Source organism: Melitaea cinxia, chromosome 9 (genome assembly GCF_905220565.1).
Source record: "Melitaea cinxia chromosome 9, ilMelCinx1.1, whole genome shotgun sequence".
NCBI lineage: Eukaryota > Metazoa > Arthropoda > Insecta > Lepidoptera > Nymphalidae > Melitaea > Melitaea cinxia.
Window position 1 is genome coordinate 17846975 of NC_059402.1, and position 70880 is coordinate 17917854.

The 70880-nt window shown below is 37.3% G+C and overlaps 1 protein-coding gene, 1 long non-coding RNA gene and 1 other non-coding gene across 3 annotated transcripts; 2 read left to right on the forward strand and 1 right to left on the reverse strand.

Moving 5' to 3' along the window:
* Nucleotides 1-4976: 4976 nt before the first annotated feature.
* Nucleotides 4977-7747, forward strand: LOC123656261. The gene is made up of 7 exons (XR_006743506.1): nucleotides 4977-5385; nucleotides 5471-5688; nucleotides 5783-5990; nucleotides 6170-6627; nucleotides 6834-7093; nucleotides 7250-7411; nucleotides 7565-7747. It is a non-coding gene; the product is annotated as an uncharacterized LOC123656261 (long non-coding RNA).
* A 22439-nt stretch (nucleotides 7748-30186) lies between these two features.
* Nucleotides 30187-54904, forward strand: LOC123656212 (metabotropic glutamate receptor 2-like). Its single transcript, XM_045591916.1, has 18 exons — nucleotides 30187-30253; nucleotides 30593-31350; nucleotides 40243-40462; nucleotides 41685-41827; nucleotides 41902-42072; nucleotides 42149-42293; nucleotides 42909-43160; nucleotides 43260-43431; nucleotides 43514-43620; nucleotides 43773-43922; nucleotides 46112-46245; nucleotides 46326-46492; nucleotides 46703-46861; nucleotides 47452-47614; nucleotides 47712-47925; nucleotides 48575-48726; nucleotides 53785-53956; nucleotides 54672-54904. Exons 1-18 carry the CDS (start codon nucleotides 30187-30189, stop codon nucleotides 54902-54904), a joined length of 3579 nt encoding a protein of 1192 aa, XP_045447872.1.
* A 5660-nt stretch (nucleotides 54905-60564) lies between these two features.
* On the reverse strand, nucleotides 60565-60683 carry LOC123656779. The gene has a single exon (XR_006743595.1). It is a non-coding gene; the product is annotated as a 5S ribosomal RNA (ribosomal RNA).
* Nucleotides 60684-70880: the final 10197 nt, after the last annotated feature.

Sequence of the window (70880 nt, forward strand, 5' to 3'; positions counted from 1 at the left end):
TACATAGGGAAAGAGGCCTATACCCAGTAGTGGGATATTACAGGCTGAAGCGTAGCGTAGTAGACTATGAGTTTAAAAAATAACTAATGATGTTGAAGATGGCTCGTTGTTTTTGAGATAGATCCGTCGGTTTCGGCCAAGTTTTATTGCATATACGAGAAAAACAAAGTGATGTTTAATAAAAGCGCACGATTACGAAATAACGACACAATTGTAAATATGAGGATTATATTCAAACTAGCGACCCGCCCGGCTCTGCGCGGGTGCAATGCTGATACCAAATCATTACAAAGTCGCTTCCCGCTGTCTGTATGCTTAGTTCTTTAAAAGTGCACAACGGATTTTGATGCCGTTTTCTTCAGTAAATAGAGTCATTCCAAAGGAAGGCTTATACCTGTGTATGATATATGCTTAATATAGCAGCGGAACACCGACAGTTTTGCAACTGCGCAAAGCCGGGGTAGCTCGCTCGTATAAAATATAAAATAAATTATAATTATAATACAATTAATATTTGCAACGTAAGCGCAAAAATGTTTATTTAAGATCACATTAGAAACCTTTAAAACTATCAGTGTTCCATGTATTATACGTATCTATAAACCTTCTTCTGGAATCATTCTATTTACTAAAGAATATTGCATCAAAATCCGTTTCGTAGTTTTAAAGATAGATCTTTAGCATACAAACTGTGAGAAGTGACTTTGTTTTATACTATGTAATAATATACGAGTATGTTTCTTAGTCAGCAGTTGGAGTCTGAAGTTATAGTGTGTTTTAATAAAGCAATTTTAATAAAGGTAAGAGACAAGTATATAATAGCTATATACACTGTAAAAATTTTTTGTAAAATTATCATTTTTTTACTCAACATGAGATGGCTAAATTACTAATCAGTGTGTATGAATTCAAATTATAACACATTTTGAGTAATTTTCCAAGACATATGAGAAAATTTGCTAAGATGCGCTTTAATTTTACAATCTTAGAGTATAAATCTTACTTGTATTGTAATTTCACGGAACAGTTTATTAAATTTTAATAACAAACTTTGAAGATTTACCAAAATTTTTAGTAATTTGAGATACTATATTTTTTTGTAAAATTACCAAATATTTTATAATTCGAATTACTGTGAAGTGTTTAGAAATTTACAAATTTTGTTATTATTTTTACAATTTGAACTGTAAAATTACACAATACATTGTAAAATTACTAAAAAATACTATTTGTCTGTTGCCATGTATAATTTTACTAAACAGGTTATCAATTTTCGATACCAAGCTCCTTAAATTTACTAACATTGTTTGTGTTTTGAATTACTAATTTTGTTGTAAATTTACAAAACAATATTGTAATTTAAACTACAATCAAAGTATTGAAAATTCAAAAAAATTTTTTGGTATTTTTACTATTCTTATTGTAAAATTACACAATGTATTGTAAAATTACTAAAAAATACTATTTTTCTTTAGCCTTGTTTAATTTTACTAAACACGCTGTCGACTTTCGTTTCCAAGCTTCGTAAATTTACAAACATTGTGCGTATTTTAATTTAATCTGTGGTCTAGTAAGATTGTGAAACAATAGTTAAATTCGAATTCTAATGAATTCATTGGAAATTCAATAATCTTCTCATTAATTTTATTATTTTGACTGTAAAATTATACAGTGTTTTGTATAATTAACAGTATAATAGGGTAACTACTTTTTTAGATGAACCAAAATTGTTAGTATTTCGGTTTACCATAGTTTCTTGAAAGATTACAAAAAAAAATGTTTATTTACATATTATTGAAATTATTAAAAATTTATCAATATTTTTATATCATATTTATATGTAAAATTTTGATTTGAAAATTATATATAGTAAAGTTATGATTAATAAAGCATTTTTAACTTCCCTCTAAAAAAATTAAAAAATTTTTTAAAAATCGGGAAGTTATTGCTTTAACCCCGTTTTTCGAAAGTCGAGTTTTCATCATATCTCGACGTTTAAAGGCCCTAGAAAGCTTCCCTGACTATTTTTACGAGGGTGTCTGTATGTCTGTGTGGATGTGCCCGACTAGAAAAAAGGTCAGGCTCAACCAGATCATGTATCTGGACCGGATCAGGATACAATGAGGCATGCCGGATCCGGCAAGCTCTATCAGGACCAGGTCTGGTCCAGACAAGGATAGCCTGATGTAAAATATAATCAAGTAGGGTAAGGCATTCTGGATCAGGACCCGGTCCGGTCCAGATCAGGATAGCCTGATGTAAAATATAATCAAGTATGGTAAGGCATACTGGATCAGGACCCGGTCCGGTCCAAATCAGGATAGCCTGATGTAAAATATAATCAAGTATGGTAAGGCATACTGGATCAGGACCCGGTCCGGTCCAGATCAGGATAGCCTGAAAGAAATTACGCGAACTGAGCCTGAATCGCGCTATTAAAGTTTTTAAGCGCACTTAGTATATATACAGTTATTAGGACAGTCTAGCAAGGAGTCCATTTCTACACAGTGGAGCAGTCGTAAGTAATAGGAAATAGTTAATTAGTAGTTAAATATTAGAAGTTAAGAAATAAAATTTAATTAATAATAATTAATTAATAACATAAAAATAAATAAAAATAATTAATATCTAAAGTAAAAACATAAATAAATAATACATTAGAAAAAATAAACGGAAATAAATATCATAATAATTATGTTAAGTAACATTTATAATATCGTCGTTTTTTTTTTTGTTAAACAATTTTTTCAAGAATAATTATACATTCGTGTTTTTTAAAAGGACCGGACCGAACCGGCTGATCAGGATGAGATGAGATTTCCTGATCTGGACCTGATCAGGATGAGATAAGATTTCCTGATCGGGTCCAGACCAATCATCTGCGTTACATGCCTTATCTAATCCTGATCAGACATGCCTGGTCCGGTCCTTCTCAGGAAGTCGAAAAAATTTCTACTCGGGTGTGTGTGTACGCATGTAAACCCCCGAGTAGAAAAAAGGTCAGGCTCAACCAGATCATGTATCTGGACCGGATCAGGATAGGATAAGGTACGCCTGATCCGGCAAGCTCTATCAGGACCAGGTCCGGTCCAGACAAAGATAGCCTGATGTAAAATATAATCAAGTATGGTAAGGCATACTGGATCAGGACCAGGTCCGGCCCAGACAAGGATAGCCTGATGTAAAATATAATCAAGTATGGTAAGGCATACTGGATCAGGACCAGGTCCGGTCCAGACAAGGATAGACTGATATAAAATATAACCAAGTATGGTAAGGCATACTGCATCAGGACCAGGTCCGGTCCAGACAAGGGTAGCCTGATGTAAAATATAACCAAGTATGGTAAGGCATACTGCATCAGGACCAGGTCTAGATCAAATAAGAACAGCCTAGGTAGTAAAGAATATAGCCACTCCCTCTCTTCCCGTGGGTGTCGTAAGAGGCGACTAAGGGATAACGCAGTTCCACTACCACCTTGGAACTTAAGAAGCCGACCGATGGCGAGATAACCATCTAACCGCTGGCTTTGAAACACACAGGCCGAAGATGGGCAGCAGCGTCTTAGGTGCGACAAAGCCAGCCCTGCGGTCACCAACCTGCCTGCCCAGGCAACACACACGAGTTTACGCCATTTTTGACGTGAACTTATGGAGGCCTATGTCCAGCAGTGGATCTGTGTTCGGCTGAAATGATGATGATGATTTAAGTTGTATTTGCATCAAATCAGATTAATCTAGTGTGAATTTTTTTCAACTGAACTCAGCTAGCATAAATTTTATTTGTAACAATGGAATAAATAACAATTTAATTCAATTCAAGATATTTTTGACCAAAAATTTTAATGAATCTAATCGTTTAATATTATTAGTCTAGTAAATACCATATAGCTGAGTACATAATAATAACTATTATAATCGTAATCTTCTACCCGCTTATATTTATATATTTAAGTATATCTAAATTTATTATATTTTTATATAAGTATTTATTATATTACTAGCTGGGCCCGCAACTTCGACGGCGTGGGATTTAAAAAAAAAATTGTTCAATTCGTAGTTATTCGTATTAAGTAGCCTAAGTTACTCCTTGTTACATCAACTATCTGCCAATGAAAGTACCGTCAAAATCTGTCCAGCCGTTTCAGAGATTAGATAATACCAAATTCGATTTTAAATAATAATCAGAAGAAATTTCCATCGATTTAATGAAATATTTTTAGATTAAAAATATTAATTATTTATTCGTTTATTACTTGTTTTGTTACTTTAAACCAATAATTTTACTTGTTTCATTTGCATACCCAATTTCGTACCTAATTTGTTAACTCAGAATACAAAAAAAAACTGTGTGTTTGTTCTGTAATCTAAATTTGTTAGATAAATAAGTAGGTAGGTATGTGATTTTCCAAGTATTTTTGCTCCATAACTCTTGATATAAACCCTGCCTGATTAGCCTGATTTAGACCTAGCTACATATATACTAATCTGTTATTTTGACTTTATTAAATTTCACTAACGCGTGCATAGTTAAATTTTAAGATAGCCGTCAAAAAATAAATAAATCAATGAACAGAGTTATTTTTCTTTACTCTTGATTTGAAATTCAATTCCAAGATTTCGACTTAATTAGATACTATTTTTATTTCCGTTTTTCATTAAATTTATAGAAACAATAATTACCTACATGACGTAAAGTTATTTTTATCATAATTATGATCGATTTATTCATTTATTGTATTACAAGCACAATTTGATAGTCTGTAGTTGTTAATTTGTTATTCATAGGTCACTTCAGCACCAGTCAATTGAGTATATTATATATAAAAAACTGCCTTTAATTTCTATTAAATAACATGAATATAATAACGAATATAACATAATATAATCTTGCATTGAATTATATACAATAAATAAAACTTAACGAAAATATTAATGTAAATACAACATAATAAGGAACGAAATATAAGCAACAGCGTGTGACGTCACGAAGGAACATGTCGGATCTTGTTCACAGTGTTCTTCGTTAAGACGCACATCACTCACATCAGTGTTTCAGTGTATTAATCTTTGAAGTGATAAAGAATTTTGTGTCATAAAAAAGCGTTTCTTGAAAGTATAATTATATTTTTATATAACTTAAAAGTTATTTGTCGATTAGCATATTAATGTAAATAATATCAAGATTAAATAAGTTCAATACAAAAACTGAACCATATTAATATTGTGTTAAACAAAAAAAAAGTGTACTATAAACTTCTCTCTAGACGTTTGTATCGGTGTGTATTGTGTACATAATACGAACTTGTGGACTAATTTAGCTAGATAAAAATTTGTGTTGTGTGTAAAGCTTCGTTTTTATGTTTAATTACGTAAAACATTTAAGGTTAGTAAAAATCATTGAAAAAATACATTACAATTCTTTACTATTTTTAAAATAATTTTATATTTCAATAATCTGTTTTTTTCAGATGGTTTTTTTTATGCATTAGTTTTATTTTTAAATGATTCATCCAATAAAGAAATTGATATATTGAATATCGTGGTACCGGATGTAAATAGCCTGAATCATTGTTAAAAAGTACTAAGTATTGTAAATTATTACAAACGATAGTTAAAGAGAAGAAAGATAAAAATAAGAAGAAAGATAAATAAAAAGAAAGATAAGTTCAAATAAGTGGCACAGCAGGTAAATTATTATTTAAATTATAGATTTTTAAGAATTGCTATTTCATTGTCATAATAATAAGAAAGTAATTCACAATTACAATTAATATTATCAGAAACAATGGAAGAGGCAGAGGAAAAATTAATAAGATTAAAAAGAACCCCTATTCTTCTCTACCAATAATGAGTATTCTGCTAAAGCAAAAGCGGCTGCTGTTGAAAAAAGTTTCAAATTAAAAGCATTAGCAAAGGATTGATTCAAAATAGATAATATATTTAGCCAAATAGCTTTAGAGTTAACTGACGAATCCACTGAAATTGCAGGTAATATTTATTATTTAAAATGTAAATATTGTTGATTAATTTCTAATAATTTTTTTACGGTTTTTTTTTTACAAGGGATATATATTAATTGATATAAATTTATTTTTAATCGTTAATTTTTATACTATCAATTAAGTTATAATACTGAAATTTTATTTCAAATTTTTTCATTCCACTAGAACCTAAGAAATAGAAGCCAAAAAAATGTAACCAAAAAATTGTGAAGAAACAAGCCTAAAAACATAATCTCGAATGGTCATCTACATCAATAGCGTCTTCGATATCTTCATCACCACTGTCATCGTTATGTAAACCTATGAAAATAAATAATGAAACTAAAAAAACGAATTAATGACAGTACTAACTACATTGTTGGCTCAAAAGGAAAAAAAATTAGTTCATAATCTACACCATGCCACCTTGATCATCTTCATCATCAACTAAAAGTAGAAAAATAAGAAAAATCAATTCGAGTTTGAAGGACATAAATATGCTTATGGAAATAGCACATGAAGACAGTATTATCAGCAACAATTGCTGATAATCCCTTTTCATCATCATCATAAATCTGAAACAGAAGCTGAAATGAATATATTAGCAGCTAGATCATCATCAACAAAAAATACTGTATCCAGTGGTAAGAAAAAAATATATATTGTTTTTAATTTATTAGGATATCTATACTTATTATAATTATTTACAAAATCATAATAAAGATTCCATTCTGAAATTGTGGAGTGTTGTAATCGTGATAATATTTATCTCTCAATATTTTGAAACAATTTGAAATTTAAATCATTGTTAGTTAAAAAAAAAAAGTAATATATAATTTATTTTCAACAGATTCTTTGCTGGAATGTATCAAACATAATAACAGTCTATCAAAACAATTAGCGAATTTAAAAGTCCATATCTGCTGACGTTCCCAAATCCTATCTGAAATAAAAAAATAACAGTACTCAGCTGTTAGATTTCAGTTTATTAACAGATCCTGAAGGAAATCCAGTGGTCCAAAAATTAGAATTTCCGCTATCAACAATGGAAGATATTATTTTGATAAATTCAATGAAAAATTAAAAGGCCAAAAATATAAAAATAAAATGGTAAGTTTTTAATAAACTATATTCTTATATACAAATATATGAAAGATCTAATATAGTTGCTCTATCTGACAATATTGAAATTGACATATTTGATAAAATGCTAATCATAATAATTAATTAATCATACAAATAATTATAATAAATTTTCTTTTCCAGAATAAACATATATACTTTTCTCTTGATGGAAAAAATACTTTTACCCATAATATGGGAAATATTACTCGTGTTTATATAACAAGAGATGTCATAATTATGTAGAAGTTAAAGCAACTTCAAAAAAAAGTTTTCAAAGATACGACTTTTTCACTTCTATAAAAAGTATGTTAATCATTATATAGTGCAGGATTACTATCATTGATACCTAATTAATTATTTCTTAATTATATGTTATTATTTTATACCTAATAATAATTATTTTTTACTATTACTAATTTAATTACGTACATGATTAATTTAAATTTTGTATTTAAGCTGCAGTAAGACAGAAATTCGAAAAGAATCAAGAAAGTATTTTCGATAATAAATTCCCTCAAGCATTGTCTGCAGTATTGAATAATGCTAATATATTAATAAAGATTGGGATGGGTACAGGGTATTCAGGATCAAAAAACTACCATCTAATGAAGATAAATAAAAACAACTAATCGCTTTTAATTTATTTACTTTTTTAAAATTTTTTTTTTTTGCCAAGCAAACAAAAAGAAAAATTAATTCATAATATTTAATAACAATCATTATTATTATTAACTTTAACATAAAAATAATTGATATTTAAAGTAAAAACAAAAATAAATAATACATTTGAAAAAAATAAATGGAAATAAATATGTTTTTTTTTTTTCAATCGGATAAGTTTTATTTCTGTTTAAGTGCACAATAAAGTGTATTGTTATGTTATGTTAAGTTAAATATATATAATATGTTATTTTAAATATACATAGTATGTTAAGTAACATAATATATTTCTTTTTTTTTTTCTGACGTGACGTCTAATAAATCGATTAACGCCGGCTTCGTTACGCTCATATGTATGCTTGTGCCGCATCTATCTGATCGGCCTATGCATCCGAGGAGATGTTTTGTTACGACGGTTTGCAGACAACCAAGTTTTTTAATAAACAATTTTGTCAAGACTGTACATTCGTGTTTTATTTAAAAGGACCGCTCTGGGCATACTCGATTTGGATCAAGCAACCAAGGACCGGACCGTGCATGCCTGATCAGGACTAGATAAGGCATGTAACGCAAATGATGTATCTGGACCTGACCAGGGAAACCTGATCAGGTCCAGATCAGGTATGACCTGAGATCAGGAAAACCTGATCAGGTCCAGATCAGGTTTTCCTGATCAGGTCCAGATACATCATCTGCGTTACATGCCTTATCTAGTCCTGATCAGGCATGCACGGTCCGGTCCTGACTAGGAAGACGAAAAAATTTCTACTCGGGCCTCTTATAACTTTTGAACGGCTTGACCGATCGAAACGAGACTCGTGGCATTCGAAAGGGTTCCACTCAACTTAGACTTAATTAAGTAGTATAGTTACAAAACAGCATAGTAAATTTACTAAACATTTTTATGATCAATTATTGATTAAAATTACAAAATTGTATAGTAAAATTACTAATCAAATTTTCTGTAACTGCTTGGCAAATTTCCAAAAATATTTTGTAATTTTATCAAACCCAATTCAAATGAATTGGTTGGTGTAGTTACGAAACTGCGTAGTAAATTTACTAAACATTTTTATGATCAATTATTGAATAAAATTACAAAACAGCATAGTAAATTTACTAAGCATTTTCATGATACATTCTTGAGTAAAATTACAAAACTGTATGATAAAATTACTATTTAAATCTTCTGGAACTGCTTGGTAAATTTCCAAAAACATTTTGTAATTTTCTCAAATTGAGTTGAAGCATTCTGTTTAGTAAATTTACTAAATTGTTTTGCGTTAAAACTTCCCACACATTTTTAGTAAGTTTACCAAAGAAATTTTTAACAGTGTATAAGTATGAAGCAACTTCTTAAAACTACAAGGCTATAGGAACGTCCACCTATATTGCAGAAACTGATGATTCTCGCCGAGTTTACTTTAAAACTTTGATCGTCATAAGTAAGATAGATTACTTTTAAAGTATGAAACATATTTACGATGAGACGCTATCGCAGTTAGATACGTAACTCCCTGAGTAGTTTGTGTCCTCTCATGATATCGCGGCGGGAGCAGACCATATCTTTGTGTTTTACTTCATAACTTTTTACTGGGAATATTTTGATGATTATGACCAGTACTTTTAGCTTTTGAAACCAAAAAAAAAATTATAGTAGGATGAAACCCACTGTAAAAGAAAGAGAATACAACGAAAATGAAAGGAAATATAAATTACGGGCGATCTGAGGTCGGGAAGTGGTAGGTAGTGGTAGGTTTTAATGGTAAAAACGGCTTATCTCGATTCCCGGCTAAACTACAAGTCCTATGGAAAAAAGTTCAATGGCAAAGTTGTAGGTAGTAAAAAGATCTACAACTTTAGTATTTACATTTATTTCACACAACCTCGAAATTCATGTGAAAAATTAACCCTACGATGGTAACATAATTTAAATGAACACGCATAGTAACAGGGGTACTACATCACCCCATGATAATAAAATGAATAAAAAACTTTTGTTTAATGAAAAATAAAACTTTTTATTCTTTAAATAAACTAAAAGAACACTCTTTTTGGGATCAATAAGTAACTAAATAGGATTAGATTTAAACAAAAATGTTTTATGTGCACTTAAACACAATTGATACAAATTTCCACACGATGTTCAGGGCACACAGGTCTTTTGCATTTTGAACAAAAAATCTTTACTTTTTTTGTTCTTCTTTCGAGGACACAATGCAAATCGAGCTTGTTTTTGTAATTTGGCGGGGGGTTCACTTGCTGGAAATTTTTCGGGGACATTTAGAATGGCCCTTATATTTCCCGACGTTCCCGTCTGTTTTATGAGTAAAACGTTGGTTTTTGTATTTGGGAGCACGTCTGTCAATTTCTTGGTTTGACCAAAAATGACCATTTTTACCTCTCAAAATACTCCATTGAAGCTGTGACAAAGGAACATCATCTTCGTCTTAGCCGGAAATGATGTCGTCTTGTTCGGAATGCACGGAGATGTTATATTCAATTTCAGAAGCCTTCTCCGCCTCTATTGGTTCTGTTTCACTCTCATCATCCTCAGCAATATTATTTAAGTACCGCTCAAGCTCCTCTTTATTACGAAACGCCATACTGAACTGAAAATAACATATAAAAAATACAGTAACAAAAGAAAATACCTATGTAAATAGTTACGTAAATAGTAACAGGGGTGACGCAACACCCCACACATACCTGCAGAACAAAATTGACGCGTTTCCGCTCCCACCGCGCAACGGCTACTGATAACTCATGATAAGACAAAAGAATACACAAAATGCTAAAGTGATACAGCAAATAATTTTCAACGAATCGGCGCGTGATTGCTCGCCTGGGGTGTCGGGGCACCCCTGTTACCATCCTAGGGTTAAAAAAAAAAACCAAGATGTTTTTTTATTTTTATCTTTTACAAGTTTTTTTTTTACGTTTGGTAAAAATTTATTTCTTTATGTTCAAAGCACTGTAATTTTTTCGATTTAGAATATTTATATTTTCACCTTATTTTGACCTCAATATCGAAAAACCACCGTCATTTACAATCAAAAAATCTCACCTCAAAATATCAGCTTGTTTGGGAAGTCGGACGGCTTTTTGTTCGTTAAAATTTCTATCTTCTGAGGGTAAGCTTCTATGGTAAATGTTCTCAGAAAATGCGAACTCGCAACGAGATTTTTTTTTCGTTTCGTTTTGAGTTTTAATTTCCTATCACAACTTAACAGTCTAAAAAAGTCTTCTTACAGCTATGAAACTGAAAATTGCAGTTTAGTTCAGTTTGATTCAATCGAAATATGACAAAATATTGAAACTTTATGTTTTTGAATGAATTTTATTCCTTCTACCGTTTGAGCCCGACAGCTCACTAGCTCTAAAGCGATAATTGGCACTCATTTATTTGAGGCGTATTTTTGTATTTTTTTTTCCTTGCTAGAAATGATAAACTTCACACGTACGCAGCCGATAACATTTCATAAACAAGTTATAGTAGAATGGATCATTTTGATCACTCAAATCATCATCACCGGCTATCAAACACGTATCACCGTGTGAGCTACGCGTTGTTTCGAGTTGAATTATCGATATTGAGACCCTCCATAACTCATCTGTTACATCATAGGGAAGTTATCATACGGTGCAGCAATAACCCATTGTGTGTTTCAATACGCTCGAGGTTCTAACGCTTATGTCAGATAAATATATCGGAGAAGATTCTCAGAGTTAGTTTTGTGAGCGCGACGTCAGCAGTGCTACCAAGACAATTCGAATGCTCGTCTGTTATGTTGATGGCTGATCTTGCTATAAAACTATTTCATATGTAGGACAGTTACTTTAAAGAGGTGAAGTGTATTAAACATAGCAGTTACTTTGTACTTAAATCGAGTACAGAAACAATGTTACTATGAACAGTCCGACGCGACGGCTCAAACAAGAGTAATCTCAGCGCAGCTCTTAGACTATACTCAAGGAACGGGTTGCTTCACGTAGTCTAGTATCTTTACAATGGAAGACAGATACAGAACCAACGTTTATTAGATGAGCAATTAGTTATATTAGTGGTCGCCCAGTGGTCGAAACTCGACCATAATTCATTTAAATTATACCTAAGTTTGAACATTATCAAGGTTCTGTTGTCAAAGACTATACTTCTGTAATACTAAACAATAAACGTATATATGTGTGGGTGTCTCAAATACATGGTAATGTGTGTAATGTTGTTTTTGTTGATTTAATATAAAATTTTATATAATTTATGCGGAGTAATTGTGAGGTTTTATTAAAACAGTGAGGCAAACGTCTTATCCTCAGCGTATTAATACATAATATAAAAGAAATATATAAAACAACTCCTGCTTCTTAATATCATTTTGAAATTCCTACATTCCACTGTGTAATACTGCGGTCTGCGGAGAACATTACATACCTGCTTGCGACGTTGCTGTGCAAACATCTCATCTCTCGCGTTTCGGCGACTGTTTGTTCCAGGAACGCCTCTGTATACATCTTGTAGTATAAATCTAGCCTTCTGGTATTAATAACAGCGCCTAAAAACGATATCAAAAATTTTCTATTCATCTCTTTTTTCTTTCTACTTTTTCCAATTACCCAATGAAGACCGACTGCGACCAGATTTAGATAATTATGCTTTATTTACCAGTTTTGTTTAATATATATACCTATATATTCTATAAAATATAAAATAACTTAATTAACACTTAAATGGTATGCTTACATATAAATTAACATTAAAACTAACAATACACACAACTTCATCACTTATTCAGTAAATAATCTATACATCTATACAAATAAATAAAATTGGAGTGTCTGTTTGTAATATCAAAATAATCGCTTTTTATTAAATGCATTGGATGTATACACGGTACATATACCAAAATAACATTTTGTACAATTTTTGTCTGTCTGTCTGTCTATTTTTTCCGCCTAATCTCTGAAACGGCTGGAATGATTTTGATGGGACTTTCACTGGGAGATAGCTGATTTAATAAGGTAAGTAACTTATAATTTACTTACGCTACTTTTATTTTTGAAATTTATTTATTTTGTAACTTTGTGAACAGAACAATATTTTTTTTAATTCAACGAGGACGAAGCTGCGGGCACAGCTAGTTACAAATACAAATACTGAGTACACTTATGTAGGCTTCTTGATCTGATAATCATGTTTATTATTGTTTTTTTTTTACTGTCAAGATATTGACTAAATATTTATTATACAAATATTATAAATATGCTGTGACATAGTTTTTACGAAAATTCTTAATGGCCCGATAAGATCTCCAATGAAATTCTGTGGAATCTCTGCTCCGAAACTCCAATCGGTCTCAAATAAGACGCCGAAGTGGGCTTGGATTGAGCAGATCCTAACGAGAGCCCCCGACCACATTCCAAGACAAACATCACAAAAACGAAGTAGTGCGACTTAAACAATACACGAAAAAAAGACACGTAGCCATCCTAAGCACACTTAGAAGCATGCAGTGGTAGCGGAACTGAAGGCAATTGGGGTGACATCGTCGTATCCTACGAATAAAGACACAATTACAGAACGCTAACTTTTCAGGAGGAGGTTTTTACCATCTGATTTGTAAAGCAATACAATTGTAAAAAAATTTTGAATTTGAAATACAAGGAAAATTATATATAATTCTTATACAATTACTTGCAAATCTCTATATTCAATATTTCAGCTAAATTTGTTGGTTATGTCTTTATTCGTGGTATAAAATTGTAACGGAATAAAATTATAGGACGTTACGCCTTTTTTCGGGGGAAAATTAAAGGTCGTAAGAGCATTAGTGGCTTTTTAACAATTTCGACCAAGCAATAATTCCAAAATTAAATTTTGTTTTTATTTATTATGTTTGTAACATTATTGCACTGCCTATAAAATATTCATTAAAAATTTATCTTAAATTGGTTGTGCAGTTTAAAAGTGCGTGAAAATTTTACAGACGGACACAGAAAACTTTTGTTATTTCTAGATTTACAATTTTCAAATAAATTAAAAATAACTGATTGAATACGTACCTAATAAAATTTAATATTTTTGAAAAAAATTGCAGACAAAAAACAAAAAGTAAAACAATTATTATATTTGAGATCAAGTATTTATTTACTAATTAACTACAAATTTATTAAAACTTTCTTGGATATAAAATTCAACAGCATTTCAAAGAGGCATCTGATACTCATAAAATTAATTATAAAATTAGTTATTGGTCACGTTCAGAATCGATATCATCATCGCTCTTGTTTGCATTATCTATCGATTGATTGTAAGTCAATGATTTAAAATACTGTTGAAATTCTTCCGGTAATATGTTACTTTGACACAAGCTTTTTAAATCGGTGTACTTATCACACTTTATTTTTAAAACTTCAGAATTTACGGGTTTTATACTATTTGCCATATCATTAGCTTTCCCTCTTACTTTTCTTTTTATTGTTGTAATGACTTTATATTCTTCATCTAGTTGATATTTATATTTTATGACGTTTATATTTTCTTTGCTCACATAAATATCTTTCACTTTTGTCCACTTTTTCTCCGTCATCGTTTTTCTTCCAGTTTTTTCCTTTTAACAAAGAACGACAGTCTATTGTATCATTTATTGTCATTTCTTTGACTCTATATGGTTTTCCTGTAGTTTTTGCCCATCTTATTAGGTTAAACCACTGATCAGGTGTATATATTGTCTTTTTCTTTGTAACGCCCTCAATCACTGAATGAACACTATCACCTTCATTTTGGGTGTGTCCGACTTCTAGAAATCTATGGGTTATACTTTCAATATCATATTTAGCCACCAGATATTGATATAATGCAAAAACAATGCGGTTCCGATTTTGCCCAGAGCAGTTGTCTGACCAAAACTTAAAATGTTTTGTACCCTTATTTATTATTGGTTGGATAAAAAGCATAAGTCCGCTACTTATTTCATTGGCTCCCTTTTTGCCATTTATTTCTGTCCACATGTAACAAAATCCAACTTTTTGAGCCATATCATATACTGTGAAATTGTAAAGGTTTAATTTTCGCTTATAATAGAAAATGCTGACATCACCATGTGGACAAGTCAATATTTTCTGCATATCAAAACAAGCGGCAAGCGTTTTGCCGTCAGAATTTTCGGCTTCACGTTTATCAATTTCTTTTAGAGATCTCGCCAAATTTTTATACTTTATATGCTTTTCATGATCAATTTTTTGTTGCTCCGTCGGTTCTTTAATATTTTTAAAAGAGTGACATTTGTCGCACTGGTCCTTCTTAGGAATATAGAAAGCAATATTAAAGTTTGAATTGATAAGTACTGTGTGGCTACGGTACTGTACTGTGTGGCTACGGTACTGTACTGTGTGGCTACGGTACTAAAGAATTTAGCCACCCCCTCTCTTCCCGTGGGAGGCGACTAAGGGATAACACAGTTCCACTACCACATTGGAACTTAAAAAGCCGACCGGTGGCGGGATAACCATCCAACTGCTAGCTTTGAAATACACAGGCCGAAGACGGGCAGCAGCGTCTTCGGTGCGACAAAGCCAGCACTGCGGTCACCAACCCGCCTGCCCAGCATGGTGACTATGGGCAAAACACATGAGTTCACGCTATTTTTGGCGTAAACTTATGGAGGCCTATGTCCAGCAGTGGACTGTAATAGGCTGTAATGATGATGATGAATGATGAATTGACAATGTCTTGATATTGGCGAAAGCTATCTTTTATATTGCCATACTTTTGCTCATTAAACCATTCGAGGTACAAGGAATGAAGTCTTTTGTACGAAAGCTGCCCATCTAAATATTTTTTGGTACTGTATTTCCGACCATAGCGTGCATCTACTGGTACCAACGCATTTATGTGATCTTTCACACTATTTAAAATATTATCACCTAATTTATTAGGACGATTACGGTGACGCCCTCTTAAATCAGTTATTTTGTGAACGTTTTCAGTAACATTACTTTGCTTATTAAAGAGTGTTCTTACAGTTTTTTCGCTAATTAAAAGAGTGTTTAAAAACATGGTGCGACATACAATGACAGATTCTTGTAAATTTTTTGGTAAGCTATATATAAGTACACGAGATCGGTTTGGCCCTTTAGCTTTAATTCTTTTTGGTTCATGGCTAGACACATACTTTGAAATAAAGTCCCACTGCTTTTCATGACTCCCAAGCTCCCAGTAACATTTAAAAATATATTCTCTCTTAGTTTGATCAATTTTTTCACTGCATGTCTTAATACATGTGCAGGGTGAGTTAAATTTCTTTTCAAGTTTGATATCTCCTTTCCTGTCAACATGTTCTTTTCCTAAATTTTTGAGGGCCTTCCTTTTTACATCCTTCCATTTAGAAATATTGGTAGTACGAATTTTACATGAAATTGAAGGATAAGTCAAATCATTCTCTCTTTGTGCATGTCTCCGACTGCATCTTATGTACGACGTTGCATAAAGTTTCGAAGGACTACCGTATTAATATATTTTAAATGTACAGCACAAAATGTTTCATATTGTTTCTATTTGTTTCGCTGACTTTGTGTGCATATTGAATTTTTATCATGTTCCAGCTTTTTCAGTTGATTTTCTATTAGTTGTTCTTCACGCAGGCGGGTTTTTTGTTTTTTTTTAATTATTATTTTTTACAAAATAGGCTACTAAGAAAAATATTTGCTTCCTTTACCTAGGTGAAAGAATTTTTTTGACTATTTTCTGGCAAATAAAGAATTATGAATTAAAATAGGTCCAATAGTTTCGGAACCAATTAAATTCTAAAAAACATACAAACAAACAATCAAATCTTTCCTCTTTATAATATAAGTGTAGATTATTATAACTAAGGCTTTTTATTTCATGCAAACTAAAGGTTAAAATAAAAATAAATTTAAAAATATATATGTTTGAAGAATAAAGCCACAAAAGCGTTTAGAAACGGGGCGCGATTAAGATTTTAGATGCGACAATTCCGTGGAACAAAGACATAAATGCATTAGTGGCTTTTTTCGGCGGAATGACAATTATCGCCGCAAACAGCAACAATTTGTTTTACATAGAATACTAAATAACTCAAATTTCTAACATAATCAAAAAACTATTCGATTTTCAATTATGTTAAGTACATTATTTACAGCCAATAATATATATTGCTTGTTTAAAACACTTGAATATCAACATTGATTTGAAAACGTTTTATATACTTATTTTGATTATGTTTCTCGTTTTTCTTGACAGACGCGGTTTTTTTTTCAGTGCTATATTCATTAATGTATTATCTCGTTTTTTCATAGTGAACAACTATTAAAACGACTACAAAGTGTCTTTAAACTTTTCTCTACACCACAATAAAACACAACAGTGAAGCGCGAGCTCACGAGATGCTAGTCCGCTCAGAAAAGACACATTGGCGCGAACGCCTCACCCCGCTCTCTCCCCGCTCGTAATTCTGACGACGACAAAAGCCATAGTGAACTTTGTAACCTTTTTCGTCGGTTAATTTTAGAAAACGCAGTTGTGTCTTTTTTTTTAATTTATAATTGTAAGTACTTAGAGCATTTGTTTTTATGTTTTAATTACTCTATCTGGTGTACAATGAGCCGTAGTTTTCAAATAAGCAATAAAAATAAAAAGCCATTACCGCCATTGCGCCCTTTTTCGTAGGATACGACGACATGGTCCAAGGCGAAGCGAATTTCCCAGAACAGGCTGCGATGGCGAAGCACTTTGGAGGCCCTTTGTCCCACCTACACAGGACATTCAGTCAATTCTATGAATGTGAAGGCTGAAATTTTTTTTTAAAGTTTCCAATAAATATTTTTAGTTTCTACCATAATAAAGCAATGGATCAGAGCCATACATGATCATCTGCAAGAACCAAATCAACGAATCGAACTTATTGTCGTTGTACAGTCGATCATTAGTTCCTAAACTAGCTACTAGAGGGCGTGGAGGTGCGCTACCCGATTTTCCAAATATAAGGGCTGAAAAAGTTGTAATAATTGCGTATTTTGTCATTTAAATAATTTAAAGTATTAATTGTCATGGACAAAATCATCTATCTTCGGTACTATGCGATGGTGGGTGGTACTGGTGCAGGAAGTATTGAGTCCGGAGGCACCCAATAGAGTTGTCTTCATCTGCCTGGCTCAAATAATTCTCTAAAAGTGTTCAACAACGATGACGACCGCTCTGATGTAATGGTCCGTGTTCCATGTTGGTGGCGCCTAAACACCACGGTCGCGGATTTGATTCCCGCTCGGAGTGGATATTTGTATTTATACATACATTGGCGAGGTAAAAACTTACCATTGACAAAATTTCAGCCTTTCCGTTCGTTGCGTTCTGGAGATAATTGATCAAATAAACGCTAGAAGGGGTATTTTTTAAAACTTTTTTTTTTCAAAAACTATCGAAAGTAAGTCTGTTTATCACGATTTTACGCCAAAACTGTTGAACCGATTTAAATGAAATTTGGGACACAGATACTCTGGAGGCTTAGAAAGGATATGGGCTATATAAGATACCTATATTAGACGTTATCGCGTCAAAAACTTTAATAGAAGTGCAATAATTCAGTAAGATGACAATGGTGAACGAAGTTGCGGGTACAGGTAGTATATCACAAAGGTAACAATCGTTTGTATATGCGAGTATAACGCATTGTTAATAACTTGACAACACTCAAAAGCGTGAGTACAGTTTGTGCACAAACGACATTTAGAACATGTCACGTTATAAGTTTTGTGTTCTGTATCAGAATATCGTTAAGTCATGTTTATTTTGGCTCACTGTTGCCAGTTGACGCCTGTTCGAACTTGTTAGTGTTAATAACAAAAGACGTGTGGGACAAAATAATTAGAAGTGAAAATTGTCTGTTATAATCAAACATTGAAAATGGTAATTTATATGATGATATTAATATATTATAATAGTAGTTTATAGGTAGTAATAATGTGGTAGTATTGTATAATGGTGTGTTTCATGGCTATTTTATTTTAGTGTGGAAATTATTCACAAGTGACAGGAACCTATGTAGGTACGAGGGTTTTAATGGCGTACAAAAAAGAATATATTATTATTATTATTATTTTCGATATTATATCGATATATATTCGCTGTGTGGTTACGGAAGTAAAAAATATAGCCACCCCCTGTCCTAGCGTGGGTGTCGTGAGAGGCGACTAATGATAACACAGTTCCACTACCACCTTGGAAATTATAAAGCCGACCGATGGAGGGATAACCATCAAACTCGCTTCAGCCTGTAATATCCCACTACTGGGCATAGAGGCCTCTTTCCCCGTGTAGGAGAAGCATCAGAGCTTAATCCACCACGCTGCTCCAATGCGGGTTGGCGGATATATTCCCTATATGAGTAACGATCGCTATCAGGTGTACATACATGATAACAACCGGGACCGACGGCTTAACGTGCTCTCCGAGGCACGGTGGGAAGACCCCCAAGGACTACACAAACACGCAGGCCACGGCAAACACCTGTATGGCCAATACAAATATTTGTCATGTACCATCCAAGTGCTAGCTTTGAAATACACATGCCGAAGACGGGCAGCAGCGTCTTCGGGGCGACAAAGTCAGCCCTGCGGTCACCAACCCGCCTGCCCAGCGTGGTGACTATGGGCAACACACATGAGTTCACGTTATTTTTGGCGTAAACTTGTGGAGGCCTATGTCCAGCAGTGGACTGCGATAGGCTGAAGGGATGATGTAAAGTTTTATATGTCTATAAATTTTTGTTACAGAGGAATGTCACGTGTCCTTATACAATGTGTTCTTGTCATATACGTATGTGAGAGAGTGAGAGACCTATAAAACATCTGATGATGTTGATCTCATGTCTATGAAAGACAGAAACAAAAAAGTTGTTACGAGATGTAAAAGCATAATCATATTTTCTTGAAATACGTCACATACACATGTGTCACATACATGTTTAATCCGAGTCACGAAAACTTCAGCGAGAACAAACACGCGAGCGCCCGCAGCGCTGCGGTCGCTCAGAACTCATTGCTCTTAATCTGCACTGGAGCGGCGCCGGCTGAGTGCGCTGTAGTTGACACATAAGTTATTCTTTTGTTTTATCTTATTTGCGAATGTCTTTCCACATCACAAGTGTTAATTATATGGCAATGAGCAGGTTAACGACGACGCACTCGCTAGTAAACGAGTACGAAATATTGTTTTAAATGGATGTAAACAAAATCTACGGTGTTCGGAGCGAAATAACTTTATTAATATTCTAATTATTCGTTGACGTCGTTATATATATTAGTCGTCTGACAGTTCATCTGAACATCTTTAAATTTTACTTTTCAAAGACGGCCAAGGTCTTTCTTATACTGATTTTGAATTTCATTTTCTCATAATTTTACAAAAAGGGTTTGCGTGACTGGAACAGTTAGAATTTTTAACAAACCTAAGATCTTTAAAGTTAGTTTGTTTGTATATTTTATAAGGCGTTCAAATCATTTGGCCAAAACATATAATTAAGACATCGGCTTATAACTTTGCAAGTCGAACTAATTACTAAGTTTGCTATCAATCGTCTACTGTTCAAAATAATGAAAAATTCGGTAAATCCTTAAAAATTTTCCTCCGTACTATGATTTATTAAAACATCAAAGCCAACTTTTTATGTTTTTCCGACATTGATTTAGTCGTTGTAAAGCTTTGAAGTAAATAAAATTGAAGCACAAAGTACTCTGACATTGTGTTTTCTACTTTTCATTAAAAATAACGTCATTAAATTTAGTTTGCGCTGTATGAGTAGTAATGTCGTAACATTCCTTTTCAAATTATAACAAAAAAGTTGTGTACTCGTAAATCTTTTGTGCAACTTGAGACAATTTGTAGTGAATTCGGAATATACGAGCTTGTCCGGTGTCACAGTAACTCGGCTGGTTTTAAATTGAACGTGAATCGAATCTAACTTACAGTTAAGTCTTTTGTTTTTGGTTAGCGTCGCTCGTGTCTCACAGAGACTTAGTTCCTTACAAGAAGGTAGAAAGGCTGAACGTATGCTAAAATGACAGCTAAGCTACTCGTCACAGCACAACTTTGAATAAATCTTGGAACTTATATAATGATTAAACTTAATCTTTACTTTTTAGTCAAACTTACTTGCACTTCTTCGTCACACGTGTCAAGAAGCGGCCCTTGTTGGCGCTGGCGACAGGATACGACAGACATTACTAATAATATGCTCGCTTCAGCCTGTAATATCCCACTGCTGGGCATAGGTTTCTTATCTCCTTGCACGAGAAGAATGTAGGAGTATGTCGGAGGGAAGGAAGGTCTAATGATATGCACATTAATAAATAAATAGATATCAACGCAACTTAGCGCTTGTGTTATAGGTAACAGCCGACTGGTATAGCTGTTTTTTTTTAATATACATGTAAATAATATGTAAATACATAAATACTAATATAACACCCAGACTCCGGCGAGAATGAAACCTACAACCCGCGAAGCAGTGAGCAGGGCCACGACAAACTGCGCCAACAGGCTAGTCCAAGTCATGATTGGAACAGAACCCTTTTCTTTTATGACTTCACTTAATGATTAGTCCGTTGGCGCAGTTTCAGTGATCCTGCTTTCTGCAACGGTTTGTGGGGTCAATTCCCACCTGAGTCGGATGGTTCATATCTAATTATATTAAACGAGCAATTCTTGTATATATTATCTAGCTGACCCCGCAAACGTTGTTTTGCCATATATTTTACTAATCTTCTAATCCCCCCCCCCCCTATAACTTAAGGGAATGAAAAATAGATGTTGTTCGATTCTCAGGCCTACCCGATATGCACACAAAATTTCATGAAAATCGGTTAAGGCCTTTCGGAGGAGTTTAACTACAAACACCGCGACACGAGAATTTTATATATTAGATATATATAATCTGAATCTTGGAAACGGCTCCAACGATTTTCATGAAATTTATTATGCAGGGGATTTCGGGGGTGATAAATCGATATAGCTATGATTAATTTTTAGAACATGTCGTTTTATCCCCGTTTTTAGGCAATGAAGAAATGGCTTCAATATTGTTAGAATACGAAGGTAAATTTCGCAATTGCCAAAAGAGTTGTAATAGCTCAGGTAAAACTGGCCGGTCAGGATCGACCGAGAGGATCACGGTTCAAATCCCTATGTCTGCAGATCGATCGATTTTTTTTTCTAATTACACTCATCATTTTTTATTTAAATAACAAGTTCATATTTTTTACTATTATTTCGGTAAAATCGGAAAGTATTATTCATATTTTATCAATATGTAATTCGTATTTTAATATGATTTCCAAAAAACACGATTTAAATAAATAAATAAATACTAAAAATACCGAGCTAAGCTCAGTCATCCAGGCACTTTTATAAATGAATTATTTCTACATATATTCATTAAAAATAAACATTTAACTAAAGCAGTCGGCTGTTACCGATAACGAATCAGTAAGTTACGAAGCATAGGACATGCACAGAACTACATACATATTAATAGCAAAGGATCTAAGATTGCAGTTCGAGTTCTGTTGAATATTCATGTGTTCGCAGCTCTGCACGCGCTGCGGATAGGGTTGTCAATGTTTCCGTTATTTCAGGATCCCCCACTCATAAGCCTTTAACTTTTGTGTTACCCAGTCTAGGTTTTTAAATATTATTTCCAACAATATCATAATATCGTGCTGTAACGAGAATAAAACCTTATAAACTTTCGCATTATAGATGATAATATAAAATAAATTTAATATTTTTTCAAAAAACGCATTTTGATGAACGATTTGAAAGATTGAAAATGCGTTACATGTACAGGAGAGAATGCAGAAGTTTCACTTCCGCCGTGCGTGAATTGCTTTAACACATTTTCTTTATTATGTGTTTCATCTCACGTTTAAGTGGTCCACAGAGTGACGTCCCTCGTCGCGGCTGACAGCGACGTCAGCGCCGCGAGCTCCTCTCAACTGTTCGGTGAATGGTTCCCATTTATTTCTTAGTAATCCCATACTTGTAGAAAACTAAATCAGATTTGTCCTTTATTCCTTTGTTTAATGTCTCTCCGGCTAAAGTTTTTCTGACTTATTTTCAAGAATGAACTATTAAGTTAATAGTTTAATAAGAATGAGATGGTCGCAATATAAAGGTTGTTGTTTTCGTTTTAAGGTCGAGCGCTTCACGTCTCTAGAGGATTATTCTAGTTTTTACCAGGATTCGATTTATCGACATAAACAAGAAAAGTCGATTATATTTTTGTAACAAAAGTTATGAAAACTATTCAACGAGTTACAACAACAGTCTCGTACCTAGTGTCGATAAAATATTTCTTTATCACGTCCAGTTGTTACAGTTAACACAACACATGTTAATAAATAATGTTTAAACATTAATTCTGCTAAATTGCTGTCTTTGAAATACACGACCGAAGACGAGCAGCAGCGTCTTCGGTGCGACAATGCCCAGCACGATGACTATGGGCAAAACACAAACATAAGTTCACGCCATTTTTGGCGCGAACTTGTGGAGGTCTATGTCCAGTAGCGGACTGCGATAAGCTGATATACATGTGTGTATAAACGTTAATTCATTACCGATTCGTACACGTATTCTTTAGTTGAAGTTCTGGATAAATCCGTAATGGATATTACTATAACTATACTAAAAAGGTTTTGTATAGTTTTTATTGAAATTTTTTGTGGAAATATCTCGTGAAAGAAGCTGTGTTTGCTCCGATGAAGCAGCAGCTCGTTAGATATTCAATTGAGACCTGGAGGCGATCGCCCCGCGAGCGACCGGCGACAGCGGCGTTACCTAACACACGCGACGTCGCGATGCGAATATATAACATAGATTCAAGATGGGTTCAAGGTTCGTCATTGATATTTAGGACAGAAATAGCCACACAAAAAATTAGCCAAGATTAAAAATACGATTTATAATGTAAAATTGTATAAAACATATAACGAGATCGTTTGAGAGCTTTGTGTTGTAGTGAGAGCGTCCCGCCGCGACACAGCGCCGGGAGCCGGGACACGTCGCCGGGAGCCGAGACTAAATTCATTACTAACATTATAAAGCCGTAGAGTTTGTTTGTTTGAACGTACTAATATCAGGAACTATTGTTAACAGGTTCATATTGAAAAATTCTTTTCATTTGATTAGCTCACATATTGAGAAAGAAGTGTGAAAAAGCGGAGCACAGCCGGGACTAGTATGTACTAGTAAAAATAGTTCACATTAAATAAGATCCTGTCTTAACTATCGGTTAGCGACACTTCCGTGCCCGGCTCGATCCGGTAGCGCCAGGCTTTCGTCTCGCATCCTGAGGTCTACGATATTTCAAAAATGTTCATGTATGTAATAATTATTAATAATTTTCAATAAATACTTTAAAAATACTAACGACAAAGTTTTGAAGATCATATTATTATATTATATTGATAAAAAATATTATAAAGTAAGACATTTTCAATAAATAACATAAACGCCACAAGGTTTGAGGACAATAACTGTATTACAATTAGGTTGAGTGTTTCGACGGCGGCGCGGCGCTGAGCGGGAGCGGCAGGGGGAGGAGTTTGGAAAATATATATTTTGAATGACATTCATATATTAATATAGATTACTTTAAACAGACTTAGTATGTTAACTCATTACTTTATACTTTGGACCGATTTTGATGCTTTTATTAATCAATAGGTGTTGCGTCTCATGTGGTCCCACTTAAATTTAATCGCGATGAGTCAAAGTACTTTTTGAGTAATCTCTATGGTATGGTATGGTATGGTTAACACGGGCTGGTTTCCGCAACTCGACGACTTTGCGCCTATTTTGCGTGTGAGTAATCTCTAATAATGCGTATTTACTTGCTTATTTTTCCATCTACCTACGTTGTATTGCTTGTCGATATAATTGATGTCGGTTTTTTTTTTTCATCGCGAACAAACACAATTATCAATAGTGAAGTGCAGTTCGAGAGCACTCGAGTCGGTGGGCTCTGAACAAAGCCTCTACAGGTATGTGATAGATAAGACGACACTCCCTGATGCGTTAGAACTAGCGCACGCCTAGCCAATGAATAATGTTCTCGTACAACGTAAATAACGAGAGGACAGAATGTGTAATTAACCCAGCATTTATTACTTTTTGAAACTATTCGGTTGTGAATTATTAAATGGCTATAGAAACAGTGTATGCGGACTCCTGGACTATAAGTGCTCCTGCGACACCATTCACGGTTTTGAAAAGAAATATTATGTATATTAACAGTGCAGCTGGACAAAAACTAGACAGTATTTATTAAATGAGTCACTTCTTTAGAATCGTGATTTGACACGCGATAAAACAAAAATGCGTCACGATAAAGAAACAAACACATAAATGTATAGGAGAGAATGAGATAGAACTCATCAAAGAGTACTTTATAGTCTCGATGAAAAGAATCTCTCGTATGATGCTTTTCAGAAGTTTCACTTCTGCCGTGTGTGAACTGTAATGTCACAAGCTCATTGCCATACTTTTACAAATAACGGGGTAAAACTGATTTTATATTTTTGACAAAACATTAACTTACAAGTAAATAGAACATTATTCTGCTAAACCATAGCGTTGATAGTTACATTAGAAAATACAACAAGCTTTCGAGCCGTACGTCACACACTACTGTCCGCTGTGTAACGCACACAGCCGTTAGTCAGAAACTCCGTCGTCCGTACATTGCAGGACCAGTCCGGAGCGTCGCTAATTGATGTCTGCTTATTTCGAACACGATCAACTTTAATTAATTACATTCTCGAGTTTACTCCTTCTCGAAGACTCAGACGCGTCCGAGTGCGATGAAATAAAACAAACTTGAATAAACATAAATAAATAAATAAATAAAAATTGACCGCTCCAACGGGGATAGAACCCGCGCCTCCGACTGACCGTGTCGGAGGCGCGTCAATTTTTGATATGATATTCAAAAATGTTTAGAATTCCTAATGTGTGGGTAACACAAAAATAAAATCGTACATATTAAACTTGAATAAAGATAAGTAAATAGTTTTGGTGAGAAGTCGCCTGGTGTTAAGAGGTGTTTAATAAAAAAACGAATGTGCTTTAGACCACACGACTGAAGTAAAACTTCATAAAAACCTAACCATCTCTCTTTCTCTCTCTAGTTTATTGTGACGCATTTTCGTTTCATCGAAATTTAAATCACAACGATTCAAAAGAAGTTTGACTTCGGAAATATTTCCTACTAAAACCGACGCGCAGTTCCTTACTATAAAGCGATAAATTATACAAAAGTTTGCAGCGAAAATGAAGAAATGTCAATTCTATTAGCGTCACACTTTCTCGGAAACTTTTATTTTTCTCAATATTTTTTTCTGCTAGCTTAATTCTTATAATTTTAATTCGGAGATGCTTAAATAAGTCGTAAATCTAATCTGTTGTCGCTAATAATAAAGTCATTACAAGTTCAGGATGATGGAAAGATTTACGACTCCTAACCTCCTACGACGTTATTACTAGCCGCGGCTTATTAACTTGCTACGTGTAGGAAGATATTGAATATATGAATATTACAAGAGGTACTAAATTATAATTAAAAATATTTATAAAAATGACGCCGCGTTGGCGCAGCGGTCACAGCCATGTATTGTACCTGTTTCGCTGGCGGTTGCGGGTTCGATCCCCGCACATGACAAACATTTGTATTGGCCATACAGGTGTTTGCCGTGGTCTGGATGTTTGTGCAGTCCTAGTGGGTCTCCCCATCGTGCCTCGGAGAGTACGTTAAGCCGACGGTCCCGGTTGTTATCATGTACACCTGATAGCGATCGTTACTCATAGTAGGGAATATATCTGCCAACCCGCATCGGAGCAGCGTGGTGGATTAAGCTCTGATCCTTCTCCTACATGGGGAAAGAGGCCTATGCCCAGTAGTGGGATATTACAGGCTGAAGCGACATAAAATGTAATTAATAAGGAACTATTCAAATAAAATGTGCTTTAAGCAATAATACGGGTAATGGAATATCTACGTGGACATTTGTTCAATTACAATCGTTGATCTATATTCTATTATCAAAAGCAATAAAATATTTCTGAGTCAATTAGTAGACCATATTAGATAAGTACAGCTAAAGACCTACAATGTTGATTTAGTGCCATCGGCCATAAATTCGTTGAAACAATTTCTACGTCAAGTTTTTTAGTAAAATGCCGAACGTATCAGTTTTAATACAGTGAAACGAAATTTAAATACAACAAAGCAGTCGAGGCAGGACATCAATCACACGTCGCTTGTGAGCAACGATCGTCGGAGCGCCTCATCGTCTGCGAACAACCAGCGCTGACGTAGCGCCACACACCGCCTCGGTGACTCGCTGCTATGTGGCATGACTATCCGCAGGGAGATTATGTACCGACCTACAACTTTACTTCGACATTTTAAGGGTATAGGTGTTTAAGAAGTAGTAAATACTTTATTTTTTATTTTTTTTTACTGAAACTGTTATGTTTGCGACCCCTGCAAGATGTGTAAGGCCATCCCCGGTCTGTCGCGGGGCGCTCAATACCCGTGACATCTGTGCTGTTTATAATTACGAACTATTATTGGAAAACAAAGTTTATTCGCTTATTTTTATTCTAAAACTGTGGAACGAATTTATAAAACCTTGTTACAATTAGAATGACTTATAACGCAGTGTCGGTAGTGTTCGAAGGATTTACACATTCGTACATATTTCACGAATGCATTCAAAGGACTTTCGTTAGCAAATTAATATTCTGTACCTGGGGGACCGAGCTCAGCTCGGTATTTTTGCAATTTATTTATTTAAATCGTGTATAATAAATCGTGTTTATTGGAAATCATATTTAAATACGAATTACATATTTTTAAAATATGAATAATATTTTTTTTACCGACAATAATAAAAAATACTTATAAATAAATATGAAAAAAAAATAATTAAAAAATAATAATGATAAAATATGAATAATATTTTTCGATTTTACCGACATAATAATAAAAAATAAGAACTGGCTATTTAAATAAAAAATAACGGACGCAGTTACAAAAAAAAAAAAGAAAAAATAATAATCGATCTGAAAATATGAGGATTTGAACCGTGGTCTTTTCAGTCGACCGCGACCGGCCGACCACCTGAGGTGTTACAACTTTATCGACAACTGCAAAATTTACCTTCGTATTCTAACGATATTGTAGCCATTTTTTCATTGCCTAAAAACAGGGATAAAAAAACAGGGGGGACATTTTCTAAAAATAAATCCTAGCTAGATTTATCTATTTCCCCCGAAATCCCCTGCATACTAAATTTCATGAGAATCGTTGGAGCCGTTTCCGATATTCAGATTCTATATACAAGAATTGCTCGTTTAATAGTATTAGATAAGTGTTTTTGATACATTTTAGTTTACACTGCGATGCTTGCACTGGACAGTACTCGTGGATATTGTTATTTCATCACATCTAACCCTTCCTAATAATTATGCGTGCACTAACAATACCGCACATCCAGATTTGACGTCGGATGTTAAAGTTCACGATAGCGTCGCAAGAATGGAGCCGGCAGCACATGTGAACGTAAAATCCGCCACAAGAAATCAACTTTCAACCTTGCCAACTCCTGATGCTGCTACTTTCTTTCTTTCAGCAGGCTGAATGTGATGTTAAGAAGAACATTTTATCTTTTAAGTCGAACCCATCTTTGGGTACAATCTTGCCTTTTTAGTCGTTTTGCTTGTGAATGGTAACTGCTGAAGTTGGTGAATCCTTAGTATTCATTATATTTATCGAAAGCAATACAACGTAAGCAGCGAAAAAAACAGTCAAGTAAATAGGTACGCATTATTAAATATAGCTCGAAAAGTACTACTTGTTAAATCGCAATTAAATTTCAATGAGATCACGTGACACGCACCGCCTTTCAATTAAAACAAATATTATCGAAATCGGTTTACCCAGTCAAAAGTTTTGACGTAACATATATAAAAAAATACAATCGAATTGAGAACCTCCTATTTTTAACCGACTTCCAAAACAGGAGGAGGTTCTCAATTCGACTGTATTTTTTTTTTATTTATGTTTCATCAGAACTTTTGACCTGGCGGACCGATTTCGACATTTTTTTTTAATCGAAAGCTGGTGTGTGTCAATTTGTTCCATTTAAATTTATTTGAGATCTAACAACTACTTTTCGAGTTATACTAATAATGCGTTTTTACTTGACGCTTTTTTCGTCGACCTACGTTGTATTATACCGCATAACTTTCTACTGGATATACCGATTTGGATAATTCTTTTTTTGTTAGAAAGGGGATATCTCTAGTTTAGTACCCATGATAAGGAAATTAGGATCTGATGATAGGATCCCAGAGATATCGAAAGAAACTCTCGAAAATCCGCAATAACTTTTTACTGGGTGTTTCGATTTTGATAATTTAGAATTTAATGAAAAGTTGATGTTTATCATGTGGTCACATTTAAATTTTATCGAGATCTGATAACTACTTTTTGAGTAATCTTTGATAAAGCGTAGTTACTTGACTATTTTTTCGTCGATCTACGTTGTATTACTTGTCGATGTAATTGAAGTCGGTTTTTTTTTCGTTTGTCTGCAAACACAATTACTTAGAAATCGATTAAAAATGACTTGATACACACAATGTTGACATCCGACACTAAATCTTAACGACCCGATACTTGACACGCGCGAGTTTGTGTGCACGTGACATCGCATGGTAAGTACTTAGTCACCATTGCTCCTTACACTACGTGATGTTTCAATCCTGCCGCTTAAATACCGTACACATACAACGAGACTTTTGTCCTACCAAAATTTAACCTTTTCGTTTGACTCACGACGCAGTCAGCTTATTTTAATACTTTAACTGATCCCAATAAAATCCTGAATAAAAAAAATCTTTTATGATAGACGACAGATAGACGTACCAGCCATCCTTATAGGTTTCACTTTCCAAATAACTAAATGCTTGTAACTTTTTGTAGTCAAAATCAAAATCATAAACAGCTTTATTCAAATAGGCTCCAAGAGCACTTTCGAATTGTCATTTTACAAATTAAAACTTAAACTAACTAAAATAAAAAAACTAAAAATGAATTATTATTTTTATAAAGGTAAAGCTATCATATACCAGTACCACATACCAGTAGTGTCCAGATTTACTGATAAAGGCACACTATCGTTTTATTATAGCTGTCCAAATAAAGTCCAAATACATTCCAATTCGGATGCTGGCTAAAATAAAAAACTAGTCGTTTGCATAATATTCGTCTGTTCGATCAGTTCGCTTTCGGACGTTGAATATATTTCCATTACACGGACACAATACCCCGCGACACATGCAGCTCGGCGGCGCCGCGCGGCAGTCCGCGCCGCCCGCCGGTCCGCGCCGCCCGCCCTGCAGACGCGCGGAGATATGCTACAGATAGCGCGGAGCTCGGGATAACTTTACGAACTTGTGTCGCTACGTCGCACTCGTCGCTTTTAACTCTATTGTTTAACACTACAGTGTAACTTCGGTGCTCACCTTTTACAGCTAATACTCGACCAATCCGAACAACTAAAATATAAGTTTAAACAATGTGCTTCTAATATCTACGTGCATGTAGTATAAATTATAAAACTAAGTGCAATGATTAATTACAACGGCAGCTTAAACAAAAAATCTGTTTTCGTGCTTGTGCGTGAGGATTGTAAAGTAAAAAATGTTAGCAATATAAAACTTAAAAACCGTATGATGACAAGTGAATGAGGATGGAACTTCTGGAACTCCGTGGTACATAGAAGGTGATGCGGTGAAGATGGCATCTGAGGCCGCCGTCGCCCTGCTGTTGTTGGCCGCTCTCACACTCACGAGTGCTGACCGCCACATCAACACGACCTTTGGTATGACAAACGTTTCTTACGTCAAGGACACTGAAAAATACTACACACTCGATAAGTACCGTCGCTACAAACGTGAGTCGCACTCGCTGATAGGACCATTCGATATATCGAAACTATTTAGGAAAAACAGTCATCTCAAGCGAGAAGAAGCGCATCCTCGCGCTTCGTCCTCCCCGTTCAGAGATACGCTTACAGTTCATGAAAAAGCGATTGCATTGACTGCTCCGAGAGACATTACAGACGAGCCACCTGGTACATTCCTTACTACTACTGGAAGGGCGATAACTGCAAACGTCTCCAGTGCCGTAACTACTGCTCGATATGAATTCAATGTCACTAACAGCGTTAACCGTGTAATATCAACAAATAGTAATTCTATAAAAAATATAACTAGAAGTGGAAAGCCGATAGAAACAACTGGTAGAAAAAATAGACCAAAATCAAGAAACAAAATATCGAGGAAGTCTAAGAGTGTTTCGAACAATAAAATGCAAGCAAGCAACGTGACAGAAGACTTGCGTGTCGTTAACAAGAAGAAAGCAGAGAACGAGAGCATCTGGCCGGTGAAGCACGCCGCCGTCCTCGAGGGAGACATCATACTCGGCGGCCTGATGATGGTACGTGTCAACAAGATTTATTTACTTACCAGCTGTGCTCGCGACTTCGTTCGCGTGGATTTTAAAAAAGAAGTTGTTGTTCAGTTGGCACTTGGCTTGTTTGGCACAGTTACTCCTTACTACATCAGTTATCTGCCAGTAAAAGTCCCGTCAAAATCAGTCTAGCCGTTTTAGAGATTAGTCGGAACAAGCAGACCGACGGAAAGAAAATAAAAAAAAATGTAATTTTGGTATACGTACCGTGTATACATCGATATGCATTTAGTAAAAAGCGGTTAGTTTACAAACAGACACTCCGATTTTGTTGATTTATATAGATTTAAACTTTATTAAACAACGCAAAATACGTTTCGCTAAGGCAGACTTAAAGCCATACAGCCTTATCTACCAGTCAACCTTACGACGTACAATTAACATATAATAACAGTTAATTGCTAAAGGAACAAACCCCAGGAATCATATCAAAATCCGTTAGCTATCAAATGCCATCTACCATAAATATCATTGTCTACTTCTTTAGTTCTCCAACTGTTATTATTTTGATAAGAAAACAGTTAACAGATAGATAATTCTAGTCTGATCATAGGTTACAGAGGTCAAAGCGTATAATAAAGAGTCTGACAAACTTGAAAAAAAGTTGTAGATTGTAGGTAGAAGGTGGGTCATGTTTGTCCGTCTTTTAAAGGAATTGGAATTATTTCGCTTCAGCCTGTAATGTCCCACTACTGGGCATAGGCCTCTTTCCCCATGTAGGAGAAGGATCAGAGCTTAATCCACCACGCTGCTCCAATGCGGGTTGGGGGATATATTCCCTACTATGAGTATCGATCGCTATCAGGTGTACATGATAACAACCGGGACCGACGGCTTAACGTGCTCTCCGAGGCACGGTGGGGAGACTCACAAGGACTGCACCAGACCACCGCAAACACCTGTATGGCTAATACAAATGTTTGTCATGTGCGGGGATCGAGCCCGCAACCGCCAGCACAACAGGTACTATCCATGGCTGTAACCGTTGCGCCAACGCGCCAAATTGGTATTCTTTGATGATAGTGAATATTTGTTCAAAATCTTTTTTAAATTAAAAATTATATGTTTAATTTCCTGAAAAGCCCAACAAAATTATTGTCACCAACGAATGAAACAAAAACACAGCAGAACATTTTAATATACTGAAATAATTGAAGAGAGAGAAATGTATTCTAAGCAGGCTTATAGAAGCTTAACTAAATCTTCAAAACAAGACTCATTCTAATTAATTATAATAATTGTGTTTGCTCGCTAACGAAAAAAAAACCGACTTCAATTACATCGACAAGTAATACAACGTAGATCGACGAAAACTTAGTCAAGCAACTACGCGTTATCAAAGATTACTCAAAAAGTAGTTATCAGATCTCGATAAAATTTATATGTGACCACATGATAAACATCAGCTTTCGATTAAATTAAAAATTATCAAAATCGGTACACCCAGTAAAAAGTTATTACGGATTTTCAAGAGTTTCCCTCGATTTCTCTGGGATCCCATCATCAGATCCTGGTTTCCTTATCACGGTACCAAACTAGGGATATCCCCTTTCCAACAAAAAAAGAATTATCAAAATCGGTACATCCAGTAGAAAGTTATGCGGTATAATACAACGTAGGTCGACGAAAAAAGCGTCAAGTAAAAACGCATTATTAGATATAACTCGAAAATTAGTTGTTAGATCTCAAATAAATTTAAATGGGACCAATTAGCACACACCACCTTTCGATTAAAACAAAATTTGTCGAAATCGGTCTACCCGGTCAAAAGTTCTGATGTAACATACATAAAAAAAAAAAATACAGTCGAATTGAGAACCTCCTCCTTTTTTGGAAGTCGGTTAAAAAGCGGAAGCTGGTTAAAACCTCTGCCAACAAGCTAATACACCCGTAAGACATTCAGTGTATTACTTTATGTTTGAGCAACTTGTGTTACGCTTTGCCGCGTATGTAATGTTTAATTTTATGTTAATATTACTTTGATCAAAGGGCTGTTACTGTTAATTTATATCATCAGCAGAAGAAGGTCATATGTTTAAAGTTAGTTACAAACGTTTTGCTAATTCTGTTTCATTACTTAGAGGTTAAATTTGAAAAATACCTTCAATATCAAAATAAAAAATAACTTCATTCAAATAGCTTTCAAAAGCACCGTCGAATCGTCGTATTACAATTTAAATTTTTTTAATTCGGAATTTAGATTCTGCAGAAAGGAATCAGTAAAAATTTCCGCAGTTATTCTTTTAATATATAAACAGTGTTTTAGTACAAATTTAGTAATATCTTGAATGATATACAGCAACACAAAGTCATCTTCTTCATCAACGATGCAGTCCTGCACCGAATACGCTTTATCTTTTAACTTATTTTTAATAAAAACTTTAAATTTTATGTTGAGGCATTACAAAATTCTTTGTGTGATTTTATTATACATGCGAATACTATAACCAAGACGTTTACTTTGCGCAGGCGGAAACTTGGAGTTACAATTTAGCTATTCCTTCTTCAAAAGCCTATTAATTTTTCTCTAAATGAAACCTAAATTACCAACAGTATCTATACGTGAAGCAAAAACTTTGTACCCTTTTTTACGAAACTTGCGCGAACGGAGGAGTGTGAAATTTCGCACACTTATAGTTTATATAGAGAAGGAGTGCAGAATGTTAATATTTTTTTAAAAATTAACATTTCACAACAAAAAAAAAACATTTCACAACTACCATACTATTTGACACACACGCATATTACACTCTTTTATGACAAAGACTGTAGTTTAATGAAAATTTTTAGAAAAGGTTCTTTATTTTCATTATTTTTTGGTTTTCATTAATTTAAAATTATGATTATGGTCGAATTTTGACCTCTGGGCGACCACTAGTTTTTTTTTATCTACGTTACTTTTAAGAATTAGAGCTTACATATGTAATGACAAACATAACCAGTCTGTTTTTTGTTTCTTTTTAACGATTTAAAGGTTAAATTTCCAAAAACGCTAGAATACGTTTTTTGTAAATCTTGTCGTTGTTTTTGTTCATAAAAACATGTCACGGTAATAAAATTTTATAAATAAAAACTCTTACATTAGCATTTATTTAATCTTTCACCCTCTTTGGAGAGGATATGTCTTTTAAATGATATGGTTATAGAGATGATACATCAGTCAGTTCGTAGATCAGAATATATTTTTATAAGAAAACATGTTTGTTTATCGTAATAGATTGGTATAAATAAATAATTATAGATCTTCAGAAGGCTAACCTTCTTGGAAATCAATATTTCGAAGTAGCAATACAGTTCAAAGTCCGTGTCAACCTAATTTGTTCAAAACATTTTCTTAAGTAGTATAATATTATTTCGTCAATTGGGTTTCATTCTTCTTTTATCTTAGGCTTTTTTTATTCATACAAAAATAAAGATATTTAAAAGAATTTATCAAAGCTACAAAAGAAATCAAATTAAATTAAAATTTATCAGTTGGGTTAATTTTGTTCGAGTAGGCCTTAAAATACTCTTGTATAGTAATTATAAAATGATATACAGGAATAAGGCCTTGAAATAAACTTCACAGCATTATCTGGGCTCCTTGAGAGTGCAAAATGTTTACAATGAAAGTGATGCGCTGAAGCGTAATTAAAATCAATCTTGTACAATAAAAAAAAAACTTCTAATACTAGCATTATTTGTGCATCAAAAGTTTCTGAATAAGACGAAGCCATCCTCGCACCATTATATCTTTTGGAATTTTTCGCTTTAAATCATTTTGAAGTTTCTTCTCAATTGAGCTGGGAAACAAACAATGCACATGATCGAAAGTGTTACGGCACTAAAGAATTTAGCCACCCCCTCTCTTCCCGTGGGCGTCGTAAGAGGCGACTAAGGGATAACAAGGTTCCACAACCATCTTGGAACTTAAGAAGCCGACTGATGGCGGGATAACCATCCAACTGCTGGCTTTGAAATACACAGGCCGAAGACGGGCAGCAGCGTCTTCGGTGCGACAAAGCCAGTACTGCGGTCACCAACCCGCCTGCTCAGCGTGGTGACTATGGGCAAAACACATGAGTTCACGTTATTTTTGGCGTAAACTTGTGGAGGCCTATGTCCAGCAGTGGACTGTATAGGCTGTAATGATGATCGAAAGTGATTGATTAAATGAACTGAGCTACCGGTCATAATTTGGCGCATAACGAGTTGACATGGCAATGAGTGGTGCATATAAAAAGTTCAAAGACCCGATGATTTTTGTCCCGAGATGCGGAACACCAATTTTAAGTTGGAATCGTCGCGCGGTATGGCCTAATTAATTGGGCGAGGACTTGAAAAAATTGTTAAAAGTTGCTGTTCAAGTTGAGGAAGAAAATTACTTACAAATTTGACAATTCCAAACTTTATAGAACAGTTATTCATGTTGTGGTACCAACATTATGTTACTGTTCGATGCTTTCTTAAGTCTTTTGCTCAAAATTTAACTGTACCGAGTCTAATTCTGTACACAAAAGAAATTTAGAAAGTAATCATTTCAGAACACTATAATATAACTGATACTGAAGTTAAAAAAGGTAATCTGTATTAATTTGTTCGGTCTGTGTCTTGATCGCGCACCACGAGGATGATTTGAGTCAACTCTCCAAGCTAAGGCAAGGCACTAGATACTTGTTATCCTTAAATTCAGATCGGTGTCTCAAAAAGATTAAGAAATTCAAAATACGTGCTATGTTGCAATTTATTAACTCATAATTCAATTTTGCCCCTTTTTCCGAAAACGGTTTTTCAAAGATTACAGAAGTCATTACACGCCTTCGTATTAAACCCAAATAGCTTGAAGCCTGAAATGAACTTAAACTTTGAGCGTACGGATCAGCAATCAAAGGAATGGCAGCGATAGAACAAATTGATACGCTGTATTTTATACAGAATATTGTAATACATGGTTTTTTAGTCGTTAATTTCAGTGATTTATGATTGATCGAGAAATTACAGTTTCTTAGTAATGCATCAACAACTTTTCTTCGTCAAGGAATGAAAAAATTACACGAAAACAATCGACAACAACCGAGACCAGTATAGATTGGCGGTATCCTTCCCAAAGTTGTTCGATTTGTGTCTACCTTGGCCACACGATTCAACTAGGCTGAAACAACTTCGAGAAGGAAGCTAATAGGAGGATTCAGCTGGTCTGGGTGGGGTTTGGCAGGCTTCGTCAAGTCTTCACTTCGAAGATCCCGCAATGCTTGAAGACAAAAGTCTTCGAGCAATGCACCCTACCTGTGCTAACATACGGAGCCCAGACTTGGACACTGAAGAAGGGACCAGCCCCAAGTTTAAAGTCGCTCAACGTGCAATGGAACGGGCTATGCTTGGGGTTTCTCTCGAACTCGTCTTCAGGGGTCCAGGCCAGTCTCTCTGTGGGTAGTGCGACCTTGTTTGCTCCTTCTCAATTTAACTGGTGGAACCCGCTTCTGGGAAGCCAATCAACCGTTTCGCAGTCACACAAATTCCACGTGAGCGTTGTGGCCACTGTATCTGGATTCTCCAAATGTCGATGGAAATCCGTGGAGTTATAGCCTTGATTAACTGTTTTCTTAAATGATTTTTTCTAAGAAATACTTATTTATTTTTTCTCGAAGGACCAAAAGAACTATATGGTACAGTCTATGGTTGAGTGAGATGATATGACATGTGAGGGAAGGTTATGAGGGAAATCAAATCCAATGAAAGCCGATCTAACTCTAAGTTTATTAAGATTATTTTGAGTATATATAGGTAGAAGTACAGACGTCAGTCGTAGCAAACAAATAACAATTTCATTAGAAATCTGCATCAGTCAAATAACAATTTTGTAATAAATAAGCTAAATTAAGGAGGTTATTAGTTTGCAAGACAATCATATTGCTCAATGTGCGTTAACCCGTACAGTTTGGTTTAGAAATGAGACTATCCGCGAGAGAATGAAAGTAACCGACATAGCTCACAGAATTAGCAAGTTGAAGTGGTAGTGGGCTGGTCACCTATGTCTCAGGACCGATGGCCGTTGGAGCAGACGTGTCGTATTGTGGAGACTGCTTCTTAGCAAACGTAGTGTGGGACGTCCTCCAGCTCGCTAGATCGACGATCTAAAACATATTATTAGTTTCGCTTTTAAAAACATGTTCTGTTAAATAATATCATAAAATTAGGTGTCATAGACGTAATAAGAAAAGCTAAGGGAAATAATATCATTGCTTTTCCTTTAGTTCCATATTTAACTTGGCGATTAAAAAGACAAAAGAGAAAAATCAATAACTTGAATCGAGGACTTAATTATGAAGAGAAGGAAGCTTAGCTTTATTCATTTATGTACACGCTTATAAAATGTAATATCGCTATAGCATTATACATCACATTTTTTATTTGTCAAAATTAAACTTAACATAAATTATAAATAATGTCTAGACTCGGGTATTTTTTAAATACTTAATACTGAATTAATGCACAAACAAAAAAACCAACTTCAATATCATAGACCATATGCCATTTCTACAAAAAGTCCATATCGACAACAGCATTTCAATTTACGATCAGTAGTTATGTATTATTGACTATTACCTGAAGAGCTGATAGCATGGATTACAATAACTCTATAATTTGCTATAAAAATAATATTACCCATAAAAAAATTCCAATAACTCCATATTAGAAAATGCCGCCTGCTGGAGTACCGCTTGAATTAGACAATTCGACGAGCGTTGAAGAACGGTTTTAAAGTCGCATCGTAAATGCTCATCAAACCTAATTATCGTTTCAGTTGAAATCGAATCGCAGTATAAACACGAGAAGGAATAACAAAATTGTAACTCCATGTTTCTGAGTGCTCAAAGAAAACCTGATTCGTGGTTTTGGTATTCGCATGTATAATAAAATCTCATCATGTATAATAAATTTAAAGTTTTAGTCGCAATTCACTGCTGGACATAGGCCTCCACAAGATCGCGCCAAAAATGGCGTGAACTCATGTATGTTGCCCATAGTCCCCACGCTGGGTACGCGGGTTGGTGACCGCAGGGCTGGCTTTGTCGCACCAAAGACGTTGCTGCCCGTCTTCGACCTGTGTATTTCAAGGCCAGCAGTTGGATGGTAATCACGCCATCGGTCGGCTTTTGAAATTCCAAGGTTGTAGTGGAACTGTGTTATCCCTTAGTCGCCCACGAGAGCCAAGGGAAGAGAGGGAGTGACTATATTTCTTTACTACCGTAACTACACAGCTGGATATAGGTATTATTAATTTTGTACTAAAACTTGTATACTTTGTAAACTTTGTATGGAGTACTGCAGTCACTTATGGGATGGCTCTGCCAAGTACCAGCTTGCTGCTTTGGAGTCTGTGGATCGACGCGCCAGAAGACTCATCGGTGACGAACCACTGGTTAACTCTAGACTAAAAAGTCTTGAACATCGGCGCAAGGTTGCCTGTCTGTCTGTATTTTACAGAATATATTTCGGAGAGTGTGCCCAAGAGCTGCACAATTTGGTTCCACCATCACCATTCTACCACCGAACCGCTAGGCATCGCTTGAGTGTGCACCGCTACGTGGTTGAAATCCCACGATCTCGCACTAAGCGTTTTGCTTCCTCTTTCTTAATACGCACCGCAAAAATCTGGAATGCCCTTCCGGCTTCCGTTTTTTCCAAATAATTACAACTTGGGTATTTTCAAATCAAGAGTGAATAGGCATCTTCTAGGCAAGCGCGCACTATCTTAGGCTGCATCTTCACTTACCATCAGGTGAGATCGCGGTCAAGCGCTAGTCTATATATTAAAAAAAAAAAACACAGTTTATATATTATTTTCAAAAGAATAACTGCGGAGTTTCTTGCCGATTCTTCTCTGCAGAATCTACATTGCGAATCGGTGGTAGCTTCACTTTTACAAAAATAATAATTTATTTAAATTTCTAATTTGAATAATAATAAGTCGAAAGTGCTTTTGAAACATATTTGAATAAAAGTGTTTTTGATTTTGATTTAGTATTATTTTATATTTACAATTCACAACTTAAGAACTAAATATTTACAGATAGTTTTGGTATAAATCATGTCTGCGTGGAATTGTGCTAAGAATTCTGGCAGCATTTTCTCGTTGAATCGCTATGCCGATTCTCTGGGCGAAAAATGCACCAGCCCTCTTGTCACCAGTGGAGGCAATAATTTAGATTGTGGTTGGTGCACAGGCTAATATTGGCTCAGAAATTTCTCCTAAACATTATATGACTTGAAATGAAAATCATTCAGTAAAGGTTACGGTTTAATTTATTTCGGGGTAAGCCATTTACTGGGAGTGCGGCGGCAAACAAATGGCCAAAAATTATATCAATTACATTGTAATTGTAACCGATAAATACTACAATGATTGCAATTCTACTAGAAATAATCCTGTGCCAGGCGAAGTAAGCCCTGAGTACCTTGCTGTGACAGATCTTACTCCGAGATTTATAAACGCGTATTTACTCGACCAATTTTTTTGTCTACCTACGTTGTATTACTTGTCGATGTAATTGAGCAAACACAATTATCATTCTCTTCAAACAATAGTAAATTGACTTGTACTAAAATATACATATGCAACTTTGATAGCACGATTTAACGCACACCCAACGTCATCTAAAGAAATATTATAATTAATATTATTAAGTAATTGAACTTCTAGTAAAAAGTTAGGGAGTTGACACACATAAAAAATATGCTGTCGAATTGTGTACCTCCTCTTTGTAAGTTAGATAGAACAGCTTTTTCCCTATAAAGATGTTGAGTTACATAAAGTTTTCTCTCATCAAACACACGTATCCTACCAAGTAGAGCAATGAAAATGCAAAGTACACGCAGGTGCACGGCCGGGCGAGCGGCAACAGCGGCGCGGGCGCGGCGCGCTGCGGGCCGCTCATGGCGCAGGGCGGCGTGCAGGCGCTGGAGGCCATGCTGTTCGCGCTGGACGCGGCGCAGCGTGACAAACTTGCGCCGCCCGGGGTACGCCTCGGCGCGCTCGTGCTCGACGACTGCGACAGCGACACGCGCGGCCTCGAGATGGCGCTCGACTTCATTAAGGGTGAGGCTGAACCGCATCGGGTCTGTACACCCAGGTGTGGACAGGTCAAAAACGAGGGATGCATCATTGGTTGTCAAATACAATAACAAAACTTTATGCGGTATGTTTCCGAGGCATACAAATTTTATATATGAACAAATTATATAAATCTTATAAATAAATAATTGCGTTAGCGCGACGATCTATCAAAAAATTTTAAAACTAAAAATTGGTTTGAGTTTGAATTTGTACCAATCCGTCCTCGCTTCTAGTAGGAGATCCTAACTAGATACGACCTTCGTCCATCTATTTGATAAATAAAAATTCTTTTACGCTTTGTGTATTAAAGAATAAATTGTGACATGTTTGGCTGAAAGTTTCTGACCGGGCTGTAGCGTATTCACATTCAAAGCAAATTTTTGGTAGACACCCCTGTATCCTCGTTCTTAGGAACGGAACAGCACTGCTATACAGGTTTAATGTCACCAAGCTTTGATTGTGTGCGTGTGGTTTTAAGTAATAAGTTCTAATGGAGACAAAAGTACCTCTCTATATCTGTTTCATGTGCTAAATAATTGCTCTTTCGACATAAATAAAAAAAAATTGACTATAATTATATATATCAACACACTCGCACACACACACAAACATACACATAACTCACATACATACATGCACATACAAATACATGTCAGCATCCTTAGTTGAAATCATACAGCCGTATTACACAGTGAGTAGCTTTATTTTATATTTTTTCTTGATTTTGGTTATTTTTTATTATTTCAGTCTTAACCTATCTAATATTAAAAATTACTTATATGATCTTTTATAGAATATAGTGTAACTTTATAACCTATAATGAAACTTTGAATTCTGAACAACTCGAGGCAAACTGATGAAAAGTAAAAAATGTGGAATTCTTTGGAGGAAAATAGCTTTACCTTAATACATATAGCTCAGCTGGCTAGGAGAAGTACAGATCATACTTAGAAATTACTTTCGAACTACACCTATAAACTAATTGTTCCTTTTTTGTTACTGGGAGTTTTTAGGGTAGATATAAATAAATTCTTGTAGCAAAAATAGGTACTTATCAAATTGTGACGGTACCGTAACATAATTTGTTTAAAATATTAATTTTTATTTCATTGTAATAGGTTAAGTTGGAAATATGCTTTGTGAACATTATTGTTATTAAATAAATATTATTAATTAAATAAATAAACAAACAAATAATTCACAGGATCGATCAGCAACATTGATGATGAGGAATACGCATGCAACGCGACAGCTGTGCGAAAAGTAATTTCGGGAGTTGTAGGCGCTGCTTCTTCTGTCACTTCTGTACAAGTTGCCAACCTCCTGCGTTTGTTTAAAATTCCTCAGGTAACTCTTGTAACTTGTTCTTAATACTTATTTTAATTTCAAATGTTACTGTTAACACACAGCTACTGCTTCAGGTATCTTTCTTCTCGACGTCTCCGGAGCTTTCGAACAAGGCTCGGTTCGAATACTTCACTCGAACAATACCTTCCGATCTCCATCAAGTACGAGCCATGGTTGAAATTGTTAAGAAATTCGGCTGGCGTTATGTTTCCATCATTTACGAGGAATCCAACTATGGTATAAAGGTACATGCAACTATAGCTAATAAACATTGTTCACAAATAGTTTTATTATAAGTATATAAATTTCTTTTCATTGTAGGCTTTTGAAGAATTGGAAACTCTTCTCCTACGCGACGATATCTGTATAGCGGTCAAAGAACGGCTCACGAAAGACTCTGGTGCAGCGGACGAACTAGCATACGATGCTATCGTGGAACGCTTACTGTCACGATCGCGAGCCCGAGGTAGATTATACTCCAATAATTTATTTGCACTTAAACAAAAAGAAACGAAAAAAGACGAAAAATAGTCAAGTAACTACGCGTTAGCAAAGACTACTAGATAAGACTACATGATAAATATCAGCTTTCGATTAAATTAAAAATTATCAAAATCGGTACACCCAGTAAAAAGTTACGCGGATTTTCGAGAGTTTCCCTCAATTTCTTTGGGATCCCATCATCAGATCCTGATTTCCTTATCATGGTACCAAACTAGGGATATCCCCTTTCCAACAAAAAAAAAGAATTATCAAAATCGGTACATTTAGTAGAAAGTTATGCGGTATGATACAACGTAGGTCGACGAAAAAAGCGTCAAGTAAAAACGCATTATTAGATATAACTCGAAAAGTACTTGTTAGATCTCAAATAAATTTAAATGGGACCAAATGACACACACCACCTATCGATTAAAAAATGTTTGTCGAAATCGGTTCACCCACTCAAAAGTTCTGAAGTCACATACATAAAAAAAACAATCGAATTGAGAACCTCCTCCTTTTTTGGGAGTCTTAATAAGAGATGGTTATTTATTGTAATCATGGTAAGTTTCTTAAAGTGAGATTTGTGGGCCGGCAGGTGTGATCGTGTTCGGGTCTGACCAGGAGGTGGCGGGGGTGATGGCAGCAGTGCACCGGAAAGGCGCAGCGCGTGTATTCAGCTGGGTGGGGTCGGATGGATGGAGCGCGCGCGCGCTGGTAGCCGATGGTAACGAGCCCGTAGTCGAGGGCACCATCAGCATTCAGCCTCAGGCCAACCCTGTGCGCGGCTTCCGAGACTACTTCTTCACGCTCACACCAGAGAACAACCTTAGGAACCCCTGGTTTGTCGGTAATCTTCATGACCACTAGCGATTAACACGTTTACTTTAACGTTCCAACTATCCTGACAAAAAAAACCCTTATGACAAAAACTATGTCTTGCGCACAGAGTTCTGGGAGGAACAGTTTCGTTGTCGCTACCCGGGCAGCCCACGCACGCGTCACAACGTCGACTACTCGCCGTGCACCGGGCGGGAGCGATTGTCTGCAGAAAATACCGAGTTTGAAGCGCAGCTCCAGTTTGTTGCTGACGCTGTTTGGGCGTTTGTTTACGCTATCAGGTCGGATATTGCTTTCCAAAGAACATTTTATTTACTTAGTAAATATTTAATGGACTATAAATGGAGTTTTATATCACCACAGGGACATGCATCGGGATCTGTGCGGCGAAAAGCCTGGTTTGTGCGAGGCGATGAGACCGGTGAGCGGCCCGACGCTATTGCGGTATCTACGACAAGTGCGCTTCACAGGTCTCTTTTAAATGTTTATTACAAAGTTTATCACTTACCTATGATACATTTTTCAATTTATATATTTGGAAAGTTTCACTAAATATACGATACAAAAACTACTCAAAAAGATGAAGGCTGTATTTAGTAATCCTAGCGTGCACGCTACTCAGGTCTCAGTGGCGATGAGTTTCACTTCGACGCGTTCGGCGACGGGCCGGCGCGCTACAACATCCTGCACTTCAAACAAGTGACGCGCGGAGTGTACCGCTGGCTGCGCGTCGGGCGCTACCTCGATGGCGTGCTGCACCTAGATATGGACGGTCCGCAATCATTCCACTTATATTACTTCATATACCACTTTAGGTATTTTTTTATACAGCTAGTATTTTTTATACGGCAAACAAGCGTAGATACGGCTCACCTGATGGTAAGCGGTTACCGTAACCATAGTCCATAGACTGTAGCAAAACCATGAGCATTGCAATTCCATCGCCGACTGCAGGATATATCCCGCAGTTCTCTATCTCAACCATAGATCAAGTAAAACAAGGTAGATAATGCGCGGCCTTTGTTGTTAGTGAAGCCACAAAACTCGGCTCCTTCAAGTAAACACGCGCGCTCACGCACACATATGCATCAAACTACGCTCATTTTCGTTAGTATCTCACGGGGCCTCGTACAGTAACTTTGCTTTCAAAATGCCGTTCTTATGTAATTAAATGGTGCAAAAACAATACCAAAGTGAATAAAAAGTCTGAAGAAATATCGTTTCACACGTAAGTACATACAAAACTTTATATTTCTTGTTATTCCAAAATAATATTGAGGTTATTCGGAACTTATAATTTCGATGTCCCGAAATGACGTACCGAGGGAGTGTTACCAGTAATTTTTATTTCCATTAGCCCAAAATGCGGGTAAGTAAATTGTAGGCAATCATAGAAAAATAATTAAGTAGAAAGTGGACAACATTATTGTTTTTTTTTTTTTTTATCGTGTGATTTTTATGTTTTTCCTAAATTGAAGTTAAGTTAAATATGAATTTTTAACTCGTTTGTTTCTGTTTAAATTTGTAAATTAACTACTCATATTTTGCTACTAAATATCATGGTTTTAGGTTTCCAACGAATATTTTAATAGAAGATGAATGGGTAGTTGCTTTACGACTGAGCCGAAATGAACTACAACGACAGCCATCCTCATCTAGTTTGTTTGTTCAAACCATTTTGATAAAGCTGACATGTACGGTACAAAACGTGGACTTCGCAGAGTACTATCAAGTACATACTGCTACTTACTACTACTTATTTTATTGTTATATTTTTTGTTCTAGGACCTACCGGATGAGTCTAAATCAGTCGTTAACCAAGATTCAATCTTTGATACACCTAGAAAACATAAACTAAGAGAAAGTTTAAAAAACAGGAACTTAATTTAAAAAAAAATGTAAAAATAAAATCAATTTATTACAGCAAAGAGTTAGACGTCTACGAAAGCAGGAACTTGCCCCTCAGAGAAATCATCAATTACTTAAAAACGCAAGTTTTCGTTGACACAGATTTATATAATTAAATAAATCAAAACACGGCTACAATAGACTTATGTAACAATTTGAATCGAAAAAAGGAGTAAATATATTTAAAACTATAAACAGGTTTTTATTTTCACATACCCATTTTACCTATATTAAATTAATTGTTTAATAAAAATTTTAGAGACTTTTTTTAAAAAGTGTCAACACTTCACTCACTCACACATCTTTAAAAAAGTGGCTTCAGTTTTCTGTTCTAGGTGCGTTATCTATTTTTTATTTTAACCGACTTCCAAAAAAGGAGGAGGTTCTCAATTCGACTGTATTTTTTTTTTTTTTTTTTTTATGTATGTTACATCAGAACTTTTGACCGGGAAGACCGATTTCGACAAATTTTGTTTTAATCGAAAGGTAGCGTGTGCCAATTGGTCCCATTTAAATTTATTTGAGATCTAACAACTACTTTTCGAGTTATATCTAATAATGCGTTTTTACTTGACGCTTTTTTCGTCGACCTACGTTGTATAATACCGCATAACTTTTTACTGGATATACCGATTTTGATAATTTTTTTTTGTTGGAAAGAGGATATTCTTAGTTTGGTACCATGATAAGGAAACCAGGATCTGATGATGGGATCCCAGAGAAATCGAGGGAAACTCTCGAAAATTCGCAAAAACTTTTTACTGGATATACCGATTTTGATAATTTTTGATTTAATCGAAAGCTGATGTTTATCATGTGGTCACATATAAATATTATCGAGATCTAATAACTACTTTTTGAGTTATCTTTGATAACGCGTAGTTACTTGACTATTTTTTCGTCGATCTACGTTGTATTACTCGTCGATGTAATTGAAGTCGGTTTTTTTTTTCGTTTGCGAGCAAACACAATTATTTACTTTATCTATGATCTCAACAGAAACTGATCACTGCAACCTCGGTCGTTTATGAAAATAAAACTTTTCCCCAACAGCGATACAGTTCAAATGGGAAGAGCCGCACCACCCCGAGTCGGTGTGCAGCGCCGAGTGCGAGTTGGGTCAGGCCAAGCAGTACGTCGAGGGCGAGAGCTGCTGCTGGCACTGCTTCAACTGCACGCAGTACGAGGTGTTTTTAAATAAAATAACATCTATTATTACATTATACGCGATTCATATAATTGTTCATAAAACTGTGACGCTGTTCAGATACGCTCTCCGACGTCGGAGACGGCGTGCGTGGAGTGCGCGCGCGGCACGCTGCCGGACTCCAAGCGCCTGCAGTGCGCGCCCGTCCCGGAGCTCTACCTGCACCCGACCACGCCGGCGGCGATCGGCGCCATGGCGTTTTCCTCCCTAGGGATCCTGCTCACTATGTAAGTATAAACTAAATTTAGATGAGAACATAATAATGAAATTTTACCAGGTCGATAAACTGAGACGATGACTTATCAAAACGAGACATTAATTTTAACTTTATTATTAAATTTTTAAAAGTACTTTAGGCTAGGTAAGTAGTTAAGACGACTCGTCATTAGAACGACCGCTCGAGTGAGATTGAACACCTATAGTGCGAGTGTCCGCAGGCTGGTGGGCGGCGTGTGGCTGGCGCGGCGCGGCACGCCGGTGGTGCGCGCCAGCGGCCGCGAGCTGTCCTTCGTGCTGCTCGCCGGCATCCTCATGTGCTACCTCGTCACCTTCGCGCTCGTCCTGCGCCCCACCGACTTCCTCTGCTCGCTGCAGCGGTTCGTTCGCACTGGAGACCTACACCTGCAGACTAGGCTCTAATCATTACATCATCATTACAGCCTATACAGTCCACTGCTGAACATAGGCCTCCACAAGTTTACGCCAAAAATAACGTGAACTCATGTGTTTTGCCCATAGTCGCCACGCTGGGCAGGCGGGTTGGTGACCGCAGTACTGGCTTTGTCGCACCAAAGACGCTGCTGCCCGTCTTCGGCCTGTGTATTTCAAAGCCAGCAGTTGGATGGTTATCCCGCCATCGGTCGGCTTCTTAAGTTCCAAGGTAGTTGTGGAACCTTGTTATCCCTTAGTCGCCTCTTACGACACCCACGGGAAGAGAGGGGGTGGCTAAATTCTTTAGTGCCGTAGCCACACAGCACAGGCTCTAATGTCAATTAATAATGATGCACTATACGTTTCATCGTGACTTACTATCGAAAAACTATAATCTATGGAGGATCTTCGACCGAGTCAGTGGAACTTTCCTCGCCACTACGCAATTACAGTCGACAAATAAAATGAATATATTTCTTTATCTTTCTTTCATTCAAATACATATTTAAATTAATACTGAACGAATACCTTTCAGGTTTGGAACCGGGTTTTGTTTTACTGTCATTTACGCGGCTCTCTTGACGAAAACGAACAGGATAGCGCGCATATTCGACGCCAGCAAGCACTCCGCTCGCCGTCCTTCGCTGATATCTCCCAAGTCGCAACTACTCATTTGTTCCGTCTTAGTGTCAATACAGGTGATTATTTACACAAATGCTAAACTTTCTCATTCGATCAAATCCCTTGTATTACGAACTGTAGAAATAATTCTTCACACACAAACACGTGCTCCAGATAGTGATCGTGGTAGTGTGGCAGCTGGCGTCGCCCGCGCGCGCCATCCACCACTACCCGACGCGCGAGGACAACATGCTGGTGTGCGACTCCTACGTGGACGCGTCCTACACCATCGCCTTCTTCTACCCCGTCGTGCTCATCGTCGTGTGCACCGTGTACGCCGTGCTCACCAGGAAGATCCCTGAGGCTTTCAATGAGAGCAAGCACATAGGTACTAACGATGATAAGGACTCAGCCTGTACATCCCGCTGATGGGCATAGGCATCTTTTTCCAAAAAAATTATGCTGTTCCACTGCGGGTTGTCGGATATATTCGCTACTATGAGTAATTATCGCTATCAGGTGTTTATGATAATAACCGCGACCGACAGCTTAACGTGCTCTCCGAGGCACGGTGGGGAGACGCACAAGGACAGACATCCAAACCGGAAACAAATATCTAAGAATTAGAATTAAGAATTATTCATAAGAGTGGATATACGCTTCACACTCAACGGATCCCCCAGTAGGATTTTCTCTTGTGTTGGGGGTCCGGAAACACACACAATACACAAAAACAACGCCCAGACCACGACTAACATCTATATGGTCGATACAAATGTCTGTCGTGAGCGGGAATCGAACACGCGACCGCCAGCGCAAGAGCCAGTGCTCTCACCGCTGCGCTAACGCGTCATCGATATTTTTCCGAATACAAGTATTCATCCCGAGCAGGAATCGAACCTACAAACGGTTAGTATTAGAACGGCTATTTTATTACGCAACCTTTCGATTTTTTTTTTGTCTGTATTGTTTGTACTTCGTGCCAAATAAAATATTCTCTTGGTATTTAATACTAACTACACTAATGCATTCCTCAGGCTTCACGATGTACACCACGTGCGTCATATGGCTCGCGTTCGTGCCTCTATATTTCGGCACGGCCAGCCACGTTCCACTGCGAGTCACCAGTATGGCAGTAACGATATCTTTGAGTGCTAGTGTCACTCTGGCCTGTTTATTTGCTCCTAAGGTACATTTAAATCGTTGACAGAAGTCAGAATAAATTATAACATCACTAAATTATTTTTGCGCCTCCTGATACAAGTGATACAAATAAAAACAAGGTTTCAAACCTTTTTTGTGCGTTAACTAACGCACCACGGCGGCCAGTTTTAACAATCTATCTATCTCTGGTTTTGCCCACTAGCGATACCCGAGTAGAAATTTTTTCGTCTACCTTAGAAGGACCGGACCAGGCATGCCTGGTCAGGACTAGATAAGGCATGTAACGCAGATGATTGGTCTGGACCTGATCAGGATGAGATGAGATTTCCTGATCGGGTCCAGATTAGGAAATCTCATCTCATCCTAATCAGCCGGTTCGGTCCGGTCCTTTTAAAAAACACGAAAAATTTGAAAAAAATGTTTAACAAAAAAAAAGTGAATTGATATTATAAATATGCTACTTAACATAATTATTATGATATTTATTTCTGTTTATTTTTTCCAATGTATTATTTATTTATGTTTTACTTAAAATATTAATTATTTTTATCTTATTAATTAGGATCAAGTAGGATCTTTACTTTTAATTTCTATGTGAAATAATTTTAATTATACTTGCTTCATGATATTAATATAATGATGTGTACCCCTTAATGGGATACATATTAGATTGTAATAGTGAATCATATATAATGTTTTATATGTGTTCTGTGGATGTACCTATAAAATAAAATAAAATAAATAAATAGATAAATAAATAATTAGGTAGTGAAATTTAAGTAAATAATAGAAATAGATAAATTATAAATAGATAAATATATATGAAAAATAATTGTATTTGCTCGAAAACGAAAAAAAACCGACTTTAATTACATCGACAAGTAATACAACGTGGATCGACGAAAAAATAGTCAAGCAACTACGCGTTATCAAAGATGACTCAAAAAGTAATTATCACATCTCAATAAAATTTATATGTGACCACATGATAAATATCAGCTTTCGATTAAATTAAAAGTTATCAAAATCGGTACACCCAGTAAAAAGTTATTGCGGATTTTCAAGATTTTCCCTCGATTTCTCTAGGATCCCATGATCAGATCCTGGTTTCCTTATCATGCCACCAAACTAGGATATCCCCTTTCCAACAAAAAAAGAATTATCAAAATCGGTATATTCAGTAGAAAGTTATGCGGTATAATACAACGTAGGTCGACGAAAAAAGCGTCAAGTAAAAACGCATTATTAGATATAACTCGAAAAGTAGTTGTTAGATCTCAAATAAATTTAAATGGAACCAATTGACACACACCACCTTTCGATTAAAACAAAATTTGTCGAAATCGGTCTACCCGGTCAAAAGTTCTGATGTAACATACATTAAAAAAAATACAGTTGAATTGAGAACCTCCTCCTTTTTTGGAAGTCGGTTAAAAAGAGAAAATCCCTTACTAACAGTAACATGGGTTAAGTGTACATTGTAAGTAGAACATAAGTGTACCTATATGGTAACTAGGAAATAAGTGTACATATATGGTAACTATGAATTATGTGTACATATATGATAACTAGCGACCCGCCCCGGCTTCGCACGGGTGCAATGCTGATACTAAATATACTACTGAATGTCTTTATTTATAGTGTAAAGCTAGCTCATGACATGGTTACAGGTTGTTACAGAATGCGTTGAAGAAATAAAGGTTCACTGCTCGTTCCCCGTAGGTGATAGCGTGATAATATGTAGCCTATATGTTGACCCGACTTCTTAATAATGTTCGTGCCAAATTTGAAGTAAATCCATGCAGTACTTTTTGAGTTTAACCCCGACATACATACAGACAAACAGACAGAAATTCTAAAAACTATATTTTTGCCTTCGATATCGATTGTAGATCACACCCCAAATATTGTTTAAAAAAAATATTCAATGTGCAGTTTTGACTTTCCTATCATTTTATTATATCTATAGATTATATGTATAGATAAGTTATTTCCATCTTAGAATAGATAAATAAAATAAACAAACAAGAGTACCTCAAAATCAATGTTGTTGGTTTGTATTATACGCCAAGGCTGTCGTAAATAATCTTTCTACTGACGATGATCTTTTTTCTGATGCTAGACCAAATTGATACCATTAATCTTGATCATAGGAAAGATCAATATAAAATAAACAATCAAGAGCTAATTAAATATATATTTACAGTAGAGATTTGATCAACCAGACAATAAAAATGTCATCTTTGGGCATTCTGATAATATAATGTATGAGAAAAAGTAGTTTTTTTTTAAATATAATAGCGTAATAAATTATGTTATGTAAACATTAAAAACAAAAATAATAATAATAAAGTAAACTTACTAAAGTATAAAATTTATATAAAAAAATTTAAGCGATGAGAAACCTAATTACTTTAATTACTGAAATGCTGCTACAAATATGTATCTACTAACTGTGCCCGCGGCTTCGCCCGCGTTGAAATTAGTGTGTCACAAAGTTTTCCCGGCAAACTTCCAGTGAAACTCTCATTAAAATTGGCTTAGCCGTTCTGTAAACCTTTCTCTTGCCAATGGTTGAGCTATCTCTCCAATGGTAAAACCGCATGAAAGTATGTTCAGTAGATTTCGAGCGAATCGATCACATACACTTTTGGGGACTTTGTTTTAAAATACACTAACTGTTGCCCGCGACTACGTCCGCGTGGTTTTTTTTTTTTTTTTTTATGTCACTTGGTCGGCAAACAAGCGTACGGCTCACCTGATGGTAAGCGATTACCGTAGCTTATAGACACCTGCAACACCAGAAGCATCGCAAGCGCGTTGCCGACCCAATCCCCAATCCCCCAGGAGCTCTGGACACCTTACTCACCAACAGGAACACAATACTGCTTGAAAACAGTATTATTTTGCTGTGATCTTCTGTAAGGTCGAGGTACTACCCCAGTCGGGCTGCTCCATATTTTGAGCAGGAAATTCCTGCTGTGCCCTACCTCAGTTAGTTTATGAAGATATGCATTACTATTAAGATGTTTAAGACAAATTATTTTTTATTTTAGTCACTTGAAACGCTTATCAAACTGAGTAATTTTTTAAAAGGCACAATTTAGTATAATTTAATAGTTATTTTTATAAAACCTCTCTATACACCACATTTTTAGTTTTATTTTCAGGCTGTATATGTTTCCCTAATTAAACCCCATTAACAGTGAAATATCGTAAAATTTGTTCTTAGCGGACGTCTGCTAACTATAATCTACCTCCCTGCCAAATTTTATCTTTGTCTAACCTGGATGGATAGACCATCCAGTGGTTTTTGAGTCCTCGTGATGAGTGAGTTAGTGATCTTTCTTTTTTATATACAGATTACGATGCATTATTTGGACACCTCCTCACCATCTATAGAGCATACATTTGAAATTTCAAGTCTCTTACTTCAAAAACATAGGACTTTCATACAAACTTCCAACCCCCGTTTTACCCCCTTAGGGGTCGAGTTTCGTAAAATCCGTTCTTAACGGATGTTTACGTCCTATAAAGAGTCTACCTGCCAAATTTCAAGTTCGTAGATGTTATAGTTTCAGAGATTTCGTGATGAGTGAGTAAACCTACCATCCTCCGTTTTAACCCCAAAAAAGACTTGATGTCTAAAGATACATTATTTGGACACCTTTTCATCATCTATAGAGCATACATTTTAAATTTCAAGTCTCTTACTTCAAAAACATAGGACTTTCATACAAACTTGCAACCCCCGTTTTACCCCTTTAGGGGTCGAATTTCATAAAATTCGTTCTTAGCGGATGTCTACGTCTTATAAGGAGCCTACCTGCCAAATTTCAAGTTTGTAGTTGTTATAGTTTCGGAGATTTCGTGATGAGTGAGTGACCTTTCGCTTTTATATATATTATTATAGATTATAGACTAGCAAATAAGTGTAAATATAGACATAGATAAGAAAAATAATAATGTTCAGAAATTAGAAAGGAATTATATGTATACTTCTTGTAAAAAAAAGGAAAAAAAACCGTCAGCGTCGGACCACATCCTAGTTTTACTAGGCAGTCACAGGACTGTCGATTTGTAGTAACAAAGAAAAATCGCCTGTGGTATTATTATAATGCATGCATGATTAACAAAAGGCACGGGCATTTTGAGACCGTGGATCAAAATTTTTAAATAAAAAGAAATAATAAAAAAAAACTATTATTTAACTACTTCCTACTACTTACGACTGCTCCACTGTGTAGAGATGGACTCCCTGCTAGACTGTCCTGATAACTGTATATATACTAAGTGCGCTTAAAAACATTAATAGCGCGATTCAGGCTCAGTTCGCGTAATTTCTTTCAGGCTATCCTGATCTGGACCGGACCAGGTCCTGATCCAGTATGCCTTACTACACTTGATTATACTTTACATCAGGCTATCCTGATCTGGACCGGACCGGGTCCTGATCCAGTATGCCTTACCATACTTGATTATATTTTACATCAGGCTATCCTGATCTGGACCGGACCGGGTCCTGATCCAGTATTCCTTACCATACTTGATTATGTTCTACATCAGGCTATCCTTATTTGGACCAGACCTGGTCCTGATAGAGCTTGCCGGATCTAGCATGCCTCATTCTACCCTGATCCGGTCCAAATACATAATCTGGTTGAGCCTCACCTTTTTTCTAGTCGGGTAGATCTTTGACACAATATGTATGTAGCTAACGTCAAAATTCTCTCTCTAGTAAGCAAATTCAGAGAGAGATATAAAATATTGAAACTGGCCGCTGCGTGCTACGGTTAATGGAAGTATATTTTTTTTAGAGAAAAACATTTTCTTTAAATATAAATTTAAATTTATAAGTAATTTACGAAAAAAAAACTTTGATTTGGACTGTTTTCACGAATTAAGTGTTGTTGCTATCACTCGCCTATCCTAAATTAAAAATAGCTTTATTTTCATATAGGCTTCGAACGCAAACACGACGCATTTGGTTGTTTTGGCGTTCAAAACCAAGTTGTTTGTTTTTCAAGTCACTTCACACCTATATCATTCGGATAGGCGCACTACAGCAGGCACCGTCTTCCAGATGTACATAATCCTCATCCGGCCGGAGCGCAACGTGCGCGGCCAGCTGCTGGCGGCGCGCTGGCGCGGCGGCACCGCGCCGGGCGCCGTGTGCGCCGCGCTGGTGGGCGCCGCGCCGCTGCCGCGCGCCGCCGCCACGCCCTCCACCGACCTGTCCACGCTCGACGTCACCGGTACCGCGCTGATCTGCGTTTCATACCACTAGGCACCGCGTACGGCTCACTAATGGTAGGCGATTACCGTAGACGCTCCCCACACCAGGAGCGTCGCAGGCTGACGTCGCCCCCCACAGGAGCTCTGGTCACCTTACTCACCGCAGGAACACGACACTGCTATAACGTACTTTTCAATAAAACTCGTTAACAATTGCGTTTGTTTTAAACGAAAAAAAAGGAATGTGAAAACGTAATTCTGTCTCTTTCTATCTTAATTAACTTATATCTCCCTCTCAACTTCCGTTCGCCTCGGCCCATCACACTTCTCGTCACGCATTGACCAGCCTACTCTCCCCAAGTCATGCGTGCGTAAAAAAATTTTACTTCAAAAATCGACTTCAATTAGCATCGACAACTATATTACAATGCGTATTATTAGATATACCTCAATAATTACTCAACAGATCTCGCTCATATACAAATAAGAGTACGCGACAAGCACCTGTTTTGAAATGAATCAAGAGTTGTCAGTATCGGTACGCTCAGTTAAAAGCTATGAAATAAGAAACATAAAACAATACAATAAGAAAAACAGCGTTCGTGGAGCGTAAAGTGTTGCTATTTCTTACCTAACTCCTCCTATTTATTTTACGTGCACAAATTCCGTTCAGTTCCGTTCCATTCAGTTCCGAGTTGTATCGGTTAAAATAACAAAGCCATTTTTTGTTGTCAGAGCGCTCGACGTCTACAGACAGACAAGTACAAACCGAGGATTTGTGTCCGACCCCGAATACAGAAGTTGTTGAACGTAACGGACTTTGCTTAGACCCAAAGAAGCTGGCGGAGCTGGGTGGAGGTCTGCCATCTTTTGAGGAAACCAACGGGACCGCCCTACGGCGGCGCGCCGCGGCAGAGCCCGCCGTGCGGGTGGCCGTGGCGGTGGTGGGCGCGCGGCCGGCTTTATAGCGGGCCGCGCGCCGTCCCGTACTTGTGTGAGGCGGGAGAACTAGGGGGATTCCAGGCCCCCTGTGTGACGAAACTCTTACGAACACTGGTTCGTAAGAGAAGGACCCTCTCGAACATGATATCATGTTTTAAAAGCTATAGATCAACTAATGTGATATTACTGTAAGTTATTGTTAGTTGTTTCCAAAAAAATAAATATTTTTAATTCATTGTGTTTCTTTTATTTAAAATTGGCTGACCCGAAAGACATGTAGGTACCTATCTTGTGAGCTATTAAAGTCGAAATAATTGTTTGTTTTCTGTAATATTCAAGGTTTCACCAAAAACGAAATAATATATTCATTAGGTACAAAGGGCGGCCTTATCGCTAAAAAGAGATCTCTTCCAGGCAACCTTAGGGCAAAGGAAATGGTCTAGTGTCAGCATAGGTGTACAAATTACAACAAATTTATAATAAATTTTCAAATAATTAAACATATACATACATGCATACATCCATATAAATACATATATACATCATAATTATAAATTACTTGTTTAGTGTTGAGTTTTGAAGAAAAAGCTTCCAAACAGTCTTTTTAAAAGTTGCAGGTGTTGGTACACGTCTGATATTTAAGGGCGAGGCATTAGCAGAGCTAGCAGTTCGAAATATTTCAGTGATAATAATTCAATTCAATTTATAAAAGTACGCAATTTTTATCAATGTTTCTTTATGACGTTATCACGTAAAGCTATCGCCCGTAAGCCGACTTCACAGACAACCATTTTTTTTAGAAAACTTCACAGATTATAATAACATCAATATCATCATTCCGTCAAACTGACTACCTACTGACAATTGAGACGAGAGAGCTCTCACAGATCTCAGTGCATAGAAGATCCGCATCAATAAGGACGCGGATTACAAAAACTGTCAGTATATAAGTTGATAGATGTACTATCACTACATAGTATAAAACAAAGTCGCTTTCTCTGTCCCTGCATATGTATGTACGCTTAAATCTTTAAAACTACGCAACAGATTTTGATGCGGTTCTTTTTAATAGATAGATTGATTCAAGAGGAAGGTTTATATGTATAATAACATCCATTAAATAGTGGAGAAATACTGTTATTTTTGAGTTTTCTAATGTTATGTCGTAAATAATTATTATTTTTTCGTTTAAATTGCAAACGCAGGCTGAACCCTACGAGATTTATCAAAATAATGTACTAAGTATTGTACACATTGAAAAGGTCTACAGAAAACTCCGCGATGGTATATACCTATCTCTTATGGATATCCCACAATAACATTTTTTTGTTATTTACTTTTTACGACAAATAATGGCTAATTTTCGAAGCGATTTTAACCAATACAGCATTAATCCTTATCCAATTAAATACCATAAATGTATTTTTTATTTAATATAGATCTATATGGCCCTTTACAGCATATGATTTAAATGAATATTTTCGAAGATATTACAGATTTAAAAATCGCGGTACGTAGCGTTTGCGGCGGTTCCGGCCGGCTTTTACTCTAAGTTAACGCGTGCGGGCCACGGGCAGTAATGAATAAATCAAAACTACTGGATCGATTTTAATCATTTTTTCAGTGAATGACGTAGGCTATAATTATTTTTTATACCCGTGCGAAGCCGGAGCGGGTCGCTAGTGTTATATAAATTATAGTTTCAAAAAACTAAAAAACGACACTTTTATAGTTAATCGAACTAAAAAGTAGAAAATATTTTTTAATTACAAAGAGTTTATATTACAGTAGTAGAAGATCGAACAATAATAAAGTTATAACATAAGTTATTAAGAGAATAATTCAATTCAGAGTATAAAACGTGGGTGCATTTTACCATACTTGCATGACTTATTACAATTACAATGTTTTTATAACTCCGTACAAACACAAAGACAGTAGCAACATAGCAAGTAGAGTAATTGTTATTGTTTAATGCCGATGAAATCAAATCGAAAAAGTATTAATATTATTATTTTTTTTTGATACATCAAACTCGGTATTGATATTTTCAAAAATATTAACAATAATGGCCCATACTTTTTTAGTAATATACCGGTAAAACTGAAAAATATAATTCATATTTGAACGAAACGCTAGCGCGATTTAAACGACACTTCGTGCCATCTGTTGGTAGATATTAATAACTATATAGTTCTAATGTGCTTTTTTACAAATAAAGATGAGTTGCTGCTGTTTTATGATGAAGACGATAATATAAATAATGTTTAAGGTCTTTTGCTACTGTTGTTGAAGGGAAATCTCAATCATGTCATAGTGTGACCTGAATATTACGTGTTTGATAAACGCAAGACATGCTATATTCAAATGCTATATACATTTTTATTTAAAATGTCTGAATTATTTATAATTAAAATGTAATTAACTTAGTGATACATAATTATTCTACCTATTATCTAGTCATTTTAAGACAACAATTGATTTTCAAAGTGATCGTGTGGCGCTATCACCAGCAATAGTACGAGCGGAGGCTGTAGATGGCGTGAACGACGTATTATCAACCGGTCTAAGTAAATTATCTAAAGTTAAACTCGGTTATGTACGAGAGTTTTATGTGACAATCAATCTGTCTTCTATTTACCGGTAAAACTTAGCGTTTTAAAGCGTTTCCGTCTCATTATTACTGCCAAAAACATTTAAACTTAATGTAAGATGTCAATAAATATTAACTTATTTTCTAACGGTAATTGGTAACGTTACTAAACCTTGGTTCATATTAATTTCATGTAACATTTGATTAGGTTAAGAACAAAAAAAAATTAAATATAAAGTTGAGTATGAAATTAAATGCTTAATTTAAGTGACATTCAAATAGACGTAACTTGTCAAATCATTTACATTATCTGTATGTACGCGCTAAATTGGAAACAAAACCCCCTAAACCAAAAATTGAAATTATTTAAAAATCAGTCAGATTAATGTTTTTCTTTTTAGATTTTATTTTTCAAAGGATTTTAAAATTGAAAATATTTTTTTATACTTTCCCTTTTCTTCTTATACTTTAGTAAGGAATTATAAATTATAAATTACTAAAATATATTCGTAAATTGATAAATAGAGATTTTTTTTAATATTAAAAATATATTATGTTCTGACAAATTAAGAGTTCCCAAGAATATGACCTAAAAAAATATATATCCCCAAAAACATTCCCAGAGGGAAAGAACCGATTTGAAAAAGGTGTACGAGTAACGGTTTCAGCGCGTTGTGCAATTGGCTAATAATAATTTGAACAACGTTAATATGACAGTCTTACTCCTGACTCGTGTGCCTCATAATGACCGTTAGTCATTAGACGTTAATCGTTATTCTTCCGGACGCCTTTTGTTTATGTATTCGCTAGTAAATATCGTAAAAATAATCGTAGTTATTAACGATATGTGACTTAATAGAATTTTATTTAGATATTTCTTTTACGTCTTAGTAATTTGTATGTAAAGTGAAGTGAAATGTTTCGTGAAAATGACTGTATGTAAGTCGAATTGTTTGAACGCTGGTTAATATTACGTAATTGGAGATTAAATACGCCTGCTGCTTGCGGAGTTGGTCTCAACGATGCAGCAAAATAATGCGATGCCATCAGGTCAGTGGTCGTTATACATTAATGCTTTGGTTAAACTATACACAATCGGGATCTAATTTATGGGGTTGGGGGGGGGGCTATGCTAGGGCATATGCTAGTATATAGGTATAGAAATTCGCGAGATACCCAAAACCGAATCGGAGCACCCCACTGTCCACGTGGTCTTGGTCTGCCCTACCCCTAGTGTTTTTTTTTTGAAGCCGGAGGCGCGGATGGAGGGTAGCCCTCGCCCGCCGCGCGAAAGCGCGCGAACGAATGCGTAGAGGAGCGGCTGAGGCAGCGTCCGCTGCGGAACGGAGCATGAGTGAGCGTTAGCGCGTTTTTTTTTTAAATATAATTAGACCCCGATTGTCTATAGCCTTACCATTTAGTTTTTTTAGAATATTACTAATAAATTTCAAAGCAAATCTTGGAAGAAATCGCCGAGTATAATATATCCCGCAATAATAAATTGAAGCATAGACCTTACATTCTCGCAACGTGTTCCTTGTTGTCGTTGTACTCGTCTATTGGATCGTTATAAGATGAATAAATAATATAAAGCGTGTAAATAATAAGCTAATATAAAACGTCTAAATATACACGCTTTATATTAGCTTCACCTGTATGTCTGTAACCGACTCCTTTGGACTTCATTTTGACCCACTTCAAAAATTCAGATTTGATTTAAACTCTATCTTATATCAGTATCCCAATGATTTGACATTTTACTAAAGATTGAAGATTACTAGAATTTAATTTAAATAATATAATATAATATAATTTTCTAATTTTCAAAGCGTTGAGGCGTATTAATTTCAACATTGCATGCTTCAAATTACGAACTAAAGCTTATTTCCTCTAATTCGATGGTGAGTCCAGCGCTTTTAAATAGCAAGGCGTCTTTGGGTTAAACAGTAAGCAGTAGAAAAGTAATAGGATGTGAGCCATCATACATAGACTATAAATAAAAGAAGTGCGTGTATACAAAGTACACATGTCAGAAGTGAAACTTCTTTGGCAAACTCATTAAAAAAAACTAATTAAACAAAACTAATTTAAAGAATCTAAAGATTTAGATTTCCGTTCAAGCGCTATCTAGTTATTAGTTTGCAATGTAATACTATCAGTGGCGTAGCTAGGGGGACAAGGGCCCTGGTGCATAGGGAAAGAATCGGGCCCTCCTCCCCTCTTTCCGCGTTGTTTGAACTTGTATTGGCCTTTAAAATTATTGATAGGAATAAGAATAGGAAGCAGTGAGTCGAACTTATCGCTAGTAGGCTAAATCCATACCCCGTCTCTATTAGAATATCCATGTGTTTAATAGAAGAAAAAGGGAATAAATAAACAACGACGCACATGACAATATAGAATATTTATTATACAGATGAGATTAATTAAGGGAAAATGAAATAACGATAACAAACAGCACATGCTTATCGAGGACGCTTGGCGCATGTGTTGAAAATGTTGAATAAGGAGTTCTATAATTGGTGATGTTGATTTGAAAAAAATAAAATAAAAAAAATCTTGACTCGAGGCTCGAGCCTGCTCACAAGATATTTTTTTTTTAATTTATTTTATTTTATTATTTTTTTTTTTCAAAGCTGAGGTTAGAGGGCCCCCTGAGCTCCGGGGCCCTGGTGCACTGCACCACCTGGCCCTATGATAGCTACGCCACTGAATACTATTGATATTAATTTAACAATCTTTGTAGTTTCTATAGCACACGCTAGGTGGCTCTGTTTTGTCGAGCTGTGAACGTAGTATATATATTTTATAAATATTATTTTTCACGACGTTTTCTGTAAGTTGTAAAAAAGTCCTTTAATGTTTCATTCTTGTGTATGCCATGAAAGAATAAATTATCCGCAAGAACATGATGTGTTTTGTTAAATTATAGACTGTTTAAATTTCGTATCTCGAATTTCGAAGAAGAATAGATATTCTAATAAAAAAATATTTTCATTATGCAATCTTTAATTTTTTTTTATGTTAAGCTAAATTACAAAAACTAATTGAAAAAAACAAAAAAAAAAACGAAACTGAAAAAAAAAAACAAAAAGCTAACGTCACGCGATGTTCCCAGGCGGTCACCCATCCAAGTACTGACCGCGCCCGACGTTGCTTATCTTTGGTGATCGGACGAGAACCGGTGTATTCAACGTGGTATGGACGTTTAACTTCTAAATAAAACATGTTTTGTATTGTCTAATAACAAAAAAGCTGTGAACTTTATATATAAAGACATTCTGTAAGTATATTTAGTATCAGCATTGCCCATGCGAAGCCCGGGCGAGTCGCTAGTTAATAATTAAAAAGTTGCTAGAAAAATTCTGTTTTGCCGTTGTCGTTCTCTCTGCACGTTCTACTTCCTGTCCAAGGTGATTATGAACCTTCATACGCCCAGCATTTAAAATAAATATTCTTTTATTTAGCTATTATTCAAAGTATATAATACGCAAAAAAATTAAATAAAATTACATGCATAAGTGAATATTTTATAGTTTAGTTTAAATAATTAAAAAAAAAAAAACAAAAGCACAAACATTTTTTGGGTGGTTTTATTTTGAAGTAATTCATTAATATGATTGATTGTTCGATCTTCTATTACTGTAATAAAAACTCTTTGTAATTAAAAATTATTTTCTACTTTTTTTTTTAGTTCGATTAGCTATAAAAGCGTGGTTTTGTTAGTAATTTTTTTTATCTATAATTTTTAACGTCATTTAATGTATTCACGATCGTCCTCTTACCCAGTACAGTAAGAAATTCTTTTTTAGAGCGCTAGGCTTAAAGATTTATATGTTATCAGTGCCATCTACCGTCCTCAATATGCGTAAATATTTTACTTTAAAAAAATAATAAAAAATATATGTAAATAAATAAATATATATGGTAATTACCATTGTGTTTTTTTTTTTTAATTGGTAAACTTTGTTCGAATATAATTAAAAATTAAAAATAATATTATTTGTGATAACGGTAAATCCTCATGGTGCATGTCGTGTCAGGCAAACAAAGTCTACATCTGTAAAACATTATATATATAACTATAATATGTATGTAAATGTCTACGTATAAATAAACGAATGCTATTTTATTGTACCTCAGTTTGTTCTAACTTGGGTTATCAAACACTTTTAAACAGGATGATGAGATCCCACTGCATTATTTAAAAACACCTGGACATAGATTTTTTTTTTTTTTAACGACAAAAATTTTAAATTTAAAATAATGCTTTTATTGTATTTATCAGCAGTGATTTTTTTTTTTTTGTTTAGAATTTTTTTTTTTTTTTTTTTACAAATGATTTCTATTTTATTTTTCTTTAATTCTTTGATTCCTTTTGTTTTAATCTTTAATTGTAGTTAATTTTATTGTAAAACACTATCTTTAGTTCTTGCCATTTGTATGTTATTACCCGACTGCCAAGGAAGGGTTGTGTTTTTCGCGCGTATCTTGTATGTATGTATGTATGTTTGTATGTATGTAATATTCTTTACTACCTCATATTTCCAGAACCACTGAACGGATTTACATAATTGAGGTATCGTTAGGTTCGTCTTAGCTGCCCAAGTGTTCTTAGATAGGTGACATAAAAAAAAAATCAAACATGGCGGCTGCGCAAAGCCATTGTAGTTAATGAAAAAAAATTTTTTTTTTCTCGAATACTACAATATGGGTATCAAATTGAAGGGCACAATACAAGAATTTTAAAAAAGGTATATCATGATTATTATTACCGTAATACTAATAAAGAAATACAATATTAAAGTTTAAAAAATGTGAACTTTGCTCTTTCCCACGCCCATGCCATGCCAAACTCGCCTCCTAGGCGACGATCAACTTCGGGGTGTAGCCTTTCTAATAAAATACAATGGTTAAAAAAAAACATACAATTAAAATTACAAATAAAAATTAATAAATGTCACACCAATTTACAATAACATTAATAAAATCAATAACAAATACATAATACAAAATACAAACACATAATTTTAATAAAAAGACGCGTGGCACTCGGGGACTGCCGCGGTAAAGCTATTGCATAGCATTTTGTATCAACTTATGCAATTATAATTTATATTATGTTATAAGTGTATGCTAGTTAAATGTAGTTATCAGCTATAATTAAAGTTACACTCAGACTACGGTTATCGTATTTGTACTTGAAATACGGTGTGTACTTTGTTGGTGTTACACAAAAAAAAAAGAAAAAAAAAAAAATCGAAAAATTATAACTTCAACAGCAACATGTCTACACTAATTTGTATTGTGATCGATATTTAAAGAAAGAACTAATTAAACATAAAAATCGGTTCGTCGTCTTCACACACTAGATGGCAGTGGTTGTATTTTAAATCACGCTAACGTTGTGATAATCTTAAAACATATGATAAGCGATGGTTCAGTGTTTCGTGGTTTCGTGGTTTCGTGGTTTCGTGGTTTCGTGGTTTCGTGGTTTCGTGGTTTCGTGGTTTCGTGGTTTCGTGGTTTCGTGGTTTCGTGGTTTCGTGGTTTCGTGGTTTCGTGGTTTCGTGGTTTCGTGGTTTCGGTTAGGTTTCGGTTAGGTTTCGGTTAGGTTTCGGTTAGGTTTCGGTTAGGTTTCGGTTAGGTTTCGGTTAGGTTTCGGTTAGGTTTCGGTTAGGTTTCGGTTAGGTTTCGGTTAGGTTTCGGTTAGGTTTCGGTTAGGTTTCGGTTAGGTTTCGGTTAGGTTTCGGTTAGGTTTCGGTTAGGTTTCGGTTAGGTTTCGGTTAGGTTTCGGTTAGGTTTCGGTTAGGTTTCGGTTAGGTTTCGGTTAGGTTTCGGTTAGGTTTCGGTTAGGTTTCGGTTAGGTTTCGGTTAGGTTTCGGTTAGGTTTCGGTTAGGTTTCGGTTAGGTTTCGGTTAGGTTTCGGTTAGGTTTCGGTTAGGTTTCGGTTAGGTTTCGGTTAGGTTTCGGTTAGGTTTCGGTTAGGTTTCGGTTAGGTTTCGGTTAGGTTTCGGTTAGGTTTCGGTTAGGTTTCGGTTAGGTTTCGGTTAGGTTTCGGTTAGGTTTCGGTTAGGTTTCGGTTAGGTTTCGGTTAGGTTTCGGTTAGGTTTCGGTTAGGTTTCGGTTAGGTTTCGGTTAGGTTTCGGTTAGGTTTCGGTTAGGTTTCGGTTAGGTTTCGGTTAGGTTTCGGTTAGGTTTCGGTTAGGTTTCGGTTAGGTTTCGGTTAGGTTTCGGTTAGGTTTCGGTTAGGTTTCGGTTAGGTTTCGGTTAGGTTTCGGTTAGGTTTCGGTTAGGTTTCGGTTAGGTTTCGGTTAGGTTTCGGTTAGGTTTCGGTTAGGTTTCGGTTAGGTTTCGGTTAGGTTTCGGTTAGGTTTCGGTTAGGTTTCGGTTAGGTTTCGGTTAGGTTTCGGTTAGGTTTCGGTTAGGTTTCGGTTAGGTTTCGGTTAGGTTTCGGTTAGGTTTCGGTTAGGTTTCGGTTAGGTTTCGGTTAGGTTTCGGTTAGGTTTCGGTTAGGTTTCGGTTAGGTTTCGGTTAGGTTTCGGTTAGGTTTCGGTTAGGTTTCGGTTAGGTTTCGGTTAGGTTTCGGTTAGGTTTCGGTTAGGTTTCGGTTAGGTTTCGGTTAGGTTTCGGTTAGGTTTCGGTTAGGTTTCGGTTAGGTTTCGGTTAGGTTTCGGTTAGGTTTCGGTTAGGTTTCGGTTAGGTTTCGGTTAGGTTTCGGTTAGGTTTCGGTTAGGTTTCGGTTAGGTTTCGGTTAGGTTTCGGTTAGGTTTCGGTTAGGTTTCGGTTAGGTTTCGGTTAGGTTTCGGTTAGGTTTCGGTTAGGTTTCGGTTAGGTTTCGGTTAGGTTTCGGTTAGGTTTCGGTTAGGTTTCGGTTAGGTTTCGGTTAGGTTTCGGTTAGGTTTCGGTTAGGTTTCGGTTAGGTTTCGGTTAGGTTTCGGTTAGGTTTCGGTTAGGTTTCGGTTAGGTTTCGGTTAGGTTTCGGTTAGGTTTCGGTTAGGTTTCGGTTAGGTTTCGGTTAGGTTTCGGTTAGGTTTCGGTTAGGTTTCGGTTAGGTTTCGGTTAGGTTTCGGTTAGGTTTCGGTTAGGTTTCGGTTAGGTTTCGGTTAGGTTTCGGTTAGGTTTCGGTTAGGTTTCGGTTAGGTTTCGGTTAGGTTTCGGTTAGGTTTCGGTTAGGTTTCGGTTAGGTTTCGGTTAGGTTTCGGTTAGGTTTCGGTTAGGTTTCGGTTAGGTTTCGGTTAGGTTTCGGTTAGGTTTCGGTTAGGTTTCGGTTAGGTTTCGGTTAGGTTTCGGTTAGGTTTCGGTTAGGTTTCGGTTAGGTTTCGGTTAGGTTTCGGTTAGGTTTCGGTTAGGTTTCGGTTAGGTTTCGGTTAGGTTTCGGTTAGGTTTCGGTTAGGTTTCGGTTAGGTTTCGGTTAGGTTTCGGTTAGGTTTCGGTTAGGTTTCGGTTAGGTTTCGGTTAGGTTTCGGTTAGGTTTCGGTTAGGTTTCGGTTAGGTTTCGGTTAGGTTTCGGTTAGGTTTCGGTTAGGTTTCGGTTAGGTTTCGGTTAGGTTTCGGTTAGGTTTCGGTTAGGTTTCGGTTAGGTTTCGGTTAGGTTTCGGTTAGGTTTCGGTTAGGTTTCGGTTAGGTTTCGGTTAGGTTTCGGTTAGGTTTCGGTTAGGTTTCGGTTAGGTTTCGGTTAGGTTTCGGTTAGGTTTCGGTTAGGTTTCGGTTAGGTTTCGGTTAGGTTTCGGTTAGGTTTCGGTTAGGTTTCGGTTAGGTTTCGGTTAGGTTTCGGTTAGGTTTCGGTTAGGTTTCGGTTAGGTTTCGGTTAGGTTTCGGTTAGGTTTCGGTTAGGTTTCGGTTAGGTTTCGGTTAGGTTTCGGTTAGGTTTCGGTTAGGTTTCGGTTAGGTTTCGGTTAGGTTTCGGTTAGGTTTCGGTTAGGTTTCGGTTAGGTTTCGGTTAGGTTTCGGTTAGGTTTCGGTTAGGTTTCGGTTAGGTTTCGGTTAGGTTTCGGTTAGGTTTCGGTTAGGTTTCGGTTAGGTTTCGGTTAGGTTTCGGTTAGGTTTCGGTTAGGTTTCGGTTAGGTTTCGGTTAGGTTTCGGTTAGGTTTCGGTTAGGTTTCGGTTAGGTTTCGGTTAGGTTTCGGTTAGGTTTCGGTTAGGTTTCGGTTAGGTTTCGGTTAGGTTTCGGTTAGGTTTTCGGTTAGGTTTCGGTTAGGTTTCGGTTAGGTTTCGGTTAGGTTTCGGTTAGGTTTCGGTTAGGTTTCGGTTAGGTTTCGGTTAGGTTTCGGTTAGGTTTCGGTTAGGTTTCGGTTAGGTTTCGGTTAGGTTTCGGTTAGGTTTCGGTTAGGTTTCGGTTAGGTTTCGGTTAGGTTTCGGTTAGGTTTCGGTTAGGTTTCGGTTAGGTTTCGGTTAGGTTTCGGTTAGGTTTCGGTTAGGTTTCGGTTAGGTTTCGGTTAGGTTTCGGTTAGGTTTCGGTTAGGTTTCGGTTAGGTTTCGGTTTGGTTTCGGTTAGGTTTCGGTTAGGTTTCGGTTAGGTTTCGGTTAGGTTTCGGTTAGGTTTCGGTTAGGTTTCGGTTAGGTTTCGGTTAGGTTTCGGTTAGGTTTCGGTTAGGTTTCGGTTAGGTTTCGGTAGGTTTCGGTTAGGTTTCGGTTAGGTTTCGGTTAGGTTTCGGTTAGGTTTCGGTTAGGTTTCGGTTAGGTTTCGGTTAGGTTTCGGTAGGTTTCGGTTAGGTTTCGGTTAGGTTTCGGTTAGGTTTCGGTTAGGTTTCGGTTAGGTTTCGGTTAGGTTTCGGTTAGGTTTCGGTTAGGTTTCGGTTAGGTTTCGGTTAGGTTTCGGTTAGGTTTCGGTTAGGTTTCGGTTAGGTTTCGTTAGGTTTCGGTTAGGTTTCGGTTAGGTTTCGGTTAGGTTTCGGTTAGGTTTCGGTTAGGTTTCGGTTAGGTTTCGGTTAGGTTTCGGTTAGGTTTCGGTTAGGTTTCGGTTAGGTTTCGGTTAGGTTTCGGTTAGGTTTCGGTTAGGTTTCGGTTAGGTTTCGGTTAGGTTTCGGTTAGGTTTCGGTTAGGTTTCGGTTAGGTTTCGGTTAGGTTTCGGTTAGGTTTCGGTTAGGTTTCGGTTAGGTTTCGGTTAGGTTTCGGTTAGGTTTCGGTTAGGTTTCGGTTAGGTTTCGGTTAGGTTTCGGTTAGGTTTCGGTTAGGTTTCGGTTAGGTTTCGGTTAGGTTTCGGTTAGGTTTCGGTTAGGTTTCGGTTAGGTTTCGGTTAGGTTTCGGTTAGGTTTCGGTTAGGTTTCGGTTAGGTTTCGGTTAGGTTTCGGTTAGGTTTCGGTTAGGTTTCGGTTAGGTTTCGGTTTAGGTTTCGGTTAGGTTTCGGTTAGGTTTCGGTTAGGTTTCGGTTAGGTTTCGGTTAGGTTTCGGTTAGGTTTCGGTTAGGTTTCGGTTAGGTTTCGGTTAGGTTTCGGTTAGGTTTCGGTTAGGTTTCGGTTAGGTTTCGGTTAGGTTTCGGTTAGGTTTCGGTTAGGTTTCGGTTAGGTTTCGGTTAGGTTTCGGTTAGGTTTCGGTTAGGTTTCGGTTAGGTTTCGGTTAGGTTTCGGTTAGGTTTCGGTTAGGTTTTCGGTTAGGTTTCGGTTAGGTTTCGGTTAGGTTTCGGTTAGGTTTCGGTTAGGTTTCGGTTAGGTTTCGGTTAGGTTTCGGTTAGGTTTCGGTTAGGTTTCGGTTAGGTTTCGGTTAGGTTTCGGTTAGGTTTCGGTTAGGTTTCGGTTAGGTTTCGGTTAGGTTTCGGTTAGGTTTCGGTTAGGTTTCGGTTAGGTTTCGGTTAGGTTTCGGTTAGGTTTCGGTTAGGTTTCGGTTAGGTTTCGGTTAGGTTTCGGTTAGGTTTCGGTTAGGTTTCGGTTAGGTTTCGGTTAGGTTTCGGTTAGGTTTCGGTTAGGTTAGGTTAGGTTAGGTTAGGTTAGGTTAGGTTAGGTTAGGTTAGGTTAGGTTAGGTTAGGTTAGGTTCCCAGGCCTTTGGAGCCTAGGCCCCAGACTTAGGTCTGGGACCTAGGCTCCAAGGGGAGGAGTTCCTGGACTTCTACCTGGGCGCGTCCCCCGTTTGGCGGATAGGGGAGTGCCGCCGCAGTCGAATGACTGCAGGCGGTAGGGGTCTACGGACCCCCGCGGACCAACACCAGGCGAGGCGTCCGGGTCCCGCTCTGGTCTTGTACTGGAGTGGTCCTGTGATCGCACATTGCGCCACGAGGGAGCGCGGAGCTTGCGTGGAATGGCCTAGCCTTTCACGCGGCGCCGGAAGAGAGGGCGCGGAGTGGGATGTGGACCTTGGCGGTCCCCCCGGCACTAGAGGGCGGGGTGAGCGTTATTTATTTATTTATTTATTTATTTATTTTATCATCATCGCTCGCCCCCCTTGGTGATTTGGTGAGTGTGGCGCTGCGAAGGCGCGGAGAAGCGGGGTGGGGATTTTCCCCCCTGCTCCCAGTGGACGGGCGACCTCGGCGGCGGTGACCCCGCCGTCTGGTAGAGTGGGCGGGTTTCCCGTCCGCTCTACGCCTCATAAGCTCGTAACCCCGTGCGAGGTGTCGTGGTCATGTCTCGCGGCTTCGTGCGGGACCGAGGGGTCTTGCCTTAACCGGCCGGATCTAGAGGAAGAAGACCTCTATAAAAATTACCCCGAATCCTAAGCGGCGACACAGCGCGAAGGGATGCGTGGCCGACGGGAGGTTCGGTCTAACTGTGTCACCCCCTTAAACATGGATACGTGCATTAAAACATTATTAACCCAGGAGGGTACCGGCGCCTCAGGCAATGGAGAATCCCTTCGCGCTTCGGCGCGCAGCCCTGTCGAATCTGGGATGGGCAAATCACGTGTTTGTGTTTCGGAGCTTTCCGGTTCCGACGAGAGGCCCGAGAAGGGCGGAGTTGAGGTAGTGCCCGAGAAGGGCGGAGTGGACGTAGTGCCCGAGAAGGGCGGTGAAGACGTTGGGCCCGAGAAGGGCGGAGTTACTGGCGGGGCGAGACAGCCGCGAGTTGTCCTCACGCGTGTGGACAGCGTCGGCTCTCTCTCCTCGGTCGACGGGAGGTTTTGGGGGGCGGGATCAGATTCCGACGACAACATGTCGTTGGGATCTTCCCGCCGCCGAAAGCCTCAGTTTAGGAAAAGAATCCTGTCTCCGGGCTCCTCGGAGGAGGAAAATGAAAGGAAAAGGGCGACGCCTGGCAGAGGCCGAGGTCGACCGGCTACAACCGGCCAATACGTCGGACTGGCCGAAGCCAGACGTCGCCTTAACGACGAAAAGGAGCGCGAACGGAAAATCCAGGCGGAGAGCGAGCTGGCCGACATGGCGCGTGCGGTCCAATCCAGGACAAGCTCGCGTCAGTCGGACATGTCGCTCAGCGACGACGCTGGAAGATGTGGAGACGCGCTTTCTCGAGCGGAAGGTTACCTTGAGCTTCTGCAAAAGGTGACCGGAAGCTCGAGAAACCTCAAGGGCACTTATATCAAGGCCCTTAAACAAGTGCGCAAAGGCATGAAGGAGGTGGTGGAGGAACTCGCCAATCGCAACGCGACTGACGAGGTCGTCCACCTCAGGGCGTTGGTTGCCGAACTTCGAAAGGAGAAGGAGGAGTGGAGGTCGAAGTTCAACGCCCTGGAAGAAAAAATGGATAGATTCATGCTGTCGCAGACTGCGGCGCATAAATCTCTGCGTCCCGACGACTGGGAACGAACGTGAACGCTCTCTCGCGTCCAAACTGAGCGACATGCTCAACGCCTCGATCGACGCCAAGATCGAGGCGTTGAGCGACCGGCTCTTACCGGCCAAAGCGCAGCGTGTCGCTCTGGACGCGAGGAAGGACAGAGAGGCCCCAGCTTCCGAGCCGGCCGACCAGGCGGCGGTCACGACGTTGACCCCGCCAGCGAATCCGGCTCCGAAGAGGGGGAAGCCAAACGGACGGGAGAGAAAGAAAAAGAAGGGTAAGACCGCGAACGCGGTCGAGACTCCGGCGGCAGCGCCGAAACCTGCTGCGAAACCGGCGCCCGCGACTCCTGCCGCACGGGAGACCTGGTCTACCGTCCTCGGACGGAAGGCCGGGAAGCCAGGCAAGGCTGCGGCTACGGCTGCTTCGAAAGAAGCAAAGCCGAAAAAGAAGTTGCGGGCGCCGTCTTCGGCGGCGGTTTCGATAACGCTGCAGCCGGAGGCGAAGGACAGAGGCGTCACGTACGCCTCTGTAATCAAGGAGGCCCGCAGCAGGATAGACCTCGATGGTCTGGGAATCCAAACGCTCAAGATCCGAACGGGCGCGACGGGTTCCCGGATCATCGAGGTCCCTGGAGCGGAGAAAGGCGAGAAGGCCGACCTTCTCGCCTCGAAATTGCGGGAAGTCCTCGGCACGGAAGACGTCAGAGTGCAGCGGCCTTCGAAGAGGGTCGAGCTGCGGGTCATGGGGCTCGACGACTCCGTCACCGCCGAGGAGGTCACCCGAGCACTGGCCGCGGAGGGTGGGTGTCAGCCGGACGACGTGAAGGCTGGCTCCCTCGCCCCCAACGGCTCGCTCTGGGTGAGCTGCCCGGTGGTCGCGGCGCGAAAAGTCGCCCGTGAAGGACGATTGCGCGTCGGCTGGACCACGGCGAGGGTCCGGCTGCTCGAACCGAGGCCGCTGAGGTGCTTCCGGTGCCAGGAGACGGGGCACGTCGGCGCGAAGTGCACTCGCGAAGTGGACCGCAGCGGCGCCTGCTACCGCTGTGGCGAGTCGGGCCACAGACTTCGCGAGTGCAAAGCCGAGCCGAAGTGCGCCATATGTGCGGCGACGGACCGGCCCGCCAACCACAAAATTGGCGACAGGAAGTGCCCCGACTACAACAAGAAAAAGGGAAAGACCAACAAGAGTGGCAGGCGCAAAGACAGACCCGTAAAGGCTACCGTCGTCGACGCGCCGGCTGCTAAGCCAGTGGAGGATTTAATGGACGCCGATAATTAATGGCGTCCATTAAGTTCTTGCAGGCTAATGTGAACCACTGTGCCAGAGCTCAAGATCTGCTGATCGAGAGCATGGCACAGTGGGGCATTAAGATTGCGATAGTGGCGGAGCCCTACGCGGTCCCCGATCGCGGCGATTGGCTGGGCGACCTGGACGGGTCGGTCGCGGTGATCGCTCCGGCCTCTGCGGGCTTCGTGGACGTCCGGAGGGGGAGCGGATACGCACTTGGTACGATGGACGGAGTGGCCGTCATCGGCGTGTACGCTCCCCCGAGCCGGAGTCTCGCCGACTTCGAGGCAATGCTCGCGGAGATCGGGGCGTCGATCGCTCGGCGGCCGCACCGTGCCGTTCTGGTCGCCGGCGACTTCAACACCAGGTCGGTGACCTGGGGGGCTCCGGCGACTGACGCGAGGGGCGCGATCATGGAGGAATGGGCGGTGACAACGGGCCTCACGTTGCTG

Excerpts from the sequence above, each read along its gene's own strand:
- LOC123656212 (XM_045591916.1), top strand. The coding sequence starts at position 30,187 with ATGCAGCTCGGCGGCGCCGCGCGGCAGTCCGCGCCGCCCGCCGGTCCG. Across the intron at positions 46,246-46,325 it reads TCAACTGCACGCAGTACGAG|ATACGCTCTCCGACGTCGGA; the intron begins GTGTTTTTAAAT and ends GACGCTGTTCAG. Across the intron at positions 46,862-47,451 it reads TTCCTCTGCTCGCTGCAGCG|GTTTGGAACCGGGTTTTGTT; the intron begins GTTCGTTCGCAC and ends AATACCTTTCAG.